General features: G+C 35.6%; 1 protein-coding gene across 3 annotated transcripts; it reads left to right on the plus strand.

Annotated features, from left to right (window-relative positions):
- Positions 1-1,465: 1,465 nt before the first annotated feature.
- Positions 1,466-9,661, plus strand: LOC149077210 (uncharacterized). 3 transcript variants are annotated; one of them, XM_089242764.1, is made up of 5 exons: positions 1,500-1,622; positions 4,925-5,144; positions 7,482-7,587; positions 7,706-7,889; positions 9,422-9,661. In XM_089242764.1, the coding sequence occupies exons 2-4, from the start codon at positions 5,112-5,114 to the stop codon at positions 7,798-7,800; spliced, it is 234 nt and encodes a 77-aa protein (XP_089098890.1). In that variant the 5' UTR covers positions 1,500-1,622; positions 4,925-5,111; the 3' UTR covers positions 7,801-7,889; positions 9,422-9,661. The 3 variants fall into 3 exon arrangements, with proteins under 3 accessions (XP_089098888.1, XP_089098890.1, XP_089098889.1); XM_089242762.1 differs by lacking the exons at positions 4,925-5,144; positions 7,482-7,587 and having other exon boundaries at positions 1,466-1,622; XM_089242763.1 differs by lacking the exons at positions 1,500-1,622; positions 4,925-5,144 and having other exon boundaries at positions 7,480-7,587.
- Positions 9,662-72,089: the final 62,428 nt, after the last annotated feature.

Consider the following 72,089-nt stretch of genomic DNA (forward strand, 5'->3'; position numbering starts at 1 on the left):
TAACATTCCTCCTGATATGTTAAGCGCTATTGTTGAGAACGCAGCAATGTGAATTAACGTGCTTTCAGAAAATGGTGGACGCCACATTATAGACATGCTTTGTAACACGTTTTTAGAAACGATTAAAAACATTCTAAACCGATTCTTATTTCGTTTAACAACATTACATACTGTTCCATTCCCCACTGGTGGGGAGTTTTTGAACTTTTTTCTTTATCGAAAATTCGATCTCATGACCTCCTGTAAACTATTACCAAGTTTGATAACATTTTGATCGATAGTTTGTCTTTCATAGCCATTTCAAAGTGGAACTTTAATTAAAATTGATTTTCTCTGCGTGTGTGTGTGTTTTCTCTATACGAATATTCAATTTTAGACCGATCGTCACCAAATTTAGCACATATATACCAAAAAGAACCCGACTCCAACGATAGGGTACTTTAAAAGTTCGTAAGAGCTGGGCAAATGCGCGAAATGGGCAAAAAACTGTCGGGGAACAATCATTCCTTGGCGTCAACAATCACTTTCGGAATGTGTACTTTAGAGTGGTGCAAGCCGATTAATCCTCATTTAGAGAAAAAGGTTTTGCTAGAATTGCTTTTATAGTTGATTACCGGGGTTTCCTAGCAATGCGTTTCAGAAACATGCGTATGCCTTTACAACGGTTTGTGTCTTCTTTAATGCTGCCAATTTTATGTATAATACAAGATATACGGAAGACTGGATGTTGTGAAGATATTTATTATTTGAGATGTTAATTTTTTAAGGAAGGAAAAAACTCATCTCTGCCTCTACCGGGAGTCGAACCCGGGTCCCTCGATTGCCGGACGAGTGCTCTGACCACTAAGCTACAGAGGAGATAGAGATTTTCCTTCGCTAGAGCGTATATATGCCGAACAGAACCGTGCAATGGACGGTGAAACCGATCAGCTAATAGCTCATGGACGACGAGCCACCAGAGGGCTATATATATGACATGAATGTCGCTCTCCACTTGTTAATACAAGATATACGGAAATTACTATTATGTATAATAGTTTATTCCTTTAAATTGCAAAATATTTTGAGCGAAAAAGAATCTTTCCCCTGCATAAATTTCGCATGACACATTTCTGCAAGCCAAGTCTAAAAAATGAGATGTCAAAATTTCAGTATAATCCGTATCGTTCAAAAAATTAAAAATGTTTGAATTCAATTCTTCTCATCATTTTCTGATAAGACAGTCGACATGCTAAAAGAAATTCTCCCATCTCGAACTCCCCACACCCCTTAAAGAACCACTGATTCATGTTTACCCAGCTCTTTGGACTAATCAAATATGTTAGCCTTCAATTTTCACTTGCTAGAATCAATTGTCAGCATTGTTTTCGTTTACATACTTTTGCAACAGACTGCCTTGATCGGTTCACTGCTATAGATCGGCTTGTTGTGCGAGAAAATAAATTCACGTTCCGCATGCGCAAATGAAGTGAAAGGAAGCGTTAGGATGAAAATGATTCGAAAACGTTGTATTTAAAAACAGTGGACCCACTATTTCAATGGAAGCCAGCGTTTCCAAGGGGAGACATTTTTTTAATTCGTATCGAGGATCGGAAAAACAGAAAAGCAAAATGGAAACCAAGGTCTGTTATTTATTTATTTATCGTATTTGTAAACATGGTCATGATTCGTTGACGCGTATATAATTTTTTAAATTGTATTAATTTGTATATGATACTGGCTTGTGGTCAATGAGCTATTAGCTGATCGTCACGGTTCCGTTCGGCATATATACGCTTTTGCGAAGGGAAATCTCTTCTGTATCTTAGTGGTCAGAGCACTCGTCCGGCAATCGAGGGACCTGGGTTCGATTCCAGGCAGAGATCAGTTTTTTTCCTTCGTTTAAAAAAAAAATCACATCTCAAATCAGGGCCGCAACTAGATACTTTGTCACCCGGGGCAAGCCGGAATTTTGGCGCCCCTTGCATGTAGAGGAAGCAGTTAAAAAATGAATTCGGCGCCCCTCCTTGTTCAGCGCCCGGGGCACCAGACCCGCCTGCTTCCCTCCCCCCTAGTTGAGCCTCTGCCTGCGTGGACAGAATCGTGAAAAAAAAGTGGATGTGGGCTCCAAAAACACCCATCGTAGGTGCCTGAAGCTGTACAAATAACCACTAGATAAGTAGAGCATCACGACAGAACAAGACACAAGACGCATAGAATGAAAAAAAAAAGATTTTTCATTTTTTTTGTTAGGTTTTTGTTTACTGCAAAGCACTGGTACTGGTGCTCAAGCAGCAGCAGCACCCCACCCCCCGGTTCTGACGCCACACCAAAACATGTGCATATGGATACCCTCCATCCCTTAGTCAAAACAAGGAGAAGAGGCACAAGCAAAAATGTGAGAAAGCGGGGGGTGGGTGGGTGTGGGAGCACTTGCTGTATCGGCGCCTAAAAGCTATATCAATTGTGATGGCAACTGTAACTCCAACATGATTTCAAGACTCATAGTTTTTTCTTTAATTTTTTTTTTCGTGTTCGATATTTACGGGAAAAAAAAAATCCGAAATCTATATACAAGGGTTTTTATTCCTGAATTAATTCTGTGGATGCTCTGCCCCGTTCTATAAGAGAGTGTGGGTGCTCGAGCATCCCCAGCTCCGACGCCACTGTCTCAAATGATAAATATCTTCACAGCATCGACATCATGTCATACTAATCATAATAGTTTGCAAACACAGCTATTCTATGGGAAATAAAGACCAGAGATATAGGCATGGCCCCCACATCCTGAAGCAGGGCCCCTAGGCTGGGATCTTTTACGGGCCTCCCCCCACCCCCCGACCAGACTTTCACAGGGCCCCTTTATGATGAATTTATAGCGTGAAAAACAAAACAAAAAAAGATTAAAACCAGCCAGGGCTGGAGCCTTGTCAGCCCACCCTTTGTGGGGGCCATGGATATAGGGTACTGCTGTGTCTTGAGGGCTCCTCAGCACAGATGGCGGAATGGGAGTGGTTTGATACGTGCGGAGTAACTTTATGTTGGTAGCCGCGATGCTGTGTCTATTTATTAGAGATTTACAACAGGGACCCGTGAGGCAGCAGTAAGGCCTCCCACAGATGTAGTCCCTCTCTTGTAGTTTCAGTTAAGAAGTTTCATGTCTTTTGTTTTTTGAGATATATCTCGCAAAGCTTCCTGAGTATAACGTCGTGCGCGTCGAATTGTTTTCATTCCATATGGGGATGGCTTTAATAGAGGTCTCGAATCCCTCGGCTTTTCATGGCCTAGGCAGCTGGGTCGTGCTTGCTTGGGTTTTTTCTCACGTGGCGGATGTGACAGCTGTCTGCTCTGTTGTGTGGGCTTGAAGGGGTTGGGGCGTTAAAGTGCCTTGCTTTCTGGGATGTCTGGGAGGGGTTGTTGCTTCTCCAGCATGTCTTCTATAAGTTAAAGGTTTCTAAGGCGCCGTTCAAGTATTACGTAAGCAAATTTTTAGTCATTTTTGCCCCCCCCTCCTCTTGTCAGCAAAATTTCGTCATCCGCTCTGCCCCTCTGAATCCTAACTCATATTTTCATAAAGGGTGGTTGATGACGTAAGCATTATCCAAACCCCCCTCCCCACTTGTCATCAAAAGTCAGCAAATCGGAAACCCCTCCCCCCCCCCCATCGATGATGACGTAATACTTGAATGGTCCCTAAGCAATAATAACGTCTCCCTTAAGATTTCCTCTTTGTCTTGTTGTAACTCTCTAACTCTCAATCCTACTTCTTTCTTTTCTCCACCAACTTTAAATTAAAACGCCTAATAATTTCCTTCAGGACCTATACCCAGTACTTTAAATATAGTTTTGTCTCGCAGGGGAGGGGGGGCATTTTAGCATACCCTCTGAGGGAATTTGCTTTCTTCAAAATTTTTTATGCTTCTGGCGTAGTTAAATTTTTTTCTCTCGCTGGTGATTCGAATTTGACTTGAATACGTACTATGCCTGCTCTCTCTAGGTCGATGCACCTATTGCTCCATTTGAACTGATTAATTAAGATAATTGTGTGTGTTATAAGATATGAAATGTAATTATACGGAAGGATGGTCCGTGAAGCAATTGCTTAATTACCAATTAATATGATGTTAACTGCTTCGCCGTCCAAGAGATCGATAGTTGTTCAGCTACTGCTCCTGCAAGCTTCATGCGTAAATGTTCCGCCTTTAATAACTGAAAGTGAAAAAAAGCATGATGAAAATGTCTGTGTTACGTTACAGTTCATTTTTGTATCTAATACATGTAGATGGCAAAGATACGTTTTTGTAAACAACGTTTTGTTACAAAGATAATTTTTGTTAATTTCATTTTTAATTGGGTTGCTATATTTTTTTTTTGGAAATATATGACATCCATATTTTTATGGGCATCTGTTTCTCAGCCACCTCGTTGGGCATTTTGCCTGTTGTGGCGTTGTATTTGTATAAATGATAGGATCAGTATATCGTAACTAGCCATTCCTGTGCTCTATACAAGAATTTGCATTTAGGCCCCCTAATGGGCCCATTCTGGACCTTCTCCCTTCTAAGTTGGCCCTGTGCGGGTGCGTCTGTTGCACCTACCTAGTTACGATGCTGGATTGGATTAAAAAAAGAAAAATTCGCGTCAATTAAGTTCAATTTTACTATTGCTTTTCATAAATGCTCTTGCAAAGTAGCATGCATAGCCACTCAGAACCTTCGAGTGATCATAATCTGAAACAAAAATATTCATAAAAATCAAACGAATTAATAATCACAATGCTCAAATAAAAACTTGTATCTAGTTTAAAATTACTCGAATCAAATTGATTTTTCTTGTTCTTCGCCATCGTGTATTGAATTTTCACATCTGAAATTGCATAAGAACAAACTTATTGAAGACATTAAGTATTGATGTAACAAATCTTTTTATGTTATTTTTTTTGCAGCGTTTACACGAGTTCACGCATGTGCTGATGGAGGGTATCTGGGTGTTTACAGTGTCTAATGATGATGGTCAGATGAATGCATGCGATTTCAAAATCCATAAGTAGAAGAGAATGTACAGGGCTTCTGCCGAGGTTGCGCGGCGCGCAATGCCACGACTGATTCTGCTACTCAAACAGAGCAGTATTCATGGTACAGCCGTTTTTTTGGCCACTTTTAAAGGTATTTGTTTTTATTAGAGCCTAGTTATTCAAGCAATGTTTGATTTTTGTTTAATTCGATACTTTGATTTTCATATTAAATTTTTCAGAGTAAAACATAAAATGTGATGTCAAAAAATTATAGGTTTGATTCATATTTTGCATAGTTTCACTTTTTAGAGATATTACACGTCTACATTTTTAAAGTTTTGTCAGATGATTTCTTAAAAGTCAGTGTTCCTGAATCAATTTTTAATGCTGATTCCGAAAATGACATTTTTGTCTACCACGTCAGGTTTTTAAAAAAATAAGAATGTCATCTTTCAAATTTTTTAATTAATGTAATCAAAAATCAATCACCATTTTATACAGCGTATTTAGTTACACACTTTAAAAATTCTGCAAAGAACTGTCCTAATAATTTCAAGACTATTCTTTAATAAAACGAGAAACGTACAGTGTTCCGTTAAATAAACTTTCTCCTTTTTGACTTTCTTGCAAATTCTCCTTCATCAATGCTGTCCCTCTTCAACATACAATAGTTCGCTATCATATTTTCATTCCATCTTCCCTGGTACACTTTCCATCTATTTAATATCCTGGTGAAAGCGTTCACCGTGCTCTTCACTGTAATGTCCCAGATTTTCTGGAAAGTACTCGATATGGGAATGTAGAAAGTGCACTTTTACACTCATGTTACAACCAAACTTCTTGAAATTCTCCAACATTGTTTCACCAATGTTCCTGTAATTTAGATCTTTGTTATTCTCTAGAAAGATTTCGTATACGGATGAGAAGGCGGTCCATGCGTCTTTTTTTTCTCTCATTCATGATTTTTTTTTTCAAAATCTCTGTCCTTCATCAGTTTTTTGATTTGAGGACCAACAAAAATTCCAGCTTTCAATTTCTCGTGTGTGATGGAGGGACATTGCACAGAAAGGTACATGAAGCAGGGCCCATGTTGTGGTAGAACCCTTACAAACTAATATATGGAGCGAATATATGGAAATGAGAGTGATTAGAAAAAACAGCAAAAGCCAAAGGACATATCGCTTCTTCATCTCATTTGTGCTATTATTTCTCAATTATATCTCAATGAATATTGCAATTAAAAGCGTGGTTTTTTTTTAGGAAACAAGAGAGGCAGTGCAACAAAAACTTTCTAAATGTGTTTTTGAAAATAGGGCGTTCTTATTAAGAATTTTATTTTTCATTTTGATAAGTACACAACCCCTTGCAACATAAATGCATATCTGAGTAACATGTTAAGTGGGATTTTTTTAGTGGAAGTGTGCATCTAGGAGCAACGGTTTGCCAGTAGAATATCATGCGACTGTTATCTATTCACCCTGTATATAGTCATGTATCACATGTTAGAGACGGGGAAAAATAATTTGATTTGGGGTCTACCGGACACTGGTACGTCAGAAACGTGGGGTAATGGCCAGGTGGGGATCTCCGGCTACTTCACGAATTGGCCGACGAAAGTCCGAATCATTTCTGCAAATCGGACATCGTCTAAAACTCCTGACGAATTCACGAAGTGGCCAGCAATTTTCCAAACTGGCCCCGCTTCGGCAGTAACATACATAAACAGGGAAAACATCCAAGATTTGTTGAATCAAACTGGATGTGCGTTTGCATGAAACATTTCAAGTAAATAATTTATAAACATGAAAATGAGATTTCGCATTTTAAGAGAAATCCAATTAACTTCATGCCAGTTTTCCAATACCAATATGCTGATTAACTATAGCAGATTGAAATGCAAATTACAAACATGTTGTAAATTTAGTCTTTTCATCTTGAGCATTTATGAATTGCAACCGTAAGTTTCTGGGATGTTCTAATATTTCAAAAAACAGACGTGTATACACTGAAATGATAGGATCAGTATCGTAATTAGCCATTCCTGTGCTCTGCGCAAGAATTTGCATTTAGGCCCCCTTTTGGCCCATTCTGGTCCTTACCCTTCTGAGTTGGCCCTGTGCGGGTGCGTCTGTTGCACCTACCTAGTTACGATGCTGGATTGGATTAAAAAAAGAAAAATTCGCGTCAATTAAGTTCAATTTTACTATTGCTTTTCATAAATGTTCTTGTAATGTAGCATGCATAGCCACTCAGAACCTTCGAGTGATCATAATCTGAAACAAAAATATTCATAAAAATCAAACGAATTAATAATCACAATGCTCAAATAAAAACTTGTATCTAGTTTAAAATTACTCGAATCAAATTGATTTTTCTTGTTCTTCGCCATCGTGTATTGAATTTTCACATCTGAAATTGCATAAGAACCAACTTATTGAAGACATTAAGTATTTATGTAACAAATCTTTTTATTTTATTTTTTTTGCAGCATTTACATGAGTTCACGCATGTGCTGATGGAGGGTATCTGGGTGTTTACAGTGTCTAATGATGATGGTCAGATGAATGCATGCGATTTCAAAATCCACAAGCTGTGTAAGAGAAATTAATTAATTCAACCTTTCTTTGTACAGTACTGTTTATATATGCATTTGTGTATAAAGCAAAAGTATATAAAAATTTGTTTGTTATAAAGTTAAAAACATATTTTCAGCTGATCCAGCTATTAGGGTCAAGGTGCTGCCCGATCCTGATTTCAGGAAGAAGGAATTTGAGCAACCGGAAGAGAATGTACAGGGCTTCTGCTGAGGTTGCGTGGCGCGCAATGCCACAACTGATTCTGCTACTCAAACAGAGCAGTATTCATGGTACAGCCGTTTTTTTGGCCACTTTTAAAGGTATTTGTTTTTATTAGAGCCTAGTTATTCAAGCAATGTTTGATTTTTGTCTAATTCGATACTTTGATTTGCATATTAAATTTTTCAGAGTAAAACATAAAATAATGTGCTGGTGGGAAAAAATAATGACCCCCCCCCCCCCCCGAAAAAAATAATTTTTTTTGGGAGGGGGGAATCTATGAGCAGTTCGTGCAAGATACATCTAGTCCCAGGAATAAAATTTCTCCGCTCTGGCCAAACTCTCACAATCCAATGCTTTTGCTTTGTCCGACTGTCCCATTCACATAGAAAGCAAGGCATTTTTGTGTGCCCAGCTTGTTGTCCTAATAGTATTCCTGTAACTTCGAAGTTACCACATATAAGCCATTTGTGTAACGCATACTGAATATGTTTCTTAACAATTTCTTCATGTTCTCGAATGCCTCTTTCATTTGAACTGAATGGCGCACAGGAATGGACCCATACACATTCCCATTATGCAGTAACACGCCTTTGAGACCCCTCTGGAAGGAGTCAATGAAAAGTCTCCACTCAGTAGGATCATGTTCAATACCATAGAAGTGCATCAACTTGTTAATGTTATAGCAGTAAACCAATGAATCTTTCTTTGAGAATAAAGGAAGTACTTCTTTTTCTCTGTGTCTGTACCAGGAAAAATGTGTTCCTGGTTTCAGAAGATTCTTGCTTTTAAGCCGGGAGCCAAGTAGTTCTGCAGATTCCTTAGGCAAGATCAGATCATGTACTATATCATTAAGTTCACTCTGGGAGAACCGTTATGAATTAAAGTCATCTTCAGGCTCATAGACATCATCTTCGGAGATTGCAGCATGTTCACATTCAATATTGTCTGCCACGTTCTGTAAGGCAGCTGGAGGAACAGGGGCAGGCAGTTCTTGTCCATGTGGAACTGGCCTAATGGCTGAAGGATTGCTTTGATGCACAATTTTGCAACCAATTCATCTGAAAAAAGGTGAGACCTGTACAATTGACCCTTGGATTTATTGACAGATTTAACGAGTAGGGCAACTGACCCTCGTCTGTTGGAAGAAGTATATACTAGACCAGTGGTTTGGGTGGTGTAGAATAAAAATGTCACATGACGGGTGATTATATTCCTGAAAATTGAAGTGAGGCAAAATATTTCAAAAATTTAAACTATACCCATCATTTTTTCACACCTCAAATTTTTTTTAGGTCGGTAGAGGCTTTGGGAGCAGAAGTAAAATTTGTATAGAATCCTTAAATTAGACAACGTTTAGGTTTTGCCAGACATTCTCTCTCTCTCAGAAGTCTGTCTGAAGAGCAAACCCAAATCTACCATTTTCAAGTATAGATTTGGGTTTGCACACCAAAAAAAGCAGTGTTCTATGACAGTTTTGAGACTTTGAAAGTCTCGTAATTTTGCTTATTGATGTCGATGTATTCAACCTGCAGTCAGTTATAATTTAGATTGCAATTATAATCATTATTTTTATTATAGGTAATCACTATTTTTATTTTTTTATTGTTAAAAACTTATGCTTTCATTTCAGATGTCCTGATGTCCTCGATCCCTTGCCTTGGCGGAAACAAACGTGTCTTGCCTTTGTAAAAACTTCACGTTATAGACAGTGAATTGTTGTTGATATTTATTATTGGTTTGGAGCTAAAGGAGAACTCATATTTATACATGATGGAGAAGCCAATTGCCTTCTTTTTATTTTAGTTGCATCTCATAACGCCGTGTTGAAATTGGATATTTGTGTTTTTGAATTAAAAATTATGGTGCTTAATTTGTTTTTGACCGTTCATAATTTGTTTCCAAATTGCAAAAATTTAAACATATTTCGTATACTAACACATTTTTTTGTAATTTCTTATTATTTCAAATGTTTAAATATTACTTCAAATGCAATTATGAGTAACTACTTTTTTTAGCCACCAATAATTGAATATTTTAGAGATTTCGCTGAAAATATACTACGCATTGTGAAATTTTCTATCATAAGTATTGCACCTGTTCTCATTGGCATTTCTTAAGTATTTGTTTAATTTCTCAAGAGTATTTGTACGTACATACAGGATGCAGTAATACGGGGTGCAAGTCGTATTTCAGCATTCATTTTCAATCGCTCGTCGAGGAGGTGATTCCATTTTTGAAAAATGCTGAGAATGTGTTCAGAGTTCACCCTTGTACCAGGTTTGGGATTGAAAATAGTGTCACAAAATATAAAAAACTAAATTTTTAAAACGCTTCCCTGGTTTTTTTGAATTTTCAATTAAAATGGTTGATTGGTATTTAATTGCCCTGTTTCTCACTTCAAGGAAAAATATATATACACGTTTCTCTAATTGCAATACTGAGATATTTGAATTAAAAAATCATAGATAGTAAGGGAGCAGCAGAAATCAAAGGGCAATGTTCCTTCCCCTCATTTATGATGTTCTTTCCTAACATTTCTGTTTCTGAATTTAAATATCTCGGCGAATATTGCACTTGAAAATGTGTGTGCTTTTTTTTTTTTTGGACTCAAAAGAGACTGGACAACAAATTTCTAATTGGGAGTTAGAGGACAGGAGGCCGTTGTGACTGACCCAATGTATTTTTATTCTCAAAAGAGTACTGGGTGATTTCTGAACACATTTTGAGCATTTTTTTTTTTAGTGGTTGGGAACCATACCTATCCCACGAAGGATTGACAAGATAGATGCCTAATCAGGACTTAGACTTTACACACTTTATGCACATCTTTCGTAACTGCTCGACACATTCCTAGTTGTTTTCGCAGAACCACAAGAGCATTAGAGGCTGGAGTAAATGGGTCTGTGATGCTAATGTGAATGAACAGATATGCAATAGCAGGATTGGAAAGGGTACTGAATATGTGTCCATGGCAAAAATTATTCGACGATCAAATGAAATAGCAAATGACTTTATAAATAAACTGCGAATTGTGACACATTTCGTTGTGCAGGGTGCATAGCTAAGTGCTCGCACCGCAATTTATCGGTGAACCGTTGATCCTAGAGGTCTTCCAATTAGGAAAAGTATCCAAATAATGTGTGGATTACGTCATTCATAGAGCAAAGGGTTCTATGAATAATGAAATGAGAAAAAAAAGTTAATTTTTATACAAGCACCCTGTACTCAAAAATACAATTAGAAAGTCTCTCTTCTTAGGCCAACAAAATATATTTAATTTTTATTTTATTCATATATGAAATATACATCTCAGAGTAAATAAAATCACAGAAGTATCATACAATCCATACTGGTGATCGTGGATGAATTTTAAGTTTCATTTCATTACATGTGTGCATAATAACATGAAATGTATGAATCGTATAAACTGTAATATAATATTATAAAACACTACTATTAAGTATATTAAATAAACGGTATACATAAACATTTTAATGTGATATAATTCTAAAATCCAGAATAAAATAAAAACCAGCATAAACTAACGGAAAATGTATTTCCCCCTCATTTATGCTGTCTCCCATCCTCCCCCCCCCCCACATTTTTTCACTGATTTCTATGAGGATCATCCTTTTCCTGACCCTCAAAGCGATGCTGATGATTATGACGTCATTTAAAAAACCTCATTACTAGGAGTATTGAAAATGTGGCAAACCATTACAAAGGCATTAGCTATTGTAAATATACTGACAGCGTTGAAGAAATGACAAACCATTGTAACGACATATGCACGTCTTAAGCGCATTGCTAGGGAACCAAAGTAACCGTTCCGAAAGTGATTGTTGAGGCCCAAAAACCATTGTTGCGCGACAGTTTTTCGCGCGTTTGGGGCATTTGCCCTGTTTTGACGAAATTTTGAAGTAGCCTATCGTTCAAGTCGGGTCCCATTTGGTAAATATGCGAAATTTCGTGACGATCGATCTAAAATTGTAGATTTGTATAGAGAACACAGATTTTATATATATAGATAATTAATGTGAATTAATTAAGAATGATTGAAGTCGATTTTCTTGTTTAATCCCACGAGTTCTTATACATTCGTATCTATGATGAAATACATTCAAGCCAAGCTGATTTTCCCAAAGTAAGAATATGAGTAAAGGGGAGTACAATAGTGAGGAGGGGGGGGGGGGGTAAATTACATATCTTAATTGAGGTAAACTGAGGTGAGTGTAAATCGGGTGTAAGGCGAAACACACGTGATTTGTAATATTCAGTTAGCTTCTAGGAACGCAGAAAATAATTCTTGAATATTTGAAATAAATATATTTTCGGAACAAATTGCTAAAAATTCAGAATCATTGAAAGAAAAATTTTTTTTGAACTTTCGAAAGAAGTACTTTTCCAGAATCAGTGAAAAGAACGACTTAAAAAAATCCACTTAAATAAAATCAATGAGCGAAATAATTTCACAATGAGTAAAATAATAATTACGTAATTATTGAAAAAAAATGGTTTCACGACAAAGGATAAAGAAAATAATTTCAAAATTTCCGAAAAAAAATAATTAAAGAAACATTCTAAATGATTTCAGATTGAGATTCAACTCAGAATTAATTAATTTAATCAATAATTAATCAAAATCTTTGCCAGAATTAGTGAAAAAATTATTTCAGAACTAATAAAGATTGTTAATTGTTAAAATAAATGATTTCAAAATAATGAAAAGTCTTCAGTTATTTTCCCCCTGTTTAACTCAGAAGCCCGATTGGCCTCTTTAATTAAACGTCACTAAATTTTATGAGTAGGTGGCCCTCGGCCTTCGTGGGAAGTTTAAATTTGTCCCGCCGTGTGTCTGGAAGTTTGAAGGGTTATGCTATAGAGGGATTTATGATAGTAAACGCTATCGTTGTATGGAGAGGATTTCAACATTAGACTATCGGCAATTGCAAACAAGATATGAAAAATGTCGTTATATCGAATATCGTTGTAGCGAGGTTTGATTGCATTAAATCCCCTGTGACAAAGAGAAATCAGACTTTGTCCATTACCATATCCAATGAAGGGGTAAAACTTAAGATGATAGTCTTAACGAGAAGCACCTCCGCATTTGAAGCATAGGTAACGACCGGCAGTTTCAAATTGAACAGATGGAAGACTGCTATGCTAGTTTGAGGATATCGTGTGAGTAGTACCTATGCATTCGGTGGATCCGAACTCCTATTCTAATCTCGCTACTAACGAGGCTCCACCACTGCAACCCTTCACGCAGTGTGGCAGAGTTTCAAATTGGAGTCGGGATTTCTCTGAGCAATCGAGTTAGTTGGAGTTCTAGAGCAAGCATTTCCTTGGACCACACGCAGATGATCCCCCTCCCGCTTCCATTTAATCCAAATTAGTATCATCGTAATTATGCGATGTTCAAATCTTCGCTATTGCAACTGTTGGAGCAAATATATGTGCTGAAATTCGTGTCATAATCAGATTCGGTCAAGAAATCAAACCATCATTTACTTCGAGAGATTTTATGAATCATTTGAGTTTTTTTTTTTTACTTTTTCGTTCCTTATTTTATCATAAATTTGTATTTAGAGTCTTGAGTTGGATATTACAGTAAAACCCCCTTTTAACGGACAACCTCTCAGATGTCCGTCCCACTCCGCTTTTACGGCAAAATATTTATTTTCCTATCAGTCCCGGCTTGTTATTTTGAATGTCTGGATTTGACTTTACTAACCTTCTATAACGTGTTTTCATAACATTAGTCAAAAAATTCATGGAAACATTTTATTTTCTAGATATTATGCTGAGGTGAACTCGGAAAAAAAAGTCATCTCGTCTCAGCATGCTCGAGCCCGGTATGCAAGAGGGCCTGGGTTCGAGTCCCGGGGGAGACAAGATGACTTTTCTTTCCGAGTTCACCTCAGCATAATGCCCAGAAAATAAAATGTTTCCTTGATATCTTGGGCTGAGAAAAAAGCCATCTATCTCTCTCTTAGTCAAAATTGTTGTCAATTTTAATTATACAGGGCCGTCATTTCAACTTTTTCTAGGAGGGGGGTGGGGGGGCAAAGCACATGTACTCAATGTGTGTATATATATATATATGCCATTTTTAGTGTATTTTCGAGAGCCTCAATATAATTACAGGCCCGTCATTTATTTCCCCCGCCCAAATGACGGGCCTGTAATTATATTGAGGATTATCTTAGCATGGAATGCAAAAAACTGTTCCGCTTCTTCTCTTAATTGAGTTCTGTGTAAATACTCTTCCCAAAAAAAAAACTGCTATTGACATTGAAAAAAATAGTAATTCAAAGACGCAATTGTGTTAAAAGAACATGTAATTCCATCACAATGGAAGAGCGGGAAAAAATATGAATGAGACAAGATTAAGAGATACCTGGATTATCGGAAGACTATTGTGCCAAAATCTCTCGACAGTCCGGTCGAATGGACAGTAACAATAACAATGGTCACCCGGGAAAATATTTCCTTTCTCTTCCTCACCCTATACTTCCATATCTTCTTCTCTTTCTTCATATAATAAATCCGTGTGATGCATTTTCTCGCGAGGGAAAAAAACGAGAACAATGGATAGAAATAACAAATAAAACGAAAAATTTATTTTATCTTTTCAGGTAAACAGTATGACAGTTTAAGAAATGAGAAGCTGTTAATGTGATAAAATGTCGGCATTTGTCTATGTGAGAAATGCTTTGTATTTCCTTTACTTGTTTTTTTTTTGTACTGGAAATACCGAGAAAACATAAAACAATGAAAAGCAATACAAAATGCCTCCAACTTCAGCGTTTCAAAGAAATATAATTCTTAGGAAGAATCTTTCGTTTTTGTTCTTTACTGTGACAGTAAAAGAATTTGTCAAAAAAAGGAAAAGCTTTATACGATATATATATGCTTTTATCCTTTCCTTTCTTCGTTGGTATCGTTCCCTATATCCTGTATATTGCATTTGTTTCAAGATTTATATCGGGATAAGAGATCTCTATCTATGATTTTTCCCTTCTTTTATCACGATGCTGGATGACGCTTTATGAGTTCCATATAAAAATGAAATTGTGCTGTCTTTTTCTCCCAGGGATATAGTTATGAAAGATAAGTACGATATGAGTGGAAATATAAGCATATAAGTCAATAATGCTTAACTTATAATATAATCATTTGAATTTACTTTACAACGGTTGAAGATGTATCTGTGTATATGTTAAACCTTTGGAGTTTTGTTGTTTCGGTAAATTTTTATGAAGATGCTCTGGAAATATCGTAAGAATATGTTGATATGAAATACAGGGTGTCCTGTAAATCCCAATGCGGCCTTTATCTTATCAACCGTTTGTCGTTGAGGTATGGTTTCAGTTTGAAATATGCTCAGAATGTGTTCAATAATCACCCTCTACCAGTTTTGAATCCGGAAATACAGTGTGTCCAAAGTTTTCAAGAGAGAGTTCGTCAAATTCACTGGGTGATAATTCAACACAGCTTTTCTACTATTATTTTTGCATATCGAAACCTCATTAGGAAGCTTCCAACCCGCTTGAAGGGTACCGTCATCAACACCATTTTTGTAACTTTAATAATAACTTTAAGAATAATTTTCTGGATCCCTCTGGCTTTATGCAACACAGTGTCCAAAGAGCTCCAGTTGCATTTTGATAAGATGCCAGAGTGTCATACCTTAGCCTGGAAAATAAGGACCCTTGGTAATCCTGTGAAATTCCGCCGCCTGCTAGGTCTTGTCAAGTTCCTGGAGCAGAACTTGCATCAGCTGCATGAACACTGTGGGAGCACGCAAACCGAGAGGAAGGACCCCCCCCCCATATGTGCCCTCAAAGGAGTTCAGCAGTCAGGTGAGGATGTATAACTTGATGCATTGACAACGGCGGTCTTCAATAGGTGATCTTCATCACGGCGGTACAACTGGCTACCAAAGATAAGGATCTATGACTAGTGAACACCAGTTGCCCACAATTGAACAGATATGTGGAAGCTGGAAAATATAACACCATGGATGACTGTGATTAGCTGATTCACTGTGATTCGAAATTTTATATCCCAAGGGTTATCGACAATCATTCGATTAATTGACGATTGCTAGATTTTTTTTGGGATGGACATTGTCTTATAATCCTGTTTATAATTTGGATTGCCCATTAACGCTAGCTGTTTAGATTTAATTTATCTGTTGTATGATTTCAATTCGACGAGTTTTTTTTATTGCAATTTATTTTTTTTTTGTCTTCGTCTGAGGCGGCCATGTTTCGTTGTTTTCAATAAAACATCCCGGATAAACCCATCCTTCGGGAACGCTTCGATATCTCTCCGAGACGGGAAGTGGGATGTACCCGGTCTTCAAAGGCCAAAGATGTAATGTTGTTGGGTAGTTTTGCTATTACTGAGCGTTTCCAAGTGCTTTCCAACGATTGAAATTAAAATATCGTCACCGTATATGTTTAGGATGGTCGTGGCCACCACCAAACCAGAACATGGCTCCCACTCTGTCCCAAAGGATGGTCATGGCCAGAGGCGTAACTGGTATAGTATAGAACCGAGCACGCCCAGGCTCTGTCGCTTTTGCGATATAAGCTCATTGAAGGCGTAACTAGTACTTTTGTGGGGGAGCAAACATAATTTCGCTGCCTTCCCAACTGCTATAATAGTCGATGATTTTATAACGGTGCTCTTGTTCCCACCTAAAATTTACCACCCGATAAATTTTCCTGACCAGTACGAATGAAGCCTTCTTTGAATTCCCCACCTTAGATCTGGCCTTTCCCTTGGCTACCGAAAATGTTTAGGAGGAATTTCAGAACAGCCATGCCTAAAATTCTTAGAGCTGTCGGGCTTAAACTGGAACCTATGTTTTTTTCTGTGGAACACACATTTTGGAATTACGAGTCGTTTAGTTTGACCTGTAAGGTCCGAAGAAATGCACATGAACAAAAAAAAAATTATGATGTGATTATATTTTAGATATTTTGACTGACTGACTGACTGAGGTAGATACATTTTCTCAGGGCGTACCGAGTCTTTAAGACTCCCATAAGCTTCCCTGTTTGATGCTGCTCCGTACGAGCTGGATGAAGAAGTTAAAAAGCTGTTTGTATGTGATAGTTGAGTGTGTGAGTGTAAGTGTATAAGAGGCGTGTCAATAAAAGATAATAAAATTTACAGCCCATGCTGTACTCAGAGAGTCAGTATACGTCAAATTAATTCAGATCATATTAGAAAAAAATGAATTCGGTAAGTTGTGGCTTACTTATCACAGAAATTTGAAATTTGTAGAGCTATGTCCGAAGGAGGTGAAGTATCAAAATTCAAGAACGCATTTTATACACAATTACAAAATCAGTCAATTATCTCAGCAAATGATTGACAAAAAAGTGGAATACTGCAACTAATGGTTACAAAAGAGTATATATATGTTCATTCTAATAAATGGCGTGAATACAATATATATGATTACACGTGGATACAAGATTAAATGCGATAAATATTGGTAGGCGTTCAGTATATATGCAACACTATGCTCCCAATCAATGAAGAAAGAATTAGAACTATTTACACTTTTTACAAAACTAAACCAATTCATTGAGCCATATCAGGCCAGTATGTTCTTAGGTCGAAGAAACCTCAACACCTCTACCGCAGGATAAGGCGAGATGTCTCTTATGTGCTGATATTCTGATGTTTCAGCTCTATCGAAATATCCTCTACATAGTTTGACTAAGTAGTCATGTATGGTTTCAATGTTCAAATCCTTCATTATGTCAAGATTTCTGATATACCATTGTGCCCCGGTATATCGCCGAAGTATTTTATTTCGCTGCACTTGTAATTGTTTGATGACAGAGGGTTTCGCTGTGGAAAAGCATGGTGCTGCATAGCACATAATTGGTCTAATGACTGACTTGTACATAATGGTTTTGTTTTTGAGGCTAAGTGCAGAGCGTGTGTAACAGACTCTGTTTAGAAGTCCTGCAGCCTTAGCGGCTCGAACTTTTGCCTCATGAATGTGAGCTTTGAAACTGAGCTTTTTATCCAAAATAACACCAAGATATTTTGTCTGAGACTTGGGTTGTAATATGGTCTGCCCCACTGTGATAGTGGTGTTCGGAGGGAGTTGTCTCCTTGCAAACCATATAAAGTTGCATTTACCCTCGTTTAAGACCACTGCATGTAGCTGACACCAGATCTCGACCCTTCGGACCATTTCTTGCAAGTTCCTCAGAGCTTGCTGAGGGTCCCTGGATGCCATAAGGATTTTCGAGTCGTCAGCATAAGAAGCTAAAATTCCTCTTTGTGGAGCAGGAAAATCGTTAATAAAAATATTGAAGAGTATTGGGCCAATTACCGACCCTTGACAAATAGATGCCTTTAGTGGACGTCTGGTGGAGAGGGCGTTTTTGATACGGACCGGAAATGTCCTATCCCTGAGGTAGCTGTGAACCATATGTATAAAGTGGGAAGGAAACCTTCTAAGTATCATAATGGCAATCAGTGTTGAGTGCTTAACCTTATCGAAGGCCTTCTGTATGTCTGAATCAAAACATGCTACATAATCCTTGTGGATGAAAGCATCCTGTATGTACTCCACAACACGGACCAGTTGTGTTACACAAGAATGTCTGCTACGAAAGGCATGTTGTTCATCTCGGATAAAGCTGTTATCCTCGAGATACAAAGATAATCTCGCCTTAAAAACTCGTTCAAAAATCTTGGACAATCCCGGAAGCAAGCTGATCGGGCGAAAATCATTCGCAAATAGACTTATCTCCCTAGTTTTTGGAATGACTTTAATAATGGCATGTTTCCAGCTATACGGAAAATGACAAATTTTTAACATACCATTAAAGATGTTTACTAATGTGGCGATAATATTATATGGAAGTATCTTCAAAGCTGTGTTAGTAATATTATCAAACCCAGGGGCCTTTTTTTCTTTAAGTCCTTTAATTATCTCGAGGATCTCCTCACGATCAGTGGGAGCAGCCGTCACGATGTTATGTGGCTGGTTGTTTTGTAGAAAATTGTTAACCACCTGTTCAAAGTGTGTTTCTACAATAGGCGGTTGGTTACTATTTGGTGAAAACTGGTCTTCATATGTATTAGCGAATGACTCCGCTATCTCTTCATCAGTGTATACAAGACCATTTGTACCATGTATTCTGTTGATGTTGATGGCTCTGGGCTTACAAATTCTAATTAATTTCCAGAGAGACCCATCCGATACATCAGCCTCATCAAGAAAATCATTCCACTTCAGAGAGTGATATTCCTTGAGGCTGTGTCTTATTTCTCTGGATATACGGTTCAGCATGTTACGGAGATTGGGATCTCTCGTACGCTGTACTCGTCTTCGGAGTTGATTTTTGAAGTTAATTTTACACTTCAACTCCTCAGGGATGCCATAATTTTTAAAAGGCTTACTACGCCTTGTCGAATTATTTACGGCATTTTGAATTACCTCAGTAATTTTTTCTGCTGCTATATCAATGCTCTCTTTTGTCAAACTATTGATCTCAATGACCGGTTCATTTTCCAGTGTTGTACGGACGTTGGTCCAATCTGTACGAAGCATGTATGGAATTTCATAAGTGAGACCACTGTCAATCTCGAATAGTACCGGATTATGGTCAGATCCGAGAGCACTGAGTACCTCAATGGTGACTCCGTGTAGAAGTAGATATTTTGATTATATGATAGATATATTTTAGAATAAAATCCTCAATGCCAAATTTCACGATAAGATTATCTTGTAGACTGACAATAATACTTGTCATAATGATAAAATATTAATAGTAATTATTCCAAATAATACATCAGATAAAAGAGAATTATTCACAACTCGAAGGAGCCCTACAGATAGATCAGAGAGACTGCATAAAATTTTTTTGGAGGTTCCGCGAAATTCCTAAGCCCGGCCCTGTCTGTATCTCCGCCCATGTGATGTATGGGCACGAAAGATGTTTTCTTTACTGAAAACTGAAGTCATCGTTTCTTCACATTTCATCCCTCGACAGTGAAAAAATGCATTATTTGCTTTGTACTGTTGATAGATGGCAGCACACGATGCATAGGTTTACGTTGTTCGGAAGAATATTTGAAGAAATAACATTTATTTTTTGGTACATGAAATAACCAAAGACTTTAGGGTTTGAAATTTTTCCCCTCTTGCTCTCATTTTCCAGTTCCCGTAATACTTTTTCGTATTCCTATTTGGAATTTCAAAAAAAGGAATCGCACCGGGAAACAAATCTCTCCTCATAACTGCGTTTACAGAGTCGGACCTCGATTCAACGATTTCCTCAATTTAACGAACATTTTGTTTCAGAAATCTGGTGAAAATAGACGTCAAACACCCTGATTTAACGAACGAAACACCTCGACATAACGAATATTTTTTTTGAATTCCCCTTTTATTTTTTTTCTTCTTCTGAGATTACAATATAAACATCTGATAAAATATATTTCACAAAACTTGAAAAACCCTATTTGTTAAATTTGCTATAAAAGAAATTTTATCAAACTTTTACTGCGTAATACCGGGCTAAAAACACCAATGCCATGAATACTTATCAAGACTTTGTGCTGTCTTGACAAGTAAAAAATGTCGGATCATTTGAAGAGGGAAAAACGTTTTTCGATTAGAGAAAAAGTGAAGACTTCGATAGAATTTGATAGAAATGTGATAGACGTATCAAACAAAATTCTATCAACAAATTTTTTCATGCAGCTCCAATCGCAAGTTAATGTGTTATTTTTTTTTTCAGTGTTGTCAGAAATAAGTTGTAACAGCAACCTCTAAAGTAAGTAGCATTTAAAATTTGCCGTTTTGAGTGTGTTAATGCTCCTGATTAATTTGGCCCCGATTTCAGAATTTCCCCGATTTAAACGAATAAATTTGTCGATTCACTTCCGATCCGTTGAATGGAGATTCGACTGTATGTACCCACAAGGTTTGAGCAATTGCCATCGAAATTCGAAGGAAATGACAACACAAGTTGGCTTCGAGTATGCCATGCTTTCCGGCATTCAGGCCACGGTTTCATTTACTCCCGTTTTACATTACAAAAATTTATGACAGATGACAGCACTATACATAACAAACAGATTGATAGAACATAGAAAAATTGATGGCAGATTTCAGCACTGCGCATAACAAACATTATACAGAAACAAACTTCACGAAAGGTTCACTACACACACACACACACACACTAACATGTACCGATTCGTTAGAAGTGACGCAGATGAATATGGATGAAATGCATGCCTGGTTTAGTAGTAGTAGTACGTAGAAGACGGTCCAAAATAACTCTAGAAATAAAATGATCAAAACCTATTTTAGCAGCATTTTTTTTCGCTCAACTGTACAGTAATGCCAAGAAGTTACCCGATAGGTGGGACCGACGACAACCGCGTGAGTCGAATTCGCACCAGTCATGGTGCAGTTTTCCATAGAAATACATATAATTAACAGTAAATTGGTTTCAAATTTTTGGATGAGTTTCTTTCCTTCAAACCAAGCACAAGCCAGGTCTATCGCCATGGGCAATTTACTACAGATTGAGTTGTGCCAGAAATGTGAGTATGTGTATCTAACATTCTGAGTGCGTATATAGAGTTGTATATGAATTTTTAGTGCGTGGTGATTTGAGTAATTTTTTTACTAACTTTCTACATGGCCCTTACACAGGATCAAAATTGCGAGCATCCTTTTGTTTCTTATCGTACGAAGAGCCTCTTCAAGTGTTTCATTTGAGCATTGCGTAGGGATGACCACCCAGTCTTCGCACGTACTTGTGAACCATTGATGGAATCATAAAAAATAACAAACTAATGAAAAAAAGTAAAAAACAAGTGGCACGAAGTCGCCGTCTGAATCCCCCCCCCCCTCTTTTTTTTCATGCGTCATATTTCTGCCAAAATGCAGTATTTTTACAATTCAAATCGTCAGTAACTTCTACATAGAAATATTAACTCATCTAGTTTCCACAAAACACACACACTGCCTGCCATGGCTCCCACATCCTGAAGCAGGGCCCCTAGGCTGGGGTCTTTTGCGGGCTCCCCCGACAAGACTTTCACGGAGGGCCCCTTTATGATGAATTTCTAGCGTGAAAAAGCAAAAAAATTGTGAAAATCGTTCCGGGCCCCGGGGCTGGAGCCTTGTCAGCCCTTGTGGGGACCATGCTGCCTGCACCAGGAGAGATTTACACGTACTTGAAAAATTTCGTGTAAATCACAATGTAATCTGAAAATTACCCAGCTGACAGGAGATGATGCAAAAAATACGTTCAATGAATCAACTTCATCTCCTGAATCAGCATGAGAAATCTTGAAACCGGTAGTTCATCTATACGCTCCAACGAAGCGCTTGCGTCCTAAAATCAATGAATGACACATAGTCACATAGTCTGGTCACCCCAGGCACAAGGTCAACCCAGTTTGCATGATAGTTCATCATATTCACATCTTTTCAAATTGAAAAAAGAGAAATGATTCGATAAATTACAGAAAAATTCTCTCAAAAAAAGTTCTGTATCCATGTGAATAAGGATTTTACATATATATGCATTTAATGCCTTTTTTTTCCTCTAATTATCCACATCGACTGATTTTTTTTTTCCATACTGTAATTACATTGAGACTGGATGAAATGAAAATGCATATGCAATTGCGTATTCTTTTACCGTAAGTGTATACGAATGCATATGCAGTGCTTATTTGCAGCATCTTTTCCATTGATCGCCATGTTGAAATGTTTGCAAGATTATTTTTTACCATTTTATTCTCCAAATTCAATCAAATTTAATATTTTTTTTCTCAAATTTTCTGTTTTTACAAGAAAATATATCACCATTGGATATCGTTTATTTCAAGGCATATTTTTTAGGCATTATTAAATGAATATTTTTGCACTTAATACAAATACAACGCCACAACAGACAAAACGCCCAACGAGGTGACTGAGAAAAAGATGCCCGTAGCAAATATTGATGTCATATATTTCCAAAAATACAGCAATCCAATTAAAAATGCAATTATTGCCTTGTACAAACAATATATATAAACATGATCAAATATTATAAGCTTGCATTTGTAAAAAAAAATTATAAACGAACTTTTCTAAAACTTTTATAGTGTAATCCCGGCCTAAGAATGGATAGCTTTTCGATTTACCCCCCACCCACCCCCATACACACACACACACGATTTACATTTTTGAGCACAGCAACAACAACTTTTTGTGTACAGTTTTACTGTAATTTTTTTGTCTCTTTGGTTAGGCTAGGCCATACTTTAGTGCTATTAATATGCATATTTTTCTTTTCATGCATATATTTCATTTTTAGGTCATATTTCTACATTTTTAAATGTATATTCCTTTTTTACTTTTTGTGCATATTTTTCCGTTTTTAAGAAAACTTCAGCCTTTTTAAATGCATATTTTCATACATTTTCTGACCTTTTCTTTTGACACATCCGTTTGCATTTTTTTCCCCTTTATTTTGTCACATACTTCGGAATTAATAAATGGATATTTTTTCCATATTTTGCACGTTTTTGATTTTATGTCATATCTCGAAATATTTAAATGCAGACTTATCTTTCCTTGGTGCATTCTCTCCAGCGTTGTTTCGTCTGTATTTCCGCCTATTTCATCGTTTTTTTGTGCAAATTTTGCCACTGTTTTAGTTCATATTATCCGGGCTCTAGTACTAAGCTGGCTTTGAAATAAGTATCCGTACAGATATAAATCACTTGTTGGTGAGAGGCTTGATCTGCTGCCATCTATGATTCAAAAATCGAACACAATTGTTTCTGAGAGAGAGAATGAACTCGAAACACGCATAATCACGACTGTCATAAAATTTAATTAACCATCGTTAAATTGAAAATTTAAATTAAATTTAATCACCATGAAGCAGGAAATCGTTAAATTCTCCCGATTGTGACTAAAAAGAAAAATTTTCCCAATTCATACATGCATACACACTTTACACATACATTTCTCTTCACCGGGGGGGGGGGGACGCAAGGTCCCCAGCCTTTACGGTGACAGATGGCCCACGTTAAGGTCCAGGCATCACCATAAAATTCTATTTCTGGTTCTGGTTTAATTAACCATTGATATAACTGAAATAGAAAAAATAATTAAAAAAATTTTTTTTTTCTGTTACGATCATATATATTTTATGAAAGCCGCCGCAAAGTTATTCTAACATTTAATTTTACCCTAAAATATAATTTTGCCCTGTTTTAATTTGATGATGGCCGAAGCGGATCTCAGTGCACCGGGGATTTTAGTGTGAATATTAATGCAAGTTTTATACATAATTATTGTCATAACTAGATCCCTCGTTGACATCTACATAAAAAAATAATAATAAACAAAATGCGCATCGTACTGGATTGTCAAGCGTTAAATATTCCATTGCCTGTTAGTTTCGAAATGAAAAGTAATTCCTAACATTCGGAGGCGAGCGTAAAAGCACAGTAACCGCTATTACACCCAAAAATAATACGAGAATAAACAATATATTCTAATCTCATACAATATATTGCTCATTTTAAATCTGCACACCGGTGTAAATCCAACTACCGATTCTATTTAGAAATTATATCAAATAGTTCAGTTTTTTAATTGGATAAGTGGCAGATAGGTGGGTTCTAATGCTGTAAATATTGGTTTTCGTATGTATAATAATTGAGTATAAATATGAAATCAAGGAAACTTTCCTTTTATTATTATTATTGTTTTTTTGGCGATTTCTCAAATTATTTCTCTCATTTAGGTTGGTGCTTATTGTTCTTTTAATTTCAACGTGTAGAAAAATGTTTACGAGCACATCTAAAGTACATGCCGGTTTTCAAAATTATTGGTAATAATATGTTTTTTTTTTGTTTTTTTTTGTCGAAAAAACATGTGCGATTTTCATGGATCTGCCCTGGACAGACATGTAGATAGATAGATATAACCGCTCACACAACCCCAGACTGATGCAAAACAACTTACTTCATTACCTCAAAAGAGGCAGGGTTGTGTCGGAAAAATTAGTAAAGATCAATAGTAGTGCCCCCTCCCACCTTGTTTCGTGCTCGCAAGTATAAAATCGCTCGCGTTGTTCTCCCTATGAAGACAGCTATCAACTCGATGTAGTAAGAGCCATTTGATTAAAAATGAATAGCTGAACCCAATGGGACAGGATGCACGTTCGCCTAGTGGCACATAAAGGAGACCGCGGCTTGGGATTTCAAAAGTGAGTTAGTTCATCCGTCTTAACCACACCCCGGAACTTTTCTGCAACTCCCAACCCCATCTCTTCTGTAATCACCACAGAATTTGTTAATCGCGACAGTACCTAATTGTCCGGGGAAAATATGTTGTAAAAACTTTTTTTTTTTGACACAAAATAAAGTGTTCCAAACTCTGCCACGAAGCTGGGCTGGAAGTGATCTCGGCAACGGGATAAGTCCAGTGGCAAAGTTCTGGCGTTCATTCATTTCAGCACTGAGCAGTTTTGCTTCCCTTTCTTTCTTTGCTTTTTTTTCTCCTGGACAAACATGGGTCATTTCGGTGATCAAACACTTTTAACTGTTTTTAGCCCTCTTTTTAGCTATTTAGCTGTGTGTATGTGTAGCTTACGTGTTGTGAGGTTTTGTGTATTGCATTGCATTTTTTTTTTTTTATGAAAATGGCAAAATGTCTCTCTATCGGAAAACTAAATGAACATTGATCGAATGATCTCTGACTTTGTCTTTAATAAAGTTGTTTTCTAAAAAATACCCTACGCACATAATTATTATGTATCAGATGGAAGAATTTCTAAAAACATAACATTTTGTTTGTTCTCAATTATTCTACATGACATTAATGTTTCAAACGATTATCAATAGTATAATAATTTATCGACCAACACTTTTTGTTGAAAAGACAAAAAAAAAAAAACCCATTGATACATAGAAATATCGCAGTGAACAGTCAGTACTATAGCACAAACTGGTCGTATAAAAAAACAGTGCTCTTTCACCGCTGGTCCACGCACTGGTGCCAACAGTTCTCCAAATTCATGTAGCCGCTACATTCTTTTATATTTAATTAATAGAATACAGGCTATACTTTTTCGGTCCTGAAATTATTTCTCCTGTTGATGTTCTTTTTTTTTCACTATCCCGGTGCGCAAACTAATTCTCTCATTTATGTATATTTTGCCGATACAAAAATTATTTCTCCTATTTCAGAAATTTTTGCCCCTTCGTAAATTAACCCTTTCAGCGGCAATCCTGATATATCTCGTCAAACTTTGCTTTATTTCAGCCACCCGGAAATATCTCGTTTTCTGAAAACACGTTGAAGTTGTTTTTACTCTAAAACATGTTTCCCATTTCTCCACCTCCAATCGATCCACTTCCAGTAGGCGGAGTCAGTTCTTATTCAAGGCCAGGTAACAGAAGGAGCGAGTAAAATAAAGAAAGAAATATGCTCAGTATAAATAACATACACACACAAAAACATTCCCCTGAAAAAAATATTTCTTTTCCTAGAAAGTCATACACGTCATGAGAGGTGTTTTTTTATTATAGTGAGGGAAAAAAAAGCGATGGGCGAATTGCAACCTTCATGAACATTACAAACATGTATAATTTAGTAAAAAGGATAAAGAACGTTACTATAAAACATAGTTTCCCAACGTTTCTTGTCCCATCGCCCCCTTCTTCAGAAATTTGTTTCTCCCATTGCCCCGCAACCCAATCGAACCTATAGGATCCTATGTTATAACCGTAGCTTCAATCTTCCCCCGGAACATTCCATCGCCTCCCAGGAAGCATTTAAGCCCATGTTGGGAATCACTGCTATAAAGCATACGGAAGGAAGGAATTTACAAGTTTTATTAATCATGACATCATACACACAGTATTGAGAGAGATAGCCTGGCTCATTTCATTCATAATATTTGCTTGTCATGATATTTGAATAATATATTTTTACCTGAAAAAATTCAAATTACAACCTTCATGAACATTACAAACATGTATAATTTAAGTAATATGACAAATCCATGAAGAAATGAAAAAAATCTGAATGTGTGGGTTGTGTTTGCTCTCACTGTAATTTTTTTTTTCTCTTTCGACCACAAGAACTTCAGCTCTGGCTTAAAGGATTATGTAAGTTTTGAGTTAGATATATGGTGAATATGAACTTTAGTGTCTTTCATCAGGGCGTGGCAGTTTCAGGGGGTTTTTATGGTGACTTCCAGGAGAAATCGTCCCGCGCTCTCTTATGCCTGTGGGGAAAGGACCCCCCATACCCAGACAAACATAGACAAATTAGAATCTATCCAAAAATAACTCCACTCTCTTCATTTTTAACTGTTGGTATTCGTCTGTCTCCATATCGGAGCTCAAGCGACAACTCAATATATCAAACCGCTCTTATCAAAAGTTAATCTCTCGTTTAACTTTTCTTTTCAAAATCCTCCATATGGGTTTTTTAATACCGACACTTCCAACATTCTGTTACGGTCTGTAGGCGATAGATGGCGCGATTTGTTTGATGGCTCTCAGAAATATCGAAATCGGTTGATACCGGTTTCGGTTAAACGGAAAAAAAGTCCGATTGGTGGAGGGCTAGAAGAACATTCTAGAAAGCCCCTCCCCTCCAGACAGTGGTCCAACCCCGACTAGGAAACTGTAAGATAGAATTTTGTGGAATGTTCTTTTTCCTCGAAGTTTCTCCGGGGTTATAAATAGTGCGGCGCTCACAAGATGGCAGGCTAAAAGAGACTCGAATAGACAGACTCGATAAAAAGTCAGTTGTGTTTAGCTCTCTGTAAATACGTGTAAATTGCTGTTCTGTAAATAAATCTGTGTTTGTCCGTCGGAACGCTTCTTGTTTTGCAATCCCGAAGTCTTGTGGAAAATTATCCGGAACAATTCTAATTGAACCCTCACATTTCTCCGTTAGACTCAACCATTCCCAAAAATTATAGCCAATCTTTGATTCTTCAGAATGTCACAAATTTAGCTTCTTTCTTTTCCAAGACTAGAACAACCTACCACAAAATATTGTAAATTGTACTAAGATTTCCGAATTATCCTTTTTATCATCAAAATTGCCATTTTCATCATACATAACTTCCGAATCCTCTTGCATAGGCCTGTGCCAAACAATATTGAATAAATAAATAAATCACCTCTGAGTGGGATTTTTTATATAATATTTAGCACCGCAATTCTGGAAAACAAAATGGTTGTGGAGAGGAATATACCCTTCATCATCTTGGCTGAGAAAAATGATTCAATTATTTTTTCAATAATAATTCAATCATAATGAATAATGAAGTGAATTATTTTTTTCACAAGAAAAAAAGAAAAAGATTTGTTATCATTCATGTTTTTAATGCATATTTTGAGTATTAGAAATGCAAAAAAATTCCAAAATGCTTGGATCTGAAAGGGTTATGGGTAATAAAACTATTCATCGATATTCTTTGATCATTCCTGGAAATGAAAAATGGAATTAACCTCACTGCTATGATAACGTTATTTGAGAAAGGTAGAATTTCGGCTTAATGTCTGTGATTAAAACTGTTACCCATTAATAAAAGTTGAGAATGAACTGTTTAAATAATCTATTTATTTTTAACTTTTCTTTTTATTGATCATGATTCTTAATGATTCTCAAACCCTCACTCAATAATGTCGACGCTTTTTATGTGACTGGTAAAGAAACTATTAAGGTACGGAATTAAAAGTAATTTTTTTTTCTTTTGAAAAATACACGGTAACAAATTTTAATTGAAGAATCAAAGACTGGAATTTTCTAGGGATTAGTCTTATTCGTTGTTTTTTATCCGATTTAATTTAATTTTATTAGTTTGTTTAATTTTTTTTTCACCATTCCGACTCAACAAATGAGTTTGAAATGTAATCGATGTGTGCTAGACAATAAAGTTTGATTAGAGCAAAGGCTTTGTCTACCATACATTGCTCTTAGCTACCTAGAGATTAAATAATATGACTGGGGAACATTACGGCAACCTGATATTCGTGCAGTTAACCATGAACTATTTTGCGCAGTGATCTTTGGCAGGCGTGGTTTTCTTGTGAAAAAAATTGTGGCATTATTCTATATAAGTATATCTCCAATAGGTTTGTAAATAAATGGAATAGCTTACCTCTCTCTCTCTCTCTCTCTCTCTCCGGTGGTTGTGAATTCTAACACGATACGTTCAAAAGAACTGCAATGAACATAGTGGAATAAATCGGGATGATATCCATGCTTAGGTAGGACAACAATGATCTTTTTGTATGAACAACGTATTACTTATCATTAATTATGTATTGGTTATTTTTCTCGTGATATATGCTTTTATTTAGGGTTGCTGTAGTTATATTTGACTTTTTTTTTTATGGACATCTTTTTTTCAGCCACCTCTTTGGTTAATTTGCCTGTTGTGGTCTATGTTTGTATTTGTATCTAAGTCATTATGTGTCTACATGCATGCAAACGTTTTCAGTTTTATTTGGCCCCAATGTTACGAGGTGCCTTTGATTGCTAAAGCCAGACCGTCGTTTACTGCCATAACATTATATTAGTTTATTTGTATAACAGTTTAGGTTTTATTTCTGATGCAATTTTTCAGGATTATGAATTGATTGATTATTCATGGACAGGGAGAATAACTTATTTACTGGTAGAATTTTACTAGTCCTATGTATATGCAGACTAATAGGTAGAATGACCTATGATGGACCTTGACCTTGATCCGATAAACTGTTGATGTTATGGAATGCAATTTCCATATTCAGCACAGCTTCTTCATGCGGTAATGTGAACTACTTGTCAGTTGCTATTTGGCCGTCACACTGCACGCATGTTTGTAACTTTGTTATAATCCCGCTTTACTTTATGTGTAGTAAATGTTTTTATTATATACATAATGTGTCTATGGATTCTTTCACCAACGTTTTGAGATAAAAAATTACAATCAAGAAAATCTAAACTTTTTTTGTTGCAGCTTTTAGCGATAAGAAGCGCTGTTTTTGTTACCAGTTCCACACAAACTAGCTTTTGTCTTTTCGTGGGCAGCTGGAGTTCTATCGGTTCTTGGATTAACACCTGCCAAGAGCAGATGCAAAAGCTATATAGCAAAGCTATATGCAAAAGCTCGGAAATATCAAAGTTTGTGTGTGTGAGTCGCAATCTTCACATACACGGAATGTTTAAAAACTGAAGTGTTGAAATCCCAGTCACTTCTCTGGTGAAATGTGTTGGAGATTAATGTCTCTCTAGCATTATTAAACGATGATTTTGATTACCATTGTATATATAGCTAAACAGTATTTTTCACCATGTCCCAAACAAGGTTGATAACTATAGTTTGAATCTGGGGGAAAAAACTGCGGTGGTTATGTGAATGTGTGGACACATTGGTAAAGTAGGGAATAAAGTCGCGGTGAATATATACTCATGAGAACAAATTTAAGCAAATAACAGATGTCCATAGCCCTACACTTGTAGGAGCAACGGACATGTTCAAAAACAAATAGCTCGAAAGTCGCATCTTTCATTCTCTAAAAAATCAACTCAAAGAATTTGTTCAATGTTTAAGCACACTGAAAAGAAAGAAAATTAAAATTACAAATGAAATAGTTTTCGTGCATGGGCGGAGATACGGGGGGAGGGGGCAATGCCCCCCAGAGTCAAACGTGGAGTCGACTGATCTAATGTATATATGAATAGATGAATTCACATCATCATCATCGTGCCCCCCCCCCCAGCAATAATGACCTTGGCCCCCCCAGACTTCTAAGTCAATCTCCGCCTATGTTTTCGTGATCGTTTACGTTTCATACATGCAAAGTAAATGATATCATTAATTACATTTTTAACCAAGGCATTTTGATTTCTTGTGAACGTATAGTTATCCTGTGCCATAAAGCATTGGATAATTCTCTTGAATTTTTGATAATTACAACTATTTTTGCTGCCCCCCCCCCCCTCTGAGCTTCGAATCAACTACAAGTGCGACTGTATATTTATACAGGGTAGCCGTTGATATCATAATAAATTATGTATTAGAAAAATATTTTCGAGTTAAATAAGAAATTTTTTCATAAATTTTGGAAATTATTTTCACGCGTGATTTCAATAAAAATGGCTAATTCAACTAAACTTCGTTGGAGAGTCGGGAAATAATTACTAAAAAGGCGGAGAGGGAAAAAGCAAACCACAGGGTTATCCTGTAGGATATGGGCCAATGAGTATATGAATTAAAGTCTTGTATATATGGTCATAACACGACAAAATGCAAGATTTGATTCTTGAAATCATCTAAGGCCGGTATTGCACTATTAAAGCGATGTGCTTATATTGGTTGCATTTTTCAAGTTTTTATAGTACATGTGCCCAAAATTGGCCAGTTCGGCCCCGCTGTCAATGTCCGAAACTCTGGCTTTGGCAGGCCTATGTACATGGAATCCCTACATATCGATCCGGACATGGGCGGTGATGTGGGGGGGGCAGCCCCCAGCGTCAAAGGTAAAGTTGATTGATCTAATGTATATATGCATATATGAATTGACATCATCATCATCGTGCCCCCCACAGACTTCCAAGTCTATCTCCGCCTATGGATTCGGGGTCATCATCGCGTTGGCGTATGTTTTTGTGAATTATGGTCATTTATAGTTTGCTAACCGTAATTATTATGATTAGCTATGGTAACCCTAACGATCAATAGGAACTGAATATTGATATCTTGGTGATACATATATATGGATACGCCATATAAGGGCAGACCAGAACAAAGCGAAAGCTCGAAATTCAGACACTGCCAGAATCAATTGGGCCAGCCAGTTCGCGAAGTATCCAACTTCGAGCATTGGCAGTAATATGTAATACAGGCAGACATATGTAATACAGCCAGACATATGTAATACAGGCCTAACTAAAAATGTATATATGATGAAAGAAAGTTTGTGGAGAGAGCATATAAAGTTTCAAAAGATTAAATTTTAAATGAAGCTCTTTGGAAAGATAATTCTTCATAAAAATGTTTGAATTTCCAAATTGAAATAAATGAAAATTTACAATGACATTTTAAATTATTCTGCGGCAAACACATTATTTGGAATATTTTCTTGTTTACTTGCAAACGTCAATTACTCATGTTATTGATGCATTTTCACGTCATTACATTATTATATTCGATTGAATCAGGCTATACTTAGAATCTTTATCTGTAATTTCACGAAAAACGTAGTTAAAATATATATATTTTATTCAATAATTATTCACTAATTTCTGATTAATTGCTTCATGGGTTTTACTGTCTTGTCTTTAAATATTCCCCTCATTAATCCATTTAGATTATTTATTGATTTGTTCGTATTTCTCACGAATAACTTTCACAAAGAACATAACAGCTAAAAATATTTGTAAATTTTCACAACTAAACATTCATTGAATTGTTCTCGGTGAAACTTCAGAGAATATTTAATGAATTTTGTTCCATGGAATACCCACGTGAATTCTTTTAAGCTGTATGGATATATGTTTTGAACAAAAGAGTCTCATTAAAGAACAAATATTACTACATCTTCATCCCATGAAGACGTTATCCGATCACCAATGAAAAACAAAAAATTTGAGCGGAATTGTTCGTTTCTTTCTAAAGATTCTTTGACGAAACCAGTAAAATATAATGTATTTTTACTGCTTCGTTTGATGTGAAGATCGATTCGAACAATATACGAATGCCCGAAGGATTTAAGCTTTGTTTCGAAATTCTCATACATTCAGAAACTATCAGCTTTGAGCCTTTTTAAAGTACGATCCATCTGAGTAAATGGTATGAGTAAATTTATTTCCAAAGTAAAATGAAAAGTCACGTAGCAACTAAAACGTTTCGAAACGTGTTCGTAGAGATATGGCCATACTGAAGAACGTACAACATTTGTATCCGTTCAGAATGAAATTCCAAGAACTCAGCACAGTATATAGATAAATATCGACTAAGGACGAATATTCCACTCGAAAAAAAGATCATTAAATAGAAATTTTTGTTGATTATATTCAATTTAATCATATCAAATTTCAATTCAACACGTATTTGTATGGGCTAAAGACCAGGTACATACATCCCAATTACATTATACAGATCAAAACCTACAGAAGTTATATGAAATACTTTATAATAGCAAGGAGACTGAAATGAAAAACAATATTTAGTCCGGTATTACATTATAAACATTTTATAAAAATCATTTCATAAAACTTGACAAATTCAACTTATAAGCTAATCCGCTGCATTTTCTCGAATATAACCGATAAGCTTATTGGTTTCATTTTCAAGTTCTGTGAGAGAACTTTTATAAAACTTTTATAGTGTAATCCCGGCGTTACAGACAGTCTAAACTAAACCCGTTTGCCATCTAACATTATACAACCATCCCTAACCTTTCAAAATATAACAAATGCTAATGAAAAACTATTTGCAATTCAAATATGGTTGTCGTTATAGAAAGAAGAGAAATGGATAACGACACTGTAACTTGCGGGAAATTTCAAATAGCGTGTCCTTATAAAAAGTGTTCAGTTTTCAGAACGTAAACCAAACAAATGAAAATTGAAATTTTATATAAATAAAGAAATACAATAAAAGTTTTAGCATGATATCGCATTTTAATCAGTCATTTATTGAGAAACAGAAAATATACCACATTTCCTGCTTTTATGGAACAATAATAAATCAAGTTTAGAAAATAATTACAGTAATTTCGAATTGAAATTAGATTTTATTGGATTGGAAAGTAAAAAAAAATACAAATGAAATTTTTTTCTTCAAATTTTACTCCTTACGTGAGATAAAAGTAATTACCCTACATCGCACGATAACTCCAACCTGAAATAATAACTGATCGAATAGTTTTTGTATCGAGATTTACTGCTAGAAATCATGATGACTTTCTTGTTCGTGTTTTTGGTGTGGAACGTTTCATTGAACACACGCACACATATTCCATTATTATTGTGGTTTTTTCATCTTTTAATGTTCGGAACTATTTTCTCGAGAAAGTCTTGTCTTGTCGGAGAACAACTAAACCATATCCCCGTTAAGATTTTATCACTCTCGCGATTTTTGCGGTAACCGCATTTCCTTGTTAACTTTCACTTCAGGAATCCCATTAGTGAAGCTGGCTTCACTGCAGCAATATTTAATGCGCAACGATCCAAAACGTCTTCCGAAAGATTTTAACGACACATTTAAAATACCTGCGTTTTCTCTGCCTCTCTTTCTCTTACTAGAACAAAACAAACGGAGCGGATTGAACAGATAAATACTAACAAAATTCTCCTAAATACTTATTTTATATCCTGTAAAGGAATAACGCAATTTATTGTTTACGAACGTTTTAAAAGCGGGGTACTAAATCATACGTTTAATTTTCATGTAACATTAATGCGCCGTGGAACGGAATTCTTAGAAGTATAAAATTATCAAATGGAGATATTTCTGAATAATTTTATTTGAAGATCTCTTACTTTCGTGAATATTTAATAATTTTCGTGTTGATTACGTTAAGAGGAGATTACCGTTGTGTGTTTTAAGGAACTTCTCTCTCATTATGGGTTTTTAATGAGGTGGAGAAATAATTTTGTAAATGTAATTTAACCTTTTAACGGCCAATGTTCCCAATTGGGAACATACTTTTGATTAATTCAAAAAAAATATTTCTCTTTAACGAAAATAGCTGATTTTTTTTCCCTGAACATATAAGGTTCTGAACTTAATTTAGAAAAGACAAAAGTTATTCGATTCAGCTCTTATCATATCAATTTATTATTCTAAAATCACCCATTTTCAAGGGAAATTATCTGTAAGTTTGTTTTAATTATTAAAATAGTTTTTGTAAACATACATGCATCTCAATTTTTTTTTAATTGTAGAATATTGCCAAGAATGATAAGAAATGCTCAATGAGAGAGAAAAAAAATTTTGAATTCCAGGGAACTTTTCCTACGATTGTTCCCAATTGGGAACATTGGCCACTACTGACTATTCTAAAGTGCAATGCGGAGGAGTGGCATTCCGAAAAAACAATTTATTGCTTTTTCCTTCTCTCTGGTGTGTCTCAAAAGGAAGAAAAGTATCAAATTTCACATTTCGACGTTTACATGCAACACCCCCTTTTTTATGTGACTGACTTTGCCCCCCCCCCCCCCGCCCCCTCTTCAACCTTCCCTCTACGTTTTGAGTAATTTTTTTGGTACGTTGGTCTTTCAGTTCTCAGTTGATATCTGGTCTTGTGACTTTCTACACTTCTTTTTCCCATCTTTTTTGTTATACTAGTAGCTTATTAGACTGAGTTTGAGAGATTCTGATATATCACATCTCTCTGATGAAGAATTCGAAATGTGCCAGCTACTGCCTGATGAAAATGAGCGGGCTACAGATGAGGAAGATATCGATGACAACATGCTTGGCCGGTCGTTCCTGCAGATGTTTGAGGATATCTGTGTTTTAAGATCACCACGTAGTTCATTTGTGGGTGAATTTGTAGATCCTATCAACATGCCTTCTACATCAAAATTGCCTTTTAGATCAGATAATTACCCAGTCAAAAAATAAGAAAACATCATGTGTCAAGTGCCAAAAGACTAAAATTCATGCAACCAAAGTGGAAAAAAAAGTACTGCATTCGACAAAAATATAAGTGAACCTACTGAAGCAATCAGTCATAAGTTTGCTGAGCTAAGTGCAAGCCGACTCGATTGATATTTTCTTCAAATTTTTATCGCAAGAGTACCTCAGTTACTTGGCTGAGATGACAAATATTTATGTCGCACAACATGGATCGAATTTGAAAATTGAGTGGAAAAAAATCGCAAAGTTTTTTGGATTGGTTTTGTTAAGTGGGTATCACAGAATACCAAGTGAAAATGATTACTGGAGTACTTTCAGTAGACACAGCAGTACCAATTGTCCCCACTGTTATGCCGAGAAATAACTTTAGAGACATAAAAAATAACTTCCATTTGATGGATAACTCTTTCTTACAACCCGGTGATAAGTTGGCTATCTATGATGAATTAAATGAAAAATTCACACACATTTGAATTGTGTTTGGGTTGTTCCATGATAAACTAAGCATCGATGAATCAATAGTACCGTATTACGCTCATCATTCAAGTAAGATGTTTATATGGGGAAAACCGATTCGCTTTGGATTTAAAATTTGGATGATTTGCTCAAATAATGTCGTTTCCCATATAAAATGGAAGTATATGCTAGTAAGCAGTCATCGGAGCCTGTGCCTTTAGGTACCAGAGTTGTAAATAATATTTTCTCTCTCTTTATATTTTTAAATAATATCTTTTAACTTACCAAGGGATCCATACAAAAACCTATACCCGTATGTATGTATTCTTTTGTGAATTTTAGACCAGCATTTCAGCTCATCATAAGCTCTTTATTATAATCCAGATATACATGCCTTTTGAGTGTATTCGAGATAAATTTATTTCCATCATTTTTAAAATTCTATATGTATATTCTTTAATTTTTAAAATAAATTTATTAAATGATGACGAATTTTTCATCATCCTGTAAGATGGCTTCACTGCGAAAATTATGTTTAGTCAGATCCGGCCAATGTTCCCAATTGGGAACATTCAAGAAAACGCATAGGGAAATTTTTTTTCTTCAATTTCTCGATTGATATCTCTTAACTAAAAAATCAGAAGGAGAAATTAACAAAAAAAAAAAATGAAAATCACTTGGAATCTGAATTCGGCCGGTAAAAGGTTAAAAAATTCTGAGATTAACAGTGATAGGAAATGGCATTTCCGACAAAAATATGGAGATGGAACTTAGATCGTGAAATTTCAAATATTTTGGACGATGTATTTTCTTCGGAGATGAAATCTTCAACGTATCGGGGTGTTCACAGTAGTGCTCGCTGACATACCAAAATGTTACCCATAAGTATTAAGTATAACTATAAGTAAATAATGTATATAAGTATAATATAAAATATTTTATGACAGTGAGGGAGATTTTTGGATACGCAAAAAAAATATAAACGTCACAACACGTCAAAACAATAATCAGAACAAATGACTGAAAAATTATTTCAATCCAATCAGTCGAAAAAAAATTAAAATGTATCAAAATAGAATTACTTTCAGTAAATGATGCAGATACTGCCAATGAGAGCCATTAGGCTCCTGGAAATCCCAGGCTGGTTCATCCGCCATCTGTACGAAAGTTGTGTCAATACCACTTCTACTGCTAATAGCTGTTCCTTACGCCGCGGGGTGCGATAGCCCAGGTCGATAAGATGCTCGCCTAAAGTACCAAAGGATGTTTAGAGGTGTCGCGAATTCGATACCCGGTTCGTCCTTGTCAGAAAACTTTCCTGATACAGGGGTACAACAAAAAACGGTGACTTGACCGCAGCAAAAAATTGTTACAGCAGGGAGCCCCCCCATCGAGGGGTTAGCGCACCAACTTCTCGATGAGTATAAAAAACACGCCTGCCGTTCGGAATCGGCAATAAATTGTAGGTCCCGGTCTAATTAGTCTTCGTGTGCAGAAAATGACTGTGGCGCGACAAAAATGATCAATGATCCTTATGTCGCCGGGACCACAATCCTCGCAAGGCTCTGTCATGTTTTATGTATACATATATAGTGTTTAATTGTTTATTTGTCTTGTTGATGCATCCACAGGCTGTGCCGTCTTAACGCATGGGACCTACCCAGTCACGCCCGGGGACCTCGGGAGAAGAGGGGCCTCACAAAAATGAGATCTGGTTGAATTTTTATAGAGTTTACTAGGTAGGGCCTCAGAAAAGCCACTTGGACCAGGGGGGGGCCCATGGTGCACTTAAGACGGCCCTGTCCACAGCCCTTCTTTTGGCACAGAATTTCAAACCCAGTTGGGCTAGTTTTCTATTATTTTTCATTTTTTTACTAGTTTTTATTATGATTATCATTATTTGCTGCTTCTATTTTATTTTTCTCCTCTTTTTTCTCTTTTCCATCTTTTTCTTTTCTCCTGTTCCCTTTTCTTACTCGGTCGGACTTTGAAGTCCTTTCGGCATACCATGCCCTCTGGGGCACTGAACTTATATCGCTGATTCGACAGAGCCTGTTTTTGTTTGGTTTGTTGAGATCAGCTGTTCTCTATGACATTTTTCAACTATCAGACATCCTTTGTACTCAAAACTGGTTTTGTCACTTTGAGACGGAGGATAATGAGTTTTTTCGGTATATTCCAGGCACATTGCGCTGTGCAGTCATAGTGACGAACTCGCATCGCGAGAACGTGGGTTCGAATCCCAGCAGCGGTACAACGGTAGTCGGATGAAGTTAGTTTTCTATTTTTTTCTAGACTTCTTGTGTGCAACTTTATTATACATAATCAAATGCACATAGACAGAATCTCATATACACACAAAATATTCAACTCAAAAATTAGAAAATTGAAAAAAAAAACCATCTATATCTATATATATCATATACATAATTATCTATAAACATCTATCTATCTATAACATCTATATATATATACAATATATATATATATAATGTATATATATATATATGTATATATATGTATAATTAAATGCTTAAAACATCTAGCATAAATTGAGAAAACACAAAAGAGGGAAAAATACAAAAAAGTATTACTTATATACGTACATAGAAATAGAATAGTGCCATCGAGAGGGAAGCAAATTTGACAAAGGACGAGACAGACAAAGACAACGACTAATTCCATAAATTGAAGCATCATTCAATCAAGAGCCCCTCGTCCTCAGACACCTCAGCATATGAAAGAACCGGCCGTCTGATTCTTGAGGATCTTCGGGGACTCATCGTGATAGTCGTTGTTTTGAATGTTATGGTCGGTGGGTCTCTCCGTATTAGATCTGGATTTGTTTCCATAAATTTCACCATGTTTATGATTTTCATTAGAGTTCGCCTTTCTGGTATCTGTCTCCTCCAATTGTCAATATTTCTGATTTCTGGAGCATGTTGTTGGTATGGTGCAGTTGCTGGACATTTGGTGGCGTAATGCAACTCGTTTCCTATTTCTCCTCATCTACAGTCAGGGCTTTTGGGGATTTCGAAGCGGTGGACGTGCTCTGGAATAGGACCATGTACTGTTATGACCTCTCTTTTCCAGTATCCTTCGGGACTGCTTCGACGTGTCTTTGAGATGTAAACTGTGGGTGTGTGTCTGGTCCTTCAATATGTTCAACTTTCAGACTTGATGCGAGCCAATCTCCGAGGTGAAAGTTATCTTCACAGACATCAACAGACCTACAACGGTACAAATGTTGAATCATTACAATTTACTCCCACTTTGAAACATAGATAATAAATATATAGATAATTACTAAATTACACATAATTTCCGCTCAACAATAAATGCGCACTCAGAATGTTAGTTACTTACGCACACTTCCGGCAAAACTTATTTCGGTAAAAATTGCCCTTGGCGATATACCGGAGTTGTATTCAGTTTGAAAGAAAGAAAAATTTATGCCAGCTCCTGAAGAAGGTCAACAGCTAGAAGTTGCTACTCTACATGCACCTATCTTTACGTAGACTGAAAGAGGATTTACTTAGTGCCGTTGCTTTATGGTTCCATGATACAAGTTTGTCAGCGCTAAAAAAAATGCCGCTGTGGTGGTTGAATGGTCATAGTGACGGACTCGCATCCCGAGGATCCGGGTTCAAACCCCACCGTCGCTGCAGTGGTAATTGGCTGAAGTTGGGATTCTGGGATTCTGCGGTTCCCAACTAATGCGAGTCGATCTCCTCGTTAAAAAGTCTCGCCGCAGAGAGCAACAGGCCTATAACAGTATAATTATTCATTCAATACACTTAACGTAGTGTGAGTTCAGGAAAAACATAGAGTTAATAGAATTCACAATAGTTTAAAAAAATTGATTGCAGATGGCAGCACTACACTCAACAAGCATTACACAGAAACAAACTTCACGGAAGGTTCACTATATATACACACACATTTCAACAAGTACCAATTCGTTAGAAGTTCTGCAGAGGAATAGAGACGAGGTGCATGTCTGGTGTAGTAGAGTAGTAGCGCTAAAGAAATAATGTATATGAATAATTTATTCATTTTTTTTTCATTTTGATGTAGAGTAGAGTAAATAAATATGTTTCATTGCTGATGATGTACTGTTTTCAGTTTTCCCAATTTTATTTAATTGAAAAAAAATATTTATTTATTTATTTACAGCTTAAAAAATGAAGAAATAGGTATGTAAAAATTTGATCGGAAGCACAAATTTCGTTAATATGTAACAGTTATTATATGAGTTGTTATTATATATGTATGTATGTTATAATATGTATAGATTATATAGTTTATCTAACGTTGAAGTTGCGTAAATTTATGTTGTGCGCAACTCTTGGGTAAACATATATATATATACGGACCACACCAGTATCTACTCAGAATTAAAGATTTATGGTTTCAGAATGTACTTATATTAGACAGTTTGATACCATATAATGTTCCAGAAAACCAGAAATTCATTGATATCATTTTTCCCAGCCATGTATGAAATGTGCAAATTTTTATACATTATATTCCGTGCCGTATCAAGAAAATATCGGTTCTTCATCATTTTATTCTAATAATCCTGTTGAAATATTTCAGGACATTACATTCAATTTAAACGAGAAGTGAAATAAACTGAATTTTTGCAAATGGGTGGGAAATTCTTCTATACCAGAATAATACTTGTATCATATTATCCTTGTTTCTGAACGTAGCTTAGCGAACGGTAATATTTTTCCTCAAGACAGACATCTATTCCGAATTCCAATGGCTGTCACATACACAACAAGGAAAAGAAAATCACAAACACATTTTCACTATTCTATTTCTAAAACATGATGAACAACTACTTTCAGATCCACGCTTGAACATTTGCTACAACAAAATCCTGAACATTTTTAAAAGTTAAATGTGAAAGTCTTTTACTTTTTAAGGATGAATATAGTCTACAATTTGACTTAAGATTAATTCACAGGGATGAGCTTTGAAGAAGACACACCAAATATACCATGACGAACTACACTTGAAAAAACGGCATTGTGAAAGTTTTTAAAAATAATTAGACACAGTAATCACTATTGATTATTCTGTTGAAAACTCGCACATACTCGTTAGTTTTGTACGAATGCCGAACGGAAGGCTAATCAAATACCCTACGAACAGTTTGGAAACCCGAAAAATATCAGTGAATATCATGACGTCTGAAGCATCTGTATCTTCAAGAGAAAAATGGATACGACATCGAACCGATTCGAAGATTAAAATGCACGTAACGAGGGAGTAAAAAGAGTATATCTATCACAGATGTCAGTAAATGGCAAATGTTACGTCTCGCCGTCTAAGTAACACACCAATGTACGATTAAAAATATTCCTAGAGTTTGTTCGTCACGAGAACATTCCAGAGAGAGAAATCACTCGCATTCATCATCTAAATTACCTGTAATTCCACCGAATATGTCTTTTTCCCCATTCTGTGGAATATTTACAAAATACTTTTGGTGTGTTTCTAGAGTTTTCCGAGTAGAAAATATCAGTCTGGATATTAGTGAAACCTAATGAATCACTTCTCCTGAAGCTGAAGCTAACTACTACACGCGATCATCTCACTAGTTCCATCAGGCAGAGCTATCAATCAGGTGCCTGACAAAATGTCACATTTTCTCTTTTTGGTTTTTTCAGAAACCCGTCAAAATGCGATAGATACCTATTCAATCATATGCGAGAAAAAAAAAAATTACGTAGGAAAAACAGCTAATTACTGGAACCTGACACACCAAATTATCGTTAACTAAATACGATTCGACTAAAAATGTGGAATGTACCCAAGTAAATATGGAAGACCTGAAACTGTGACCTGTGTGAGAGAGCTTATTATATTTTTAACTATTTAATGAGCATCATTCCTTTTTTTTCTCTCTCTTTAAGAAGTAATGACATTTTAATTACCGTTCCATGCGACATGCGTAAAGCCTCCTGTAATGAATTTAAATCCTTTAGTTCAAGTATTTTCTTCCTGTCCACTCGGCCACTGTGGTGGTCGAGTGGTTATAGTGACGGACTCGCGATGCGAGGATCCGGGTTCGAACCCCACAGTGGTGGTCGGCTGAAGTTGGTTTTCTGTGGTTTCCAACTTCAAGGCGCAAATGCGAGCCGATCTCCCCGTTAAAAAGTCTCGCCACAGAGAGCAACAGTCCTACAACGATAAATCATTCAATCATAACACTTCACTCATAGTTAGAAAAAAACTGGTGGCAGATGGCAGCACGACACATAACAAGCATTACACAGGAACAAACTTCACGTCAGGTTTCACTACACGTACACACACATTCCCGCATGTACCGATTCGTTGGGGGGTTCCGCGGGGGGTTGTGGGCGGGGTGCATGTGTGGTGTAGCAGTAGTAGGTAGGGCTCGTAGGTAGGGTAAAAAAAAGGGCTCGGGGATCCATGATGTTCTTAAGTCAGCCACCTCGTTGGGCAATTTGCCTGTTGTGGCGTTGTATTTGTATTTGTATAATAATTATTCATTTCTAACGGAACAGATAACGTCTCTAAAGAAATTTTATTGTTTTGTTTTTTTTTAACTTTGTTTTCGTAGGTTATATTTATAATTACCAAAAACTAGAACGAAATAATTTGACTTCCAAATGCACTAATTTTTTTTTTCTGCAATAATAAATAAATACGAGTGTGTTTCGTAATTAATAATGAAATTAATTGGTCAATTATGATTCCGTGTTGTGATTTTCATTATAGTTGTTGATTATTAAAAGTTGCTGAAGAACAATCGATTTGCCTTTCATGAATAAATGCTTTTCTGCTTCATAATTTAGATTTATAGGCCATCTTCACCATTCCATAAATTTGAAACATGTATATATCTGTATATCAATTCATAAAATAGTTTGCCCTATGGTTTTCAGACCCTGGTGCCACAAATGTGTGGGTTGCTATATGGAACTACATAATTTTCAAGGATTGTGTATGTTTTGAGTTGGAAAGATGGTGGATAAGGACTTCGGGAGCTTTCATCAAAGGGCAGCACATAAAGTTTAACTTTCCGTGCTTTTAGAAAAAAAGTGAAAAGTGATTTATTATATGAAATTTAGCAATAAAATTCCGGGAAAAAATGTATGTGAAGATGAATATACCCTGCATTATCTTGGCTGAAAAAATATGAATGAAATGAATTATTTCTTGAAAAAAAAATAAATTGGAAAAAAAATTTAAAATTAATAAAAACAACTGAAAATTCTATAATTGCTGACATTTATGTCTTTAATGAATTTTTTTCAGTATGAAAAACTCACACTGCAAACTTGTTCGGGAAATTAGAAAAGTGTTCGTTGAAACGAGATTTTTGGTATAACGGCATTCGTTAAAACGGGATTAGACTGTAATTGCAGTTGTACTCGAACATCACACTCTCTACATTTTTCAATACCCTCGTTACATTAAAGACATTTTCCGCGTACAGATTTTTTTTCTTTCTCTTGCTTTGCAAATGCATATCGGGACCTGACATCGCTGTCTCTTTCTTGGTGCAGTATTGCTTGCTGTTGTTAGCAAAATTCTGATTATTGAACAAAGAGGCTCTAAGCATTTTTTTACCTAAATTCAACAAGAAGGAAATAAATAGTTATATTTTTCAGTTTTATTCTTTTTTTCTACAAATTGACCAACCATTTTTTGAGCCCACGTCGAATGTTGTGGAAAACGCACATGGGCAAATGATTGATAACGCGCATGAAATGCGTTCGAGCCATCAGATCAACACTATGCGCTGCTACGTTTCGTTTTAGTCAACGGAGTTTTACAAGGAGAAACAAATTGAATTTTTTCCTTTTTCTTACCCAGAAAGCACAAAATGTAACGACGTCTTTATGTGTAAACGCGTCAAATGCGTTTCATGTAAAGTGGTCCCTGATGATTTTTACGTGAAATTATTTTTTCCTATCCTCTATTATTATACCTACCAAGGTAGTATTATTACTCTTGGGTATTTCAGCCAGTATTAATGAAGAGAAACAAATTGATCAAATTTCTACTAGTTTTCAGATGAGATTCAGTGATTTGCATCCCTACATTATCGGCTAAATTAGTATATTTATTTTGTAATTAGTCGATCATTAAGGATGGTTTCAATTAGACAAAGTGAGCATATCTAAATTAAAGGAAATGTGATGCCACAATTCTCGACGAAATATTTGTTGCGCATGGCTATGAAAGTGCCTATAGCCTGATAGTACTTCTATATATAGGTATAAGTAAAATTTTTTTCTCAGTCGATTTCTTTTTTAAATTTGTAATAGTTGGGAAGAGTAATATTTTTAAGCATTTTTAGGCAAAGTCGTAAAATTTCAATATTCTATACAATCTGGTTCATCTCGAAAATCGAAGATCAAAAACGGTCAAAATAACCGGCGTGATCCTTTTTAGTGTTAATATTGTTCTAACACGGGACATATTTTCTTAAGAAGCTAATTTTTATAATTTTTATTTTTTTATTTAGAACGAAATTGTCTAATGTGTACGACGAATCGCTGTACAATAGTCACTGAATAGTCACAATGACACTTTTTGGAATTTACGGAACGTTCAATAGATCCCCTTCGGCCGAGGAACATGGCCATTGGAAGAATCTGAAAAAGGCTTCTCCACCTCACACATGCCTATATTAAAATAAAGCCTGCGCAGTGCTACACGTTCATAGAAATTACAGCAACAAATACGACCATATTAGGAAATTATGAACTGAAAATACAAATTTTTGTCCGCAGAGAAACCTTGTGACCTCTTATATAGTGTTGCATAGTTTTACATAGTATTGAATAATAACGATAATTTATAGGGTTTACTGATTCCCCTTTAGTCTCAAAATATACAAGATAAACTATTCCAAAATTTATAAAATATATCGAAATCTTTATAACTATGAACAAATTTTATACCATAAAACAGTGTTTCGTGGCGTCTTTAGAGGCGTCACAAACTTTTGTCAGGGGCGTCGCAGCGAACTGAAGATATTGACTGTTTATCTATTTACGCTTAGAAGAGGTTCTTCTGTAAGTGAAAAACATCTACCAAACCATTATGGGGACATGCAGTTATGAAAAATGTGTTGGTCGTATGACCATCGTATTGGGTTTGATTTTCTGTCGGTTGTTTTTATCAGTAACCTTGCGTCCAAATATGATCACATTAAGCGGCGTGCACTGTATATCCAGGCAATTCGCGTAGAATGCTTTCTGAAGTAATATTTGTAAATCTTGAAAAGAGATTGTTTTAGTTATAATGATTCTCACGCACTAAAAGTAAATGTCATTTAATATGCAGAGAAAAAAAAATCATTTACATATTTAAGTATGTTTCTATGCGTACAAACACATATAATATGATAATTCAAATACGCAAAGACTTGTGAGCAATTTATTTGAAATACCGATACAAAAAACGAAGGAATTTTAGTAGAAAATTTGTTAGTAAATATTCATGAAATGCTCTCAAATTTTCTTTGATGTCAACATATTCAGCTTAAAAATATAAGAGGCAATAACAATTCAGAACTAAATCATGTGTGATTGAGAAGTTCTCTTCGAATTCACAATCGAAGCACCTCATTTTCTCGAAGAAACCACCCGGAGACACATCAACAGAAAGAGCGGGGAATTGCTCATTTGAATTATCTTAATCTTTGAAATCTCTGCCTCAGATGGAGTAAGTCATTAAACATAATGACTCACAGTCGGTTGCTGGAAATTCATGCTTCTTCCTTTTGTCATGACTGGGGAATACCAGCTACTACCATCAAATTTAAACTTCCATTTCCAGGCTGCATGTTTAGTAACTCCATTCAAACAATGAGTTGTTTCTCGTTTACACGCGAACGCGTGGTGTGTGCGGAAGTTCGCCCTGTCATTTACTCTACCTCAGTATGGCGCCTGGAAATGGTAGCAAGAAAATCATCTTTTATGTTCCACTAGAGAAAGTACGAATGAATTTAAAGGTAGAATCAGAAAAGCGATTGGCGCATTTGTGTCTGGAAAACTACCCACAGGGATAAGTTCCGAATCCTTACCAACATAAAAAAGTTAACACTTTAGTACAGGGTGGTCAGAAACTTTTTTAGCTGGTTCAGAAAGTCGTGCGAGATGCGAATGCAAAATTCTAGGTACAGTAAAACCTCCTCTAATGTCCACCTCAACAAAACGGCCACTTTGGACATGGAGGCCGAAAAAAAGTATGCATATAATTATGAGAAAAATATTTTTTAAGCTGATTTTCCACGGGGGGGAGTTCATTCACCTGCTCTCCATGGGGGGATTATGTACGCTTTCTTTTCATGGGTTTCAGTGCTGGATGGGTAAAGTAAAGGAACTGGAGGGGAAAAAGTGATTTAAGTGATCTTTAAAAGCATCACGGATCATTTGAGTGATCTGTAAATGTACCGTGGGCGACATAAGCTAGTGCCGTAACTAGGATTTTTGCCATCCCCACAACTTTCAAATTCAATAATTTTGTAATGGTGTTTTTGTTTCCGCTTAAAACTGGCGCCATCTAAATTTTGCCCCTTGCGGCAGTTTCCCACTCCCCCTCCTGCCCTCCTCTAGTTACGGTCCTGTTTAAGCGATCTAGAAGCAGCTCCCCAAGTCACTCAAGTTCCTTGTGAATGTGCTGCAGGGTTATCAGAGAATGTGCCATTTAGTTCATTCCTACAAAAATAGGTATGAGATCGCGTGCCACATCAGATGACCCCGACGGTCGCATTTGGTCAGCGCTTCATGAGTTCAGAATGTATGGTCTGGTTCATAGTGGGTTCGAATAAATAACTGTTTTGTGGGTTGCTACTACACCTTCATGGGCCATATCAGTTTTTCTCGCCAAGTCGTTTCTGTTGTGTTGCACTGCAAGCCTAAAGTTTAGGATGCCGAAATAGCGCTGAATATCAGTTAACAGGACTGCAGCTAGATACTTGGTTAGTCGGGGCAAGCACCCATTTTGGCCCTACCAAATAATCAATTATTTTATCAGTATAATCATACGTGATTTTTAACGATCATTTTTACAAAATTTCGATGGAAATGCCTTGATTTTATTGCGGAATATGAACAAGCATTATGATGAATCACCTCAAGCGTTGAAATTTTTGCTTTTGGGTATGACTAAAATGCCAGAAAAAATCGCAAAGCGATGCACGGAAAAGAAAAGGGGGTTTCTCTATTTTAAACCGGGGGTTACTTTAGGACAAGCAATATTTTCATATTTGAAATTATGTGTGAACTGAGCATTCATGCTATTGTAATGTTCCTGACCTAGAATTGTTCGCAACAATTGGTAGAATTCCACTGAGGTGCTTAATGATTTTCTGAGCTGCTTCTTATTGTTGTAGCGTTATTTATTCTGCTTATTGATTATGATAAAGTTGTGCCATTAAAACGTTGATTAGTCAAAATTATATATCAAATGAACACAAAAAAATATTCAATTTTTAATTTTGCGATCATTAATTTACTGTTTGAATTTCTTCTGCATGTTACTTTGGTAATTTTTCACGTAATAAAATGTAAACATTACATTTGTGAGGCAACATTAGGACCCATAGCTCTCCAAATTTTGGAAATTTTAGAATTAATTCTTTTCCGTTTTTTCTGACCTTTTTCGTTTGTTGTGACTTTTGACTGCGAAGTTAATTGTATACATATGACAGAAAAATGTTGTGAAAGTTCCCAAACGAAGAGGACAGACTTCCGTACGTTGCTACGAATTTGATAAAAGAAATTCCTATATCCAAAAAAGGTGATTTGTTTCTAATTTACATGAAGAAATAGGTTTAAAATTTAATCTAAATTAATTAATATCTGTGTATAATCTTGCTCGACAGCCAAAAGAAAAGTAAAAATAATAATAAGATTAACACTAGAGAGTCAAATCGGGGGACTATACCTAAAAAAAACGGGCAGGGGTCTGCGTGACCCCATAGCTTTTCCCAGCAAGTTTTGAATATTTTAATATTTTAAAGCATAGTGTATTATTATTTTTTAATGATAAAATAGAGTTATATCAGAAAGAATTATTGGGTGAACCATTGATGTATTTACATATATTTTATTATTATTTAGTTTTTAATTTTTATGTAATTTTTTTTCATTGTTATAATATTTGTAATATATTTTAATGTTTTATTATTATAATACTTTGTAATATATTTTTTATTATTTTTTCTGTGAAAATGATCTCTCTTTCGATGTGCGTCAGTATAGAGAAAACTCGATACTTAGGGAGGGATTTGTATTTTCTATATTCGTGAGATAGGAATCCAGTGTTACATCGCCTCTGGGTTTTGAATAAGATCAACGAATGTGATCTTGCTTTATTTCTCTCGCTGTTGAAAGCACCTGACGGTATTCTTTCCGGAGGGTTCCAACCAAGCTTATCGATTTCGATTCGATAAAATTCACTTAATTCTAGTGATGGGAATACGTATCTGTAAGTAATGAGCTCCTCGTAAAATATTTAGGAATTCTTGACGTCCTATTGACGAGGAATGTCTCACAATATTTCACACATTTTCATCTGCAGTAGTTTCTGCGCAACCGACGGTATATTATAGAAATCTCGGATTTTTATGGAAATCAGTTGGCGTTTGTGTGTACGTCAAGATTTCCATTGATGGCTTCAATCTGGTTTGAATTTATTTTTTCTTGTAGAACTTCATTCGCATTAACTGACATTGCTTGAGGTACGATTTCATTCTGATTCACACATCGGTTCTCAATTCTGTTGTTTACAGTATCCTGGCGGTAGCCCAGGTCGATAAGATACTCGCCTAAAATACCAAAGGATGTTTAGAGGTGTCGCGAGTTCGATACCCTGTTCGTCCTTGTCAGAAAACTTTCCTGACACAGGGGTACAACAGAAACGGTGACATGACCACCGGAAAAATTGCTAAGGGATCGCAAGGGTTCACAAAGCCCCCGTCCGTTGTAAAAAATAATATAGTGTTAATGCAACATATGTACTACAAGTACAGTAAACTTGAAACATTATTGAACTTGAATTCGAAACATTGAACTTGAAACAGTGAAGTTCAATGTATGGCGAATCATTTTTTTTTTCATTTGATCGATAATATACACTTTTTATAGCCAACTATTATATTTTAATTGATGTAGACTTTGCTGCCATAAATCTCCATAAGAATTATTTGTTATAAACTCGGGACTTTCATGAAAGCGGACGACCTATAGCCCCTTTTAGACAATTGTAATGAGGTTCTACTGTACTTATAACGAAAAAAATCACACTTGATAAACGATAGTAAATAACAATGAATGTAAAAGTTTCAGAGAAACAAAAATATATTATGAGAAACATTCATGCCGCCCATTATGATATATAAAAAAACACAAACACGTTAGCGTCCTGCTACAAAGAAACGAGTCAGATTCATTTGAAAAATTGTCATGTTGTACGACAGATACAACTGGAAACAATCTCCTTTACGAACGGGCAAAATAATAATTTAGATCGTGCTCCTTGTTTATGAGTGCTATCAGCACGATTCGTGAAGACAGCAACACACACTCGTAGGCAGAAATGTCGGTGCCGAATCACTTATGCTGGACAATATACTTACGAACATGATCTCATTAGATAATCTGGCTGATTGAACTTTCTACGTTATCGGATTCTTTATGGAGATGCTTCGCGTTCAGACTTGATGTTTTAGCAGGATATATATACAAAGCTTTTTGTGATTATTCCAAGTCAATTGTTCTAGAACAAACAGACGATGATCCATTGGCTCTGATATTAGCCTAATCGAAAACTTCAGAAGATACTGTTACAGAAGATCTATACAAATCACTGTAAGATGGGGAAAGATAATAAACAGTCGCAACTTACTACAGTGAAACCTCTGTATAACGATAAACCTGCTTATAAAGATATTTCATTTGGTCCCGCGGTGTTCCTATTCAATAGGAAGAATAGTGCAAATGCTCAAAATGTCTACAACGGTAACCTGCCAACACCAATATTTTTCTAACTCCCTATTGCGTATCGTTATAGACAGGTTTCACTGTATAGCAAATAAAAAATTTTCTCCGTGACCGTCCATCCCTTTGTGAAAAAGCGCAAACCATCCCAAAATGGTCTCTCTGGGCGGTCAGCGGTCATGTCTGTCTGTCTGTATAGCAAATGACTGGAGGTTATACAGAATACAGAATAACCGAGCACGTCCAGGTTCTATCGCTATTGCAATTAAGCACAGTGGTCATAAGACCGCGGACGTGCCGGGAAAGCCTACCAGTATACCGGCTAGGCGAAGCTACCCCAAACCAACCCACCAGCCCTGGGTGCCCCTCACCACCTCTTTCGCCACCATGCCTCCACCCCTTTCCCAACCCAGAGATAGCCCGGCACCACTAGGACGTTCGCGCCCCCCATACCCCAACTGAATATCCTCAGCCAAGTTTGAAGTTATACAGTGATACCTCGGCTGACGAATGTCTTGGTTTACGAATTTTTCGGCTGAGGCAGATTTTTTTCGACGTTTTTCTGCCTCGGCCAACGAATACGTACTCGACTGATTAACATTTTCGTTAATATGGATGCACGCGCAAACATGCATAAAACAGCCTCGACTTTAGCTGAATTTTAGCGCCAATTATCATCAGAATTATTATCACTGATATGTTGTATGCTTTTAACACTTCCATGGTTTCATTGCAAATAAGTAAATCATTTATTTTTTACAACTGTGAAAATGAGTACAGTGCAACTCGTTTATACGTGGCTCACTCATTATACGACTTTCATTTTTGCGATATTTGCCTTCGGTAGCAATTGTAATCAAACAATGACACCGTATTGTTTCACAATAGTTTTTTATAAGTATACACATTCTTTAATAATAACGAACTTACTTTTCGACAAAGGGACTTTGACGTTTGTCTTTGGTCTTTTTTTCAAGTGTTTAACATTCCATTGTTGATTTGAGTATAAATTAAAGCCTAATTTCCATATAATTCAGACGAAAATATTCGTTTATCGGTTGCGTAAGTAAAGCTTTCGGAGTAGATTCTCGAGATGGTTAGCATCGTGTATATCGTAAGTACCTTCGGGATCCATTTCTAAAGATCTGCTATGCATTTTTAGGTCGTTTTTTTTTCAAACGGTGTTTTCCAAAATCAGCGTAAGAGCCCTGTGATAGGAATACGGTGCTAATTGGAAACTACTGACAGTTTCCATTGATATCTCATTGCCTCTTGAGTTACTATTTAGATTTTTTCTTTTTTAAATTTCAGTTTTAATTTGCTTCGAGGTCCAGTTGACAACGGGGTTATCCCATTGGGTTGGGAGTGCATGTGTGAGCTAGAACCAGAGAGCTCCCATGCATCTAGATGGTCTGGGAGTGGATTTCCCCAAGCTCTAGTGTTTGAGTTACTGGTTTTTTAATCTCTATCTGAGCTTGAACTTGATTGATCTTGAATGATATTTTGGTGCATTTAGATAAATCCGTTATAATTTAATTGTAGAGGTCCAGTTGACAACGGAAGTATATGATTGGGTTGGGAATACATTAGGGTGGGTCGAAAAAAATGAAATTTTTATTTTCAAATCGCTATAGTGCGGAAAAGTTGCCTCCTTTAATAAGAAGAAAAACGACGTAAAAAATTTCAAAATCGGTTGATATCTTCCGGTCGCGCATTGAACTTGAAGTTTATGGAAATTGACGAAATCGACCATTTTTCTTAAATTTTTTAATATTAGATAAAATTTTATGATTGACACGCAAAAGTTTGTTATTTATGGTTCAATAAAGTAAAATAAATTAAGGCATAATTAATATTTCAATGTTTATTGGTTGCGCAGCGTGTTCGAAAAACAGGAATTTACCAAATTTTTGCAAGTTTCATTGTGCAGCTTTTCGCCCGTTTTGTTACAACAAAACGACCCAGAATTCATCACAAGGAGGTGGCTGCACGTCGAGTTCCACCCACACGCAACCCAACCAATCAACCATCCAAAATAGGCGTGTGCGTATATAATTTACATTATATATCTCAAAACTAGTCAGCGAAATTAACACCAAAATATGACTTTTTTGGAGAAATCAGTATAACTGATCTCGATAATAGCTTAGATCTGATGTACACTTAAGCTTCTCATGTCTATATACTTTAGTTCGGGCTTCGGTAGCAAGTTTGATGCATCTCTCGACTGTTTGAGTCCGTCGGATAAACCTTTCGATACCTCTAATGTGGTTAGTGTCCGAATTGATGAATGATATAATATGATCATATGCTACATACCCACCATGCTACATACTTCCCGTAGCATGGGGGGGGGGAAGGATAGAAGGATACAAGAGGCAAGTATTCCGGTTAATAATTCCAGCGTATTCGGAAGCTTTAAAGTTTTTCTTACGTAGCAGGAAGTGTCTAATGGTTTTCCCTTTAGAGGCGGATTGTCTTGCTTTTACCCTTTATATCCGACATTGAGAAAAATAGAATAAAAGGAAAATTATAATATATTAGCCACCTCCTTGTGATGAATTCTGGGTCGTTTTGTTGTAACAAAACGGGCGAAAAGCTGCACAATGAAACCAGCAAAAATTTGGTAAATTCCTGTTTTTCGAACACGCTGCGCAACCAATAAACATTGAAATATTAATTATGCTTTAATTTATTTTACTTTATTGAACCATAAAATAAGCGCAACAAACTTTTGCGTGTCGATCATAGAATTTTATCTAATGTTAAAAAATTTAAGAAAAATGCTCGATTTCATCAATTTCCATAAACTTCAAGTTCGATGCGCGAAGATATCAACCGATTTTAAAATTTTTTACGTCGTTTTTCTTCTTATTAAAGGAGGCAACTTTTCCGCACTATAGCGATTTGAAAATAAAAATTTCGTTTTTTTCGACCCACCCTAGTATACATGCCTGAGCTAGAACCGGAGCTCAAATCCGTCCTAAAAATATATTGGTTTTCCTATGCATTTTAATGTTAAAATTATTCATTTATTCGTTGCAAGACCTCGATTATACGACGTTTTCACTTCGACTCGAACTCCCAAATATTTTTAAAAAACATCGAGCAGTTTTTTAGACAGTGAAAACGCGTTGCTGAAACAGTTCTTGCCCGTTTACACCACGAATGCCATGCATTTTAGGGTGATTGTTCTCATACACGAAAAAAGTCATTGAGCTGATCACTATTTTGAGTGGACACTAAAATGATTTGTTTATTGCCTGATTCAGACAATAAGCAAACGCAGCGAGCTCCACAGAAGCGGGTTAAAATTATTTGAATGACAGCCATAAGTCCTTTTCGCACTCATTGTTTGCAGCATTATCCCCAGATAGTAGGAAAGCTCATTGTGAGCATTTAGAGGGTACAGGTACACCAAAAATAGACATATACCATGCACTCACACCTCACACACAGTATCAGTTCTTACGTTCATTTCCAGTTTAATTTTCTTAGGTAAATCTTCATGCCACTGCTTTGAAAGCTTCCAAGGAAATAGTTCCATTCATAATGTGTAAAAAAATGGTTTTTAGAAGATGGGACGTGTTTCAACAATTACGATATTTTATTAGTACTAAATGGAGTTACTGACTATGAATTTGAGTCTGAGGAGACTTACGATGCAAACTGACAATGCAGAGTCACGATTTTCTATTACATCCACCCGAAAGAGTAATGTAGTGATTCCGGATGTGATTAATCTTTCACAGATAGTATTGATGAAAAAGAAAGACATAGATGTTTTTTTCAATTTGTGTGTACTCTATAAATTAATTTCTAGAATGAAATTTTAGCAGTGCGCTAGTTTTATTCTCAATAGTGCAAATTTATGGGAGAAATAACATAGGTTATGGCAATATTTTTGGTTATAATAGCTTTTTTGAATGTCGAAATAGAAATAGATCAGGCGGCGTTATTGCATACGTAAATAAAAAATATTAATTTTTAAGTACTGCCTTGAAAATGAATACAGCTGAAGGCTTATATTTGTACAGTGAAATGTTAGATCTATGCATAATTTTAATTTACAGATCCCATGATTTTTCTCGAATGGATTATACTAATGAGTTCAGATCAATTATTAGCAATTTAAGGTATAAAAATATTATCTATACTGGAGATATTAATATGGATACATTGAAGTCTGACACGGACAGTGATGAATACATGAGTCTCATGTCTGAATTTGGTTTTTTATCATATATAAATACACCAACAAGAAAGTCAGCGTGTTAGGTCACGTTTTCATTCGAAACGCGATGCTAAATTATCGATTTGAAACAGCAGGATCAAAATTAGAGATAACCATTTACCACTGGTTATTAAATGTAATCTTGGAACTGATACAAAACTTTTAGATAATAATCAAAATAATAAAAATCGGTTTTGTCAAAATGTGGATTATGATAAGTTTGAAATATGTGTAAAAAATTATGAATTTGATGAAAGCATTTTCAATGAGACTGATGCAAATGTATTATATGACAAATTTCTTGATATTGAGTTCAGGCATCGTAATTTCTGGACAAAACAGTCTAAATGCAAAACAGGAAATAATTTGAAAAGTGAATGGATTACATATGAATTGAAATGTATGGTCGATACTAAAGAAAGACTTTATAAAGTTTTTAAACGAAATCCTTCAGATCGTGATAAGGAAAATAATTACAAAAACTATAACAAACAGTTAAAACAGCTTTTTACCATAATAAATTTATAAAATGTGGTAACAACGTCAAGAAACAATGGAAAGTTACTAATGATATCATAAATCGAAAAATAAATAAAATAGTACTTCCAGTAAATACTAATTCTAAAACAGTGAATGAAATGAATGAATTTTTTATTAATTCTGCAATAACTGAAGAATCTGAGTTAATAGATGAATAGAGCTTCTAGTACCAAACCAGTATAATTCCATAGTTGTTACTGAGATAGAGGAAAGGAATGTAAATAATTTTATAAACAAACTTGAGAATAATAAAGTGGTTGGTTATGATGGAATCACTCCAAAAATGCTAAAAAATGTCAGTAAATACCATTTAAAGTTTATAACCCACATTATAAACTCTTCAATTCTCAATGGAGTTTTTATTGATAAATTGGAATGTGCTCTTGTTATACCCATTCATAAATCAGGTAATGTCAATGATCTAAAAAATCGTCCGATCTCTATTTTGCCTGATTTTTCGAAAATTTTGGAAAAGATAATGAAATACAAAATTATAAATTTTCTAAATCAATTAAATTTTTTTTCGAGAAATCAGTTCGGTTTTCTTGAAAATAAGAATACCGAGATGGCAATTTTGAAATGTTCAGAAAAAGTATATGAAAGTATTAATGATAGCAAAAGAACCCTTGCTATGTTTTTAGATTTAAAAAAAAAGCATTTGATAGTGTCGATCATCCAATTCTTATGCATAAGTTATATTGTTCAGGTCTGAGAGGCAACATTTATCACTGGTTTAAAACTTATCTGTCAAATAGAATGCAAGCAGTTAAAATAAATGATACAATAGGTGCATACAGGATAATTTAAACTGGCGTCCCACAGGGTTCTGTTCTTGGACCAATTTTATTTCTAATCTTTGTTAATGATATCAATAACCTGGATCTACATGGTGATTTGATTAGCTATGCCGATGACACAGCTATTGTTTTGTCAGAACAAACGTATACCATGCTGAAATCTGATACTGAAGAAGATTTTACAAAAATTAACACTTGGTTGAGGCATAATAAGTTAACCTTGAATCTCAACAAAACTAAATACATAAATTTTCAATTATATCATAGAAATATTGAAACACTTATGATTCGATGCCATGAGTTGGGATGTTCTGATGACCAATGTCTCGGAAACTGAAGAGTATAAATATTTAGGAGTCACTATAAACAAAAATTTGAAATGGAACTCTCATGGAACTGCACTTAGTAACAAAATAAGATACGCGAATGTTCGTTTATATTGCTTAAAAAATATTATATCTCCTTAATTTATTCATACACTTTATTTTGCTTGGTTCTACTCACTTATTCAGTATGCTATATGTGTTTGGGGAGGTGATTATGAGTCCAATTTAAATGTTTTAATAAGTGCTCTGAAAAAAAGCTATAAATATTATTTCCACTCGTAACCCTACACCATCTGCCTATAATTATAAATCAGACTATAGATTTAATATTGAAAAATTGTATATAAACCGAAGTCTAATGTTTATTTACTACCTACTTGGTTTGAAATCAAGCAATGCCCAACAAACACACGTCTCCGTCGAGGTTTTCAATACAACCTAAAAAACATTAACCCAAAAGCAATTCATATATTTGGCTCCATTATATTTTAATAACCTGCCAAATGAAATACAAATACAACGCCATTGATGAATTAACAACGCCAAAATGAATTAAGAGCTTTCAAAAAACTAATTATAAATTATATTAATATTTTACTACAATTGGAAGGTACTTCTCGGCCCCCGGTATACAGTGTTGTGCCACCTAGGACTTTGAAATATTTTTCCATCTGTATACTTGTATTTTGTTTAGTACTTGTTAGTATATGAAAGTGTTTGCCACCACAGAAAAATTTATGTTTGTATACTCTGGATGGATCAAGCGATCCCTTGAGTAGAATACTGTATTTATATATTTATATATTTTGTGTTTTTTTTCTCTTAATAAACTATTTTCAAAAAATATCCATAGTGTGCGCGAAACAACTAAATTGTCTGAATATAAATGATCGTGTTACACATATAAAAAGATACACATCAAAATAGAGCAATATAGGATGTTATTTAAGAGTTTTTTTATCTATGTTTATCTACCTTTTCCTTCACGGTAAATCTTGTCAGTAGTTGTCTTCTATATTTTAAAATTTACTGTTGGAGCGTCATTTTATGGACACCTTGTATACTTGAGTAAAGGCAAATTTCTTCAGAGTTAACGAATCAACCGCGTGAGAGAATTCCTGTTACTTTTTATTGTAAAAAGTTAGAGGGATTAAGAATGGTCTTTTATTATGCTAAAAAAAGCAGCAAAAATGACGTTGGCCCTTACATGTATATCGTTATAATGCATAGTTCGGCCCTTCTAGTGTTAAATAGCTCAAAGAGAAAGCGTTTTTTTTCTTGGCAAGGAACATCCTCCAAGAAATACCTTGTCATCACGAATAAAAATATATACTAATCTTCAGGCAGTATACATACGTATACAGTTCGTTCCATGTTTTCCAAACTTGTTTCCGAAAAGTTTGGTCAGTGGAACTGAACACATATATATGACGATTTTCTAAACGTGATTATTGTACCAGATTTTACAAATGATAGTAAATTGTTCGATGCCGTTTCTGCGAGGAAACATATCAGACAGTTGATAGTATGATTCACGGGTTCCCAACTACCACTGGAATTTTAATGATACCAGCTTTCGATACAAATACAACGCCATATACCGTATATATCGACCTAAACGTTACAAGAGGAGGAATCAACGACTGCTCGAGCATAGAAATGATCGTGGACATTCTTTATTCCATACAGGGATTTTCGATGGCCGAAACTAAAAGTAGGATCGGTATTATTAGATACTGTATTTATAAGTACTTATTTTTAACACTTATTTTTTTCATTTCTCTCTACCTACCATATTATGAAAAAATGAAATAATTGTCATTAAATTTCTAAAAAAGTCATTTTAGTTCCAATTATAGCCTAAACAGAAAAACAATATATAGGCCCTATACATGTATATTTTCGAAAAAAAAATATTTTGTACACTACGAATTAATTACCCTGGTAGTACTTCAAAGTTTCGCTTACAATCAAAATATAAAACCTCAATTTAAATATTATGAATAATACAAATGATGAATATTTACTACTTATTTCACCATAAAGATTGCGACAATTTGTTTTAAACATTAGGGAACACTTTATTAGGTGCAGTGTGTATTACTGCATTACACAAAATAGTGATGCAGTAAACGTTTTACGGGGTGGAACATCCGAGTTTTATTATTTAACATGTTTAGGAGACTGCTATAAAAACTAGTTGTCCCACATTTGTGCTGCCATCTGGTTATCGAAAAGTATCCATACATCTTTTAAACTTCAAAATAAACCCAACAACTGTGAGAAATGTTACGGGGGTTAAAAAAGAAAGTGATGCATTTTAAAGCAATATTTCGGAACTTTTTAGCCTTTCCCCCCCCCGAACATATCCATCTCGTGGCCCCCGTCTTATATATCCAGTGCCCTTCTATATAAATATATATATATTTTAATATAATTAATCTCTTTAACCCTGGACCAGGCGCATATCCAAACAAGGAGAATTGTCATTCTTCCTGAGAGCCAAATTATATGGGAAAAATAGGTTGGCGTAAAATACAGGACGGTGCGACGAACCTACACAATAAATGCACCTACCTACTGAATACCCCATGTCCGTGCCTACCCTGAGCTAGAGTTGAATGAACTTCCTTCGTTTGGGCATAGCCGTCTCAACATCATGGGAGCCCTCGGGCAGTTCTGGGTCTGGAGTCCTCACATTGTGAGTAACAGCTATATACAAACACCCGAAAGCCATCGTACCAGATTTCATCATGTAGGTTATTCCCTAGGAGCATATTCCTAGGAACAGCTCTATTGGATTCTGAATGTACCTTTTTTTTTGCCTACCGTATTTACTTACTTAGTAACCGAAACGGTGAACCTGTCAACGATATTTTACTGGAAAACTTTATTTCGTCACAACTCTCTGCATTAATTATCATGGCTCCACCACTTCATCTGATTTTCGGTAGCATTCCCGCCCCCTCTCAGAATATACCAGGGCAGTAAGCGAGTCATGTGTGTGTGTGGCCCCAGATTGAGAACCACTGCATCAAGTACCGTCAGTTGTCAGAGAATTAAACCAACTTGCAGGTCACTAATATGGAAATCTATTCTTAGCTCCTTCAAATTTTAGATAATTAATGAATAATGCTCGCAACTCGTTGAACAACTATGGGCTAACAGGGTATACAAATAAATGTGATTCTCATTAAGTTTCCTAAAACGTTGTATTTTTCTAGGAATTTATTAACTTCGAATGAAACTCTAAGACACCCCCCCCCCCGCCCCAATCGGTTCCAGCGAATCGCTTGATCCAATATTCATTTGTCGTTTACTTTTGGAAGGAATTCATTAATAAGAGAAACCGCTTTAGTATCTAGGTTGCGAGCCATCAAGATAGATGAAATTAATACTGCACGAATCGAGTCGAGCAAAACGAAGTAAGTGTACCTAGTACCAAATGCGAACGATATTTCTCCCGGACGAAACAGCAAACATGAGCATAGAGAGACAGCAATACAAGGGAAAGGTCTCATAATAGTGTTGAACAAAAACCAAGGTTCGGGATTTCGCCGAGCGGAAAATTACTCCATCTTTCACTTCGATAGAAACAGCGGAACTATGCCAAGAAAGATAAAGTACAAAGCTACATAAACGGGAAAAATCTAACGATAAAAGGTCGTGTCACAGGTCGGACAGGACACATTTCTTTTAGTTTAGGTCACGCATTCACGGTAATCAACGTGAATAAACTGAAAATATATATATATATTTAAAAAAAATCTTTTACCCGGAATTTTCTTTATAAATACTTATTTTAGAAAAAAATATATGTATAATGGCGTATCTCGTGCATTATAGAATTTGAATTGCTAAGTTCAGATGCAAGAAAAATTTCAATCACACAATAAAATTTTCTGGATACAGTGCCTACCTCGAAAATTCAAAAAGAAATATGCATAGCATATGAGGAAAAAAAAAGAGAAAAAATCCCATTTTTTGTTGTTTTTTTCCTCTGATTTTTCGAAATAATACTGAAGAAAAATTAAATTACGGATTTGGATTTCTGCCAACGTAAATGAATACAAAGAGAAGTTATTTTTTTCTGAAGTACGCTCGATGGCAAGCATATGCATAACGTATAGCCATTCTTCTTGGTATTCCATTGATTTTGTTTTTTCCCGTTTTGAACGTAGACAAAACTTTGATCAATTCTTTTTCGATAGCGAGATCGATCCAAAAAATAAGAAACCATCACGTTAGATACGAGCGTCCAGATGTTGAGATCAAAGATCCAAATTCTAATTACTGCTTCCACTTGTTTCGCATATAATACCACCGAGAAACAGAATTTGAATAATTTTTTTCCCCAGAATTATTCTTGACAGTATTTATGTATTACTTATTTGAACATTAAGAATTCATTGCTTATGATCAATGAAGAAATGTTCGCTACACTTTGCATAGCGCCTGAATTCACATGATCCCTATAATTTTTTTTTCCTTTATCATTCTTGAAATGATCGAAATTTAATTTATGAGAGCAACGTTGTACGTATACAGATAGTACAGCATCGTATGACGCCTGTAATTTAAATTTGAGTTTTCAAGACTCTTTGATCAACGTGTGTGGTGGATAATGAATGAGATCGAATTTGTAGCTTTATTCACATAAGAGATAAATATTAAAAGAATTCTAGTTTTTATTCGTTTAAAAGGAAATTGAATGAAGTAATTATAGTCACCAACTATTATGCTGGTTTCATCTCATTTTCGATGAATATATCTCTATCATCTTCAAACCTGAGCCAAAACTGACTATTGAACAGAAAAAAAGAGAGAAAAAGATCGATTTGTGTTTATTGTATGTGAAAATGCTCTTTAAATAGAAAAAATAATAATTATTAAATTAATTGAATAATTAGAATTTTTTATCTTTGTTTGAACTACTTGGGTTGGGCGCCCTTGTGCATATCTCACTACCTCAAGTCTTTACTTGAAAAAATAATAATTAAAACCATTTAAAACAATTAAAAATCGTCTAAAATCAAGGTACACATGTGCAACACTGTAGCAAAGAGAATAATGTTGCATAATGTTTGTGGAAACATAGTAACGAATATAAAGACTTTGTACGATCAGTCTTTGAAAGAAATATCAAAGTACGTATATTGATGGTACTGATTCCATATTTCTAACTTCAGTCAAGTACAAATTAAATAATGATACATAACCGTAGATATACGAATATTGATAACATCTATTAGTTTTGGAAATTAAGTATTTAGAGCAGGATTATTACAATTGCAATCAAACTCATCAATGTCATTTTATTCAGACATTTATAATTATTTTATAACAAGTTACGCTGAATGCATTGATTATTTTAATTTCTTACGACGAAATAGGTATATCATTGTCTTTTTCCGGTTAGATGCGAAATACTGAACGATTGATTTACGACAGCAAAACTCGATTATAACGGCATGGAAGATTCTGAGAAATTTTGCCCGCTATAACCGAGGTTGACGTGTTCATAATCTATTAAAAATGAAAAATATAATCAGGTGCAATTAAATAATGTGCGCATGAAGAGTTGTAATTCCATATTGATTTTGGCAGACCATATTCGATCGAAAAAATACGAGAAATCGGAATCATATAATTATCCAATATATCATCAATTCTCGCCAAAAATGTTGGCAATTATGCACATTGCTTATCAATTTTTAAGAAATAAATAATGTAACAAATCTGTAGTGACGGAATGGATATTAAGAGTTATAATATATTCATTTACAAATCAAGCAAATTATCTGAGTTCTAAATGCAATGGGTTTTTATAAGAATCGGGAAGGTTGAAATTAGGGAATGTCCCTTATCCGGGTTATTTCAATGATCATGTTGGAGCGTCAAATATATATATTTGACGCTCCAACATGAGCGTCAAATCATTATAATCATCCTATTATAATCATACATCCTATTATAATAAATCTTTTTTCTACGTCAGGTACCAGATAAACAAAGATTGTCAAAATATGGCAAGGTGTATTATATCTACTTCTAGGAATTTCTATGGGGAACGCCATAAAAATTGAAGCAAAGCGAATTACTAGAATAACGTTATAGTCATTAGTAATTACGCCTGCCGATTTCGTCGCATTTCCGATGAATATTCCTTTCTTGTATTTTTATTATACGTAGTTATTCTGAAGTCGTTTCGTTTGAATTGACGTTATACGCAAGGGACATTAACATTTTTCTGTGTAGGAATAAGCGCGGGCCATCGATTATTGACGTTAAAGCCAATGTATTGTTACAACTAATGTCTCTGATAACCTAGTTTGCGTGTATTTCACTCTTTCAATTTCCTCATAATAACGAAATGAAATATTTTTTGGTAGATAAAGAATTTTATCATATGATTATCACTTATTTGAAGAACTTGGTATATAAGATATATATTGACGATGGAGAAAACAATTCTTCAATACAAAAGAGTTAAATTTTTGAACACCGGGTGAAAAAATTACGTGATTTTTTTTCCGCGGTTATCTTCTTTCCGTGGTCCAAGTTACGCATATGCAAAGTTTTAATGAAATAAGTTCAGAGCAACGGGCGATACATAGGTCGAAGTAGTGTCAGTATAATTAAGCTGAGAAGTGTGTGTCAGTTTATTTATACTGACAGTACTGCGACTTGTGCAGCAACCATTGTGGTAGACGTCGAGGACGTATTTCATTGAAACTTGTTACACACTTTATTTAGACCATGAGATTAAGCTGATTCCATTAAACAGTTCCACTTTCTTACCTTGTGGTTGAACTATTTATCTTACTGAGTTCTTGTCCCCCCCCCCTCCCTATAGTCAATACACCTCCAGACCAACCAGAGTAATTCAAAGGTGAATGCCCAGCACTGTCAACGGAGGCTCTGCTTATTCCCGTCGCAGTGGAGGCTCTGTGTGTGTGTGTATATATTGCATGTTCCGTAAAAGGAAAGGGAAACAAAATTGCCCCCAAAATTGGACGGAGGCTTTGTTTCTTTGTTTCCCGTCATAGTGGAGGCGCTGTATATATATTTTGTATAATTTGTGTATTTATACCATTCTCAAATCTCTCCCACGTCAACATGGTAACTTCTTCGTACTTGCCCCACAAGTCTTTTCCACACTTCTTTTGAAATCCCAGGCTGCGGTCTTCGGCCATTATGTGCCCCTGGGTGTACGTACAATTTTCCTCCCTAGTCATTGGGTTCAGCTATCCATTTCAGTTAAATGGCTTGCACGTTGCATCGACTTGATAGCTTCCTTCATAGGGAGAACGACGCGAGTAATTCGATACTTTCGAGCGCGAGGCGGGGAGGGGGGGCGCCACTATAAATCTTTGATAAATTTTTCACAGTCCGGGGCTGTGAGCGGTTTTATCTATATATCTACCATACGGACCAACCATGTCCCCGTCTCTGTATGTGGTCAATACACCAAGTTTCATCAAAATGCTTCCAACAGAACGGGCGCTAGATGCACGTGAGTAGTGTTAGTTTATTTATAACCACCCTGCAGTTCCAGCGGAAGAATAAATAGATTTCTATATCACCCGAAAAGGGATTTCCTTCTCTGCGTTTTCTTTTTTCACTTTTTTTTAGGCTTATAGAAAAGAAAGAGAAGTAAATATTCCGCAATACTTTTCATAGAATGTCTCATTTTATTAGCGTTTCGAAATTTTGTGATATTTTAGACCAACGAGAAATCTCGAAGTCAGACAATAATATTGAAATCAGAAAGTTCTCTACCGTCCGTAAGTATTGCTCCTGATGCTTTGTTCACGTGTCCTCATTGCGGATATAGACGGAATCGTGATAAGAAATTTTTGTTCACATAATACTGTTGTGTACAGATATCGGAGAGCAGTGTAAATAGCGCCAAACGGAAAAACTCACGCATATACTTCCAAAAGTGCGATATACTTCTATTTTGCGAATTTCATTCACGGTATCAGAGAGAATAGGACGAAAAAGGTGAAAGACACATACATATAATGGAATCTACAAAATAATATTTTCACCATATTTGCGCTATATTATACAAATGCAAAGGCCACAACAGACAAAACTCCCAATGACGTGGCTGAAAAAATATGACCATAAAAATATGGATGTCGAATATATGTCTAAACTATATCAAAAGTGTGTCTAAATTGTATTTTAATTAATAAACTAAACTATATCAAATATATTATTTGTGGTATTTTATATTTTTTGTAACACCTCGGTCATTTTCTGCACAAGAGGGTAAATCAGATCAGGACTAGCAAAGTAATGTCCATTCCGAACGACAGCGTTCAACATTTTGCTGTTTTATACTCACCGAGAGGTTGGTGCTCTAACCACTCGGGATGGGACTCCCTGGCGGCAGTAATATTTTTCATGTGTGGTCACTTTGTCACCGTTTTTGTTGTACTTCCGCGTCAGGAAAATTTCTGGAAGGGCGAATCGGGTATCGCGACACCTCTACACATCCTTTGGCACTTTAGGCGATTGTCTTATCGACCTGGGCATCACGCCCTAATTCATAATATTATTTGATAATTCCTTCGTGTCCGAAATCAATTTCTTAGCGGTGACCTTCATTCACAAATTTCATTCACACTCGTAACTAAATTACGATTTAAATATGGCTAAACTACATAGATTTCTTTCTAATTAGAATGAGTAAACGCAAGGGATGTTTTTGGGTCATGCGTCCCGTGTGGCCGCACGTTTTGGTGATCTGAAGGGGACGAAAAACCGGAGATAAAAGGGCCCAAAAAGTTTTTATTGACCAAAAAAATAGGGAAAATGATTTCTGTTCGCTCAAAGACGGGCGCCAAATCCGAGGTGAAAATTGAACAAACAATTTTTTTTCGTCCAGAAACGTTTAGAAGAATGATTTCTGCCCATGCTAAAGGGATACCACATCCGAGGTAAATGGGCCAGAAGAAAAATCTTCCGAATATTAAGGGACTTTGACCTTTGAAAACCAAACACATCCCGCTTCCCATCTCATTGAGATATCGAAGCGTTCCTGGAGGATGGGTGTGTCTGGAAATTTTATTAAATATCTTCAGAATAATAAATAAAAATATTACATATAGATTGCAAATATAAATTAAAATTAAGGGAGTGCATTGCCTCCGCTCTGAGAGGGACTGCTAATCTAAGGGGAAACAGTCCTTTTTTTCATCCGAAAAGTCGGAAATGAAGATTTTTGTCCGTTCTAGAAGGGGCGCCAAATCCAATGCTAAAGCGCGGGAAATTTTTTTTTTTTTTGTTGAGATGGCGATATATTGAGAACGAGGTGAATGTATGAGTCGCCAAAAATGGGAATCCCGCATAAAGAGATGGTTTCTCAAGAACTCTGGGCGAACGCTATATCATATTTTCAAGATTTCTTGTGTATTTAGGAATGGAACCCAGCATTGCACGAGTTTTTGTCTATTTACGATGGTATACGTTCTGCATATACCGATATGCACATAAGAAAGAATACATAAAATTTACCTGCATAGGTGTGCATATATAATACGCTGTAAAATCGATGTTTGTGACTTCCAGTTTTTATCATATACATACCTAATGGTATTATCGACAAAAGGATCGACAAAAAAAAAAACATCTTCAGCCTACTAATATTTACGAAAATTCAATTTTATTCCGCGGACATAAACTTATATAGACGTCCAGAAGACAGATATCCACAAAATATCAAACAGAATTCCATTTGATAAAATTATGTTCCGCATGAGAATTCGGTTTGGAATCATATGAAAAGTTGATATAGACCGCAGAAAATCCGCATGAAAAAATATGGCTTCATAAAAACGGGAGATATTATGACTGAGAGTTGGAGTGGGGCGGGGGCTGCTTCCTTTCACGAAAATATTATAAAAGCTCATAGAAAATATTTGACTGGCTGAGAATCCGATATTACCTTAGTGTAGAGACCAACCAAAGAACTCTCGAGGTTTTCCCTTTCCACATCTAAAGTATTCCCGGGAGATTCAAACATTATTTTACTACCAAAAAAATACTGTTCTTTTTTCCTCAAATAGAATATGTTTTACAATTTTTTTAGCTTTCAGATATTCAATTTTTATGTATTGTGCGTGGAAAAATATCTCTACTCTGTAAAAAGAAAACCCTTAAGATCTTTAGAATTCATCGCAAAATTTTTACTAAATCATATATAAGAAGAACCAACGAAAATAAGGCCGCCATCATATTTTTGTTACATCAAAGTGCATAACTGAAGAGGTTCCTATAAATTTTTTAAAGCATTAGAGATCTTCCAATGTTTTATTATTATTTTTTTCCCCCAGTATCTATTTTAGTTTTACGCAGAGAGTACGACTAAGTATGGATTACTGATTATTTAGTATGTTACTGTGCGAAATTGGGCTGGCCAGTTTGCGTATTGGCCGATATCGTTGAATATCGATCCGACCGATGACCGTATTTCAGGCTTTTGCTCACTAGTTCGTGAAGTGGCCGGAGATCCCTAGGCGATGTCCGACAAAAAAAAAAAAAAGACATGGTTTGATGTTATCTCCAAGTTATCTGAATATTATTTCGTAATAATTATATACACGTTAGATATGGCAATCCATCATATCTCAATAACGATGCGGAAAACATTTTTTTTCCCTTCAAAATTTGACAGACACAACTATAAGTCTATATTATTGTGTATAGATAGTTTCATCTAAAGTTTTTCTTTCTTTTTTTTTCCTTGTCATTGGAGCACATCAAATGCAGCTATTATATATAGCCCATGTATCACACGTTGGCGATGGAAAAAGAATTTGGTACCTATCGGACCATCTTAGCACATAGAACGGAAGGAATCTCCGGCCACTGCGTGAATTGGCTGACCAAAGCCCAAATCGCGTCTGAAAATCCCACTTTATCCGCGAATTGGCCGTAGTTCGGGATTTGGCAATGACATATATAAGCCGCTGTGGTGGTCGAGTGGTCATAGTGACGGACTCGCATCGCCGGGACCCGGGTTCGAGCCTCACCGTCGCCACAGTGGTGGTCGACCGAAGTTGGTTTTATGTGGTTCCCAACTTCGAGGCGCAAATGATCGATCTCCCAGTTAAAAAGTCTCGCAACCGAGAGCAACAGGCCTACAAACAGTACAAATATTCAGTCACTACACATCACTCACTTCACTTCTGAGATATAGATGGCAGCACTGAAAAATCATACACAACACTAGATACGCACTCAGACTGTTAGGTACACACACTTACAACTCCGGTACAACTCACTAGGTAGTAAATTGCCTATGGCGGTAGACCTGAGTTGTGCTCGGCTTGAAAAAAAAGTGACATATATATATATATAACGATTATACGCTATATGGCTCCAACGTGTCGAAAACTTGAGAAACTTTGGGAACGTCTTATGATAGGGATGTAAACGGCGCCTGAGTGGCGTGGTGGTAAGATGCTTGCCTACCAGCGTGCAGATTGCCGTTAGATCCTTATATCGTTTCTCTTTTTCTCCTTCATCTTTTCTCTTAGTTTATTTTTTTTATCTTTTTTTTGTGTGTCCTGTACGTGAACATATGTTGTTTAAATGACGTCACTCATAAAATGACGTCACAAATGAAACACTAAGGCTGCAGAATTTCAAATTCATTCTTGGCCTGTTTGGCGTTGAAAATAATAATACTTGAAATTTATTTTTGAGTGACTAATGATAATTACGCCGGATTTTTTTTTTTATTTTGGTGCACATTTAAACGAATAGAATTAGAGGTAATTATTTCAAAACTTTTTGAAGACGTCACCTTGGGACCCTTTCCTTGTGAGTCAATATATTTCTGCGTTGCATGTTATCAAATGTTACGGGAATGCCACTCGATTCAGGGAAACATTCTAACTCGCGGCAGTGAAGAAGTGACGAGATCGCATTTGCGTCTCGAAAATAAACGAAAACGAACTTCAATACCACTATGCTGTAAGCATATAGTGCTGGTTACGTTGCTTGCTGGGGGGGGGGGGGGGATTGGAATAGGAACGAATTCAAAGGCAAATAAACGCATTGTGATTGTTACTCGCTTGTATAGTCGAATCCCGTTTCAACGAATTATAGCCAAAATCTATTTGTAACAAAAACTCTTAGAATCCTTAAATAAGTTTACGTAGAAGCAATGCATAGCAAATTCCGATATTACGAAATGAAAAATTCGTTATAAAAAATTCAAATACAAATTTCTGAAAATCAATAAAATAGTAAATTAGTCGTTCTCTAAATACGATACCGTAAAATCGGTTTCAGAGAATTAACTTCTGTTTCAAAATGAGTGGCCTTGTAAATGCCACTTTTGAAAAATGATTTTCGATTAAAGAAAAACTTGAAATCATTTCTGAAGTTGATGCTGGAGTAAATAAAAACACGCACAATACGGCATATATCCATTTACACTTTCAACATTTTCAAAAAATCGGACTAATTTGGAATTTCACATTCTAACAACATTGTTAGGATCCCATAGAAAAACTGAAAAACTCTAGACTTCCTACAGGAAATGCTTTCAGGACATTCATTCCCGAATGCGCCAGTAATCAGCCCACTTACCAACCACACACAAAATTTCGTTATAACGAAGTGATTTTTTCATTTCCTTTGAGTTCCTTATAACGGGATTCTATTCAGCTCATTCGACATAGATTTTGATGATTCGACTGAATTTTATACGCAAAACTCACGATGTTATTCCGTGAAGTTAAAAGTAGTTAATCTTGAATGGAAAGAAAAACTTGGAAGAAAGGTGTAGTATTGATTCAGTTTTAATCAGATCAGATGCATCAACGAGATAATTACCAAACATCCTGTAGGAAATTACCCAAATTAACACGAATGACAATGACAATGTAACACGTATTACAATCTACGATGGAAAACAACATAATCAGCTAAATTCTATGCAGAAGGAAAAAGGCTTAGGGAGAAAAAACGCATTTCTCAAGGCTTTGTGCGTTGACTGTAAGTTTCCAAGTTCTCATTAATTTTGAAGCTTGTACAAAAATGCTGAAGAAAAATTATCAGTAATTACTTAAACACACGGGGAAGCAAGAAAAAAAATAAAAGCTTATTTAAAATTTAAATTTTCTTCTCCTTATCGCTGTTTTGATAACAATAGTGTTATAGTATATTTTATTTTGCTCCGAATGGGTGTATGTTTCTGTGTATGCTATTGGATGGAAGTCACGACAGATGTCTTCGGCCATGCAATCAGTCGGCGTGGAATTCACTGAGTCAATTTCAGATAAGTATTGTATGATTGTCGACCTGGTTTATTTTTTTCCGAGATATTAGCATTTTGTGATTTTTTCATGATCGCAATTCCCTCTTTCAAGTATTAATTTAACTTGTTCGTTAGCATCTTCCTACATTCTTTCCCACGCTGAGAATTTCGACGCATTCATTTCAATCATATATTGGATATAACTTGTTTGGATCCATCAACGACATGAATGCATAATCATGACAAAGTCGTCACGCCATGACATGCTTTGTTTTTTGAAAATACCTCTGGCATCAGAAAAAAACGGCGAAGTTTTCATCTCTCAAGAATTACTGCTATCACCACGATCTGGATTTTACTAGTTGGAATCCAAAACACCTTTTCCTTTTTATTATTTGGCTCCTTAACTTGTGATGAGTGCAAAGACGCCTTATTAACCAATCACATTAGTTGTTCATCCGAACAAAGGAACCGAAACTAGAACTTAAAAAAACTCTGATTTGCCTGCTGAGAGAGACAGAGCACAAACACTCGTTTTCTGTGTTTGATGAGGGTGTAGTCTTCAGTGTTGAAGTGCTAGTCACTTCGGAATCCTTTTGTGATGATGCGTCTTTAATTTCTCAAAGCGCTAAAAAGGCGCTTAGTGATGCGAAGCGAGCTCATGAGGGAAATGAATATATGGAATGCCGTAAAGAGTGATCCAAGGTAAATGGCTTAAAAAGCCATTGCTCCAGATAGTGCCTGGTGAATGATCAATATTTACTTTTTATATGTTGTCTTTTACAGTGAGGTAATGATGTTGATTCATAATAGTATATTATGGCCGCTGTGGTGGTCGAGTGGTCATAATGACGGACTCGCATCGCGGGGACCCGGGTTCGAGCCCCACCGTGGTCGGCTGAAGTTGGTTTTCTGTGGTTCCCAACTTCAAGGCGCAAATGCGAGCCGATCTCCCCGTTAAAAAGTCTAGCCACAGAGAGCAACAGTCCTATAAACAGTACAAATATTGTCACTACACATCACTCACTTCACTTCTGAGATATAGATGACAGCACTGAAAAATCATACACAACACTAGATACGCACTCAGACTGTTAGGTACACGTAGCCTACTTACATTTCCGGCACAACTCACTAGGTAGTAATTTGCCTATGGCAATAGACCTGAGTTGTGCTCGGTTTGAAAAAAAAATATATATAATAATATATTATGAAAATTTAAGAATAAACTTTATGCGACACAAGATTTATCTTGAGTGCCTTTGTGAGCAATGTCTATATTTTAACCACAATATCTCGTAACACTTTCTCATTTGATTTGTGTTTTACATATCCTCCACTCTTTCTTATGCTCCCCTTTTCAACTTTATATAACCACTCGAATGCTTATGTATGCACACTAGTATGATGATCATGATTTAGCTACTACTCAGAAACATCCATGACATAATTTTTATTTTGGTCTCTGGACAAATTTTGTCCCATTGCAAGTCAGTTTAAGTTTCGGTTTTCTGCGACTGATTAAATTAGTTTTGTTTTTTTAGTGTCATAAATATTTCACTGAAAATATATTACTTCTGATTGTACACGTATCAATTTTGGTCCTATTTTTGTTCAGGTTCTATTGTTTTTTATTTTTATTTTTTATATATATCGGAGGCACATGTACAAGCACGAGCACTCACGTATCTCTCGATCACAGTATGCCAGTTTTTCAAAAAAAAATCAAGGTTGATTACATATATGGTGACCATACACCCCGTATTTTCGAGATTAGAAAAACCGATATCCCCGGTTTTTCTGTTTTTTAGCTGTCCCGACTTTTTTGCAAAAATGTTCCGGTTTTTTTACGTACTTTCAATGAAACCAACTTGACTTGTATTGTATTCTTCGAATCAATGATTAAAATAGTTTCCTACTGAGAAATTATTTTATGATAATTACGATTACAAACAAGAATATTCATCTCGTACATTTGTCTTTTTTTTATTCACTGTAATTTGAAGTGAATAAATGATTCATGATTCAATGATTCAATGATTCATGATTCAATTCATGGTTCAATTCATGATTCCATTCATGATTCAATGATTCAATGATTCATGATTCAATGATTCATGATTCAATGATTCATGATTCAATGGTTATTGATTCAATGGTTATTGATTCAATGATTCAATGATTCATGATCCGTGATTCAATGATTCAATGGTTATTGATTCAATGGTTATTGATTCATTATTCATGATTCAATGATTCATTATTCATTATTCAATGATTCATGATTCAATGATTCATGATTCAATGATTCAATGGTTATTGATTCAATGATTATTGATTCAATGATTCAATGATTCAATGGTTATTGATTCAATGATTCAATGATTCATGATTCATGATTCAATGATTCATGATTTAATTCATGATTTAATTCATGATTTAATTCATGATTTAATTCATGATTTAATTCATGATTTAATTCATGATTTAATTCATGATTCAATGATTAATAATTTAATGATTCATGATTTAATTCATGATTTAATTCATGATTCAATGATTCATGATTCATTATTCAATTCATGATTCAATGATTCATGATTCATTATTCAATTCATGATTCAATGATTCATTATTCAATTCATGATTCAATGATTCAATGATTCATGATTCAATGATATGATTCATTGTCATGATTCAATGATTCATGATTCAATGATATGATTCATTGTCATGATTCAATGATTCATGATTTGGATTTTTTTTATATTTGTATGCACTGTGTATGATGATAACTGTTTATTTCGGAGCTCACGTGCCAGTTTATCCCCAAAATTCTGTTTCTTTATGATTAAATGGATAAATTATATTATGTTATTTATAATCAGATTGACATTGACTTTTATGATAACTATCAGAAAAATTGTTATATAATATTTTTTTGTCCTAATTGAATACAAATTTTCCTACACAAATGGCCTATATA

Source organism: Pholcus phalangioides, unplaced genomic scaffold (genome assembly GCF_987345545.1).
Source record: "Pholcus phalangioides strain wild (caught in Gottingen) unplaced genomic scaffold, Ppha-v1.0 ptg000015l_1, whole genome shotgun sequence".
Taxonomy (NCBI): Eukaryota; Metazoa; Arthropoda; class Arachnida; order Araneae; family Pholcidae; genus Pholcus; species Pholcus phalangioides.

What these genes read in the sequence shown, in the direction of transcription:
- LOC149077210 (XM_089242762.1), top strand. Translation starts at nt 1,539, where the DNA reads ATGGAAGCCAGCGTTTCCAAGGGGAGACATTTTTTTAATTCGTATCGA. An exon ending in AAAGCAAAATGGAAACCAAG is followed by an intron (nt 1,623 to 7,705) that starts GTCTGTTATTTA and finishes ACATATTTTCAG; the next exon opens with CTGATCCAGCTATTAGGGTC. An exon ending in TTTTTTGGCCACTTTTAAAG is followed by an intron (nt 7,890 to 9,421) that starts GTATTTGTTTTT and finishes CTTTCATTTCAG; the next exon opens with ATGTCCTGATGTCCTCGATC.